General features: G+C 36.0%; 1 protein-coding gene across 8 annotated transcripts; it reads right to left on the bottom strand.

Moving 5' to 3' along the window:
* Positions 1-38854: 38854 nt before the first annotated feature.
* LOC126824165 (uncharacterized) lies at positions 38855-68774 on the bottom strand. Of its 8 annotated transcripts, none has more exons than XM_056101861.1 (30): positions 68660-68774; positions 67229-67358; positions 66189-66328; positions 62184-62225; positions 61706-61747; positions 61550-61591; positions 59470-59590; positions 58588-58703; positions 57992-58015; positions 56886-56909; positions 56292-56336; positions 56096-56177; positions 54841-54959; positions 54434-54457; positions 53127-53231; positions 49810-49903; positions 49226-49341; positions 48490-48510; positions 46850-46894; positions 46652-46733; positions 46010-46128; positions 45670-45693; positions 44712-44795; positions 43753-43846; positions 42703-42818; positions 41706-41723; positions 41142-41165; positions 40801-40891; positions 39369-39478; positions 38855-39032 (listed from the first exon to the last, which is right to left on the bottom strand). In XM_056101861.1, exons 1-30 carry the CDS (start codon positions 68688-68690, stop codon positions 38920-38922), a joined length of 2238 nt encoding a protein of 745 aa, XP_055957836.1. In that variant the 5' UTR covers positions 68691-68774; the 3' UTR covers positions 38855-38919. The 8 variants fall into 8 exon arrangements, with proteins under 8 accessions (XP_055957836.1, XP_055957838.1, XP_055957842.1 ...); XM_056101863.1 differs by having other exon boundaries at positions 53127-53210; XM_056101867.1 differs by having other exon boundaries at positions 53127-53189.
* Positions 68775-70962: the final 2188 nt, after the last annotated feature.

Genomic DNA, 70962 nt, shown 5'->3' with positions numbered 1-70962 from the left:
TTGCACTATTAACCTCAGAATGCCTCGTTCGGCATTTTTGTCCAAACGTGGCAAAAACGTGTTAAAATTTTTGCCATAATTTCCCCACGTGTGTAACGTGGTAAAAACAAAATGCCACGTCTGTCTTGAGTTAAAAAACATATTTTCTTTTTCAACTGGCCATGTTTTTGGAACGAGGTATTTTGTCCAGAACGAGGATGTTCACATGGTCGGATACATGATTTTTCAAAAGAGTTTGGGGTGGGGTTCACCCAAACCAAAGTCTCGTTGATCGTATCGAGGACAACATAATATTATTTGGCGTCACTTTCAAGCTAGTATGTAGAGGAAAAAACACAAGGCAAAGTAAGTTGACTAGAAATGACATTCGTTGCATTAAAAGAGTTTGTTACATTCTATGTTCACACAATATTTCCAACAAAGAGATGTGAGAAATGAAAAACAGCCAAGTTCAAAGCGGAGCGAAATCAATAATTGTATTTTAGGTCTTTGAACATTATTAATTACAAATATAATGTTCATGTTTTTTTATATAATAAAAGATATTATATTTAATATATCTCATAAAATTTTATGTAACTGGCACTCACTGGTATGTATAAAAATTGCAAAAGCAGTATCTAAACTTCCAATTAAATTCCATCGAAACATGAAATAGACACAATTTAGGGTTATATAATGACATGCAAAGCGGGGCGATGCGAACAACTTTATTAAAAATGATAATTACATTTACGTCCTTCAGGTGACAGGCCTATGTCTGGATTCTTATATAAAGGGTTGATCTGGACTATATTTTGGAGAATAAAACTGCTTAATTTTGTGTTAAAGCCCTTAAAATCTTCTACCTTTGGACCGCGCAACTAACTCAATATACATGATACGTTTTCATATTAAACCCGCCGTTTATTATATAAAATCAGGAACAGCATATTTGTAATTAATAATGTTCAAAGACCTAAAATACAATTATTGAGTTAGCTCCGCTTTGAGCTTGGCTGTTTTTAATTTCTCTTTGTTGGAAATATTGTGTGAACATATGAAATTGCAACAAAGAATGTAACAAACTCCTTTTGTACAACGAATGTCATTTCTAGTCGACTTTACTTTGTAGGGTTTTTTTCTCTACATAATCGCTTGAAAGTTTCACCAAATAATATTATGCTGTCCTCGATACGCTCGACGAGACTTTGGTTTAACTGAACCCCACGCCCAACCCTTTAAAAATCATGTATCCAACCTTGTAAACAGCCCCGTTCTGGACAAAATACCTCGTTCCAAAAACATGGCAATTTAAACAAAATACGTTTTGGAACTTCAGACAGACGTGGCATTTTGTTTTTACCACGTTACACACGTGGCAAATTGTGTCAAAAAATTTAACACGTTTTTGCCACTTTTGGACAAAAATGCCGAACGAGGAATTCTCAGGTTTATCATGATATTGGAAATTTTGAGGATTGCTGTCTTTACTTATATTATGTGCAAAATTAAAGATCTTTCAGTTATTTAGATTTCTACTCGTGTTCCTATTTACAAATAGCCAAAGGTTTTATTTTGAATACCAATGATTGATCCGCTCAAAATTGTTTTAGCCATGATCATTTTAAATCATGCTTATTCCAAGATGTGTGTAAGTGTTTATTTTCTACAGAAATTTTCTGTCGACTAACGTACTGTTTAAATAATGTTTACAGTATTATTTTGATCTAGTTTCAATACAATCATGCATTATAACTATTTTCATATATATCCTTGCTTCTTTAAATTTAATTTGGTTCTTAGGGTGTATCAAGTTATACATATTTATTTTTATATAGAGTGCCAATTTTTAAATTAGGAAATAAACATTTTTAAAGCTTTAGGTCATTGTTTTTATATATATCTTTGCCATAAATAATTGCCCGAGCATTTCAGAGAACATCTGGATTTAAGTATATCAAAAGTTAAAGAAATATAACTAGTTTTTATTATCAGTTCAAAATACTGAACCATTTAGATATGACTGGCGAAATTGTCACTAGCACGCAGGTTTTTCAGGTTAAAGTCTTAACCAGAAAACGTATTGTCCAAAACAAAATAAAAGTTATATTACTTTTATTAATTCCATTCCACGATTGGTTTGTCTTAAACTCGTCTTCATGGGCATTGGGGTCGGGATGGCAACGTTATATGTTTTATATGTCTAATTTACTATCTAAAACACCATTTGGATATCGTCACGGCTAGACGACATATTAATAGTTTTATTCATTGTAGAGGCCCCTTTACTTTTGGTTTTACTTTTCGTAATTAGTCGTAACATATTTTCAGGTCGTACACGTGTCAAGTGTACCGCCATATACAGTACAATATAACAATTACAGGTTCAGTTCTTTTATATCACACAACAGTATGACTGAATGGCCGGTAACCAAATATGTCATTGTGAAAGTTAAACGCAATCGTAATTATTTTGGATTTTGTAACCACAACAAGGATTACTAAATATACTTTAGGCTATTGTGTTCATTGTTATATTTAAACACTGAAGGCAGTGGTGGCCTATAAAATAATTAGCCGGTTCCATATTGGCTTCAATTGAGTAATTAATGTAACGTGTTATCTAGTTTATAGTTCCAAAGCATTTTCACATTCCATGTCTGATAAAATTGCGGGGGGGGGATGGCCGAATAGATAGCACGTGCGCGCTGTATCATAAGGCCTGTCATTTAGTCAACTGGCGTCGTATCGAATACCCGGTTGTACGTGACAAGGAGTAGGGTCGCCTGTCCAACCTCGTGGGTTTTCTCCGGGTCCTCCGGTTTCCTCCCACTGCTAAAGACCTCTACGCGCAATCATTTTTCTACCTGTAAAATAATATACCAATTGTTTATTTGTAAAACGTTTAACATCATATCTTTTTACTCGAATTAACAATAAATTATTCATTGGATAAAACGGAATCATTTTTATACCTGTAAAATAATGTACCAATTGTTTATTTGTAAAACGTTTAAAATCATATCTTTCTACGCGAATTAACAATAAATTATCCATTGGATTGTCTAGTGTCCATTACTGGCGAAAAACAATATATCCGTGACTATTGCACGAGCTTTTCGTGAAATGAATAACAGCGAGAAATAACCCCATGTTTACTGTCGGTCTAGTAATACCAAATATGGACAGGAGACCGAAAGGCTCTTGATCCTAGCCTCGCTATGGCTTCCTACTCTATGGGCCCGTTGTTGTTCTCTTGCCCGGCGCGAAATTTCTTTTGAAAAATTTACTTTAAATTTATGTTTTTATAGTCCACGTGTCTGCGTGGGGGAACCAAGTCAGAAAATTATAATGAAGTTTCTTGGTCAACACAGGACCATCCAGGTTACCGAGGCAACATCCCGCGTTTAGCTACAAATATATCAAATTTACTACATGTATACAAAGATGTCCTCTTTCATCTTTTGTCATTTCTGGTGTGTATATATGACTGCTTATTTTGAATAAATTTAATCATCCATGGTCGATAATTACGACAGGTGTCAGGATATAGATCCGCTACATACATGTACAACAGTTACAAGTAATAAACGATTGTCATATTTTATTAAGACTGCTATCGTTTAAAATTTCTGAACCAAGACAATATAGATAGACAACTTGTTATATATACTAGTATCAAACAGGTCTCAATTCTATGACATACAATTACTACTGTTTATTACTGGGATGTGTTTTCACTGGGTTTCTCGTGTCATTATCAAGCAATGATAAAATACAAAATATAATGAGAGAATATGTAAAAATAATACTTGCTTAATGCTGACCAACCAGTGACAGTCTACGTTGATATTCTAAACTGTCCATTATATAACAGGTAAGCTAAATAATGCAGTACAGGTACATATGGACTCAACAGGTAATCAAACCTGGAAATTAGAGTGACTGTGTCTGGCACAATCCATCTGGTGCCTGTCAATTTATCTAACAAAGATGTTTTTTTTAAATTAATCTTATTTATACATTTCTAGTGAAAAGATAAAACTGTAGGAAATTACTTCAATAGGACCTGACATTTTTATACAAACACATTTGAGTGTGAAGCATTGGGATCATAAGAGGAAGAACCCTATAGAATTTGAGCCTTATGCAACCTGTTGGGGAAGCATTGGGATCAGAGAGGATAAATCCTGTTGATTTTCAGCAAATTAGGAGTTTCTTTTCCCGAGATATATTACACTTCTGGAAAAGCTTGTGAACATGATAGAGATCAGATTTTTTAAAGATGATCTTAATCAAATTTGGTCAACATCCAAGTTGTCCTTTTGGATAATGGGGGAGTGCATGGCCGAATGGCTGGCGTGTATGCGTTGTATAATAAGGTCTGTCATTGAGTCAAATGGCGTGGTTTCGATTCCCCGTTTGTACGTGACAAGGAGTAGGGTCGCTTGTCCAACCTCGTGGGTTTTCTCCGAGTCCTGTGAAAAATCTGTTGAGACTTATTGTCCCCGTACGGCGACCAGAAAATGCACAAGGTCGCCGGCAAACGTGAACACAACACAAGAAAATGTCCCAAAAAGTTACAAACTTGAAAAAAGTCGCATTCTCATAGCTTTCCAGTTCAGATTGCAGAAACTTGGCGTTTGTTTTGAACATGCTCAAAATAAACGCCGTGACTCGGCGATCATTGGCGACCATGAAGACTACAGCAGAATATCTGGCGTTTCCACTACACTTTTACAAGGCGTATAACGATCTTGACGCGTTCTGCGCCCATTTTTCGTCGCCTTAGCGTATAACAGATCTATGGCCGATTTTCAAATTTCGTGCAAATTAAAGATTTAGCGAATTTCCGTTCTGCGAACAAATCTCAAAATAGCTTTAAGCACTAACCACCACCCATTTTCCCCAGAGAAAATTAAACTTCAGATCTCTACCTCTTATAGTTGCTGAGATATAGCCCCCCCCCCCCCCATGTCTTGGAATGGCCAGCCATGTCTCCGGACATGGCACCGATAGAACATGTCTGGGATGAGATTGGACGCCGTCTGTATCGTGACCAAAGATGCACACCATTGCTGCTTTAGACGCTACTCTTGTCCAAGAATGGAACAATTTGCCCTAGGCCTTCTTTCAAACATTGGTAAATTCCATGCGACGTCGCTGCACAGCGTGCGTAAGAGCCCGTGGAGGACACACGCGCTACTGACATCTGTGTCGTACTTTTGGTTTTGACACCTCTGACTTTGTACCGTTGATTACAGATTAAACAACCAGAAGTGTACAAATGTGTTGTTATTGATGTGTACCCATTTGAATATTGTTCACAATAAGAAGCAAAATAAATAAGATATGTTTACAGGATTATTTTGTTATACGAAAAACTAAGTGATGCGTTTTCCATGGCGCTCAGTATATTTCCTTATACTGTGGACCCTAATATATTTTCTTATACTGTGGACCCAAATCTTTCATAATGCTGTGGACCCAAACAAATGAAATAATAGAATTATAGTAGTGAGGCACCTGAGTAACAATTTGTAAAATACAGTCTTTCAAAGCCCATAAAATACATGGTATTTTTGCCCGGACAACGGTGCTACAGCCTACTCAAGGGGTCTTTGATATGCACGACAATATCAACACTGAATCCGGGTTTTTCGTTCTGTCCCAGGCCCTCCGTCCTGCACCCCTGACAAGGGGAAACCATGACGGAAACCCAGAGGAAATTTCTCGGCCAACATCGGGAGCGAACCAGAGACCTCCAGGCTAGCAAGCCAGCGTCTTACTATCTGTGCCACAGCAGCTCCGTATAACATTGTAGTCGATGTATCAAAATAGCAAAAGAGTATTATAAACATACAAATATCTTACCTCCGTAACTATCGTCTTCTCTCGATCTTAACCATAAAACATCCAGTCATCTCCAGAACATTTCAGAGATCGGGTTTCATTATTATCAAATATCAACTTACTCTCACATTTCGTATTTTGAGTTTTAACCAGTACGCCTGAGATTCCAGAAATGTTCAAGTGTTTTCCTGCTACACACGTATGAGGTGGCGTGGAACCGAATAACGCCATAATAACATTGTTAAAGACGAGGGGACAATAGTTTAAAGCCAGACAAATAAAGATAAGTGTTTGATAACGACCGGGTTTACCCAAACAAGACCACAACTCATCAAGGTGATTCGCCATTTTCTTTCTTTGATTCCAGCCTTTCTCTTTTGGCCAACCTGAAATAAATTACAGAAAACTTCAATTGAAAATCCAAATTTAATAAAGGATCTTGGAAAGCCGAATGATCCAATGCATGCACTTTAGATCATAAGGTCTGTCATTTAGTTAAGTGATGTGGTTACGATCCAATACTTGACAAAGAGTGGGGATGCCTGCCTAACCTTGTGGGTTGTCTTTCGGTTTCCTCCCACTGCTAATAACCCCGTACAAGCAAGCAAATGAGTCCAATCAAATTGTACAATATGTTAGTCCCAAATTGTACCACATGTTGGTCCCAAATTAAGCTAGGTTTTGTTTAATAGTCAAAATATCTGAATCAACATCAAACAGTGTTTGTGGCAAATAATGTTTTGGTGTATCTTGTCTTTATAGTAAATAATAGTCTTGATGACATAAGCAATGGTGTTGATGATAAATTGTGTATAGCATCAAGTTAACATGGATTGGACTCTAAGTAACCAACATTACATTGATATTAAAATGAGGAAAATCTATGGCTGTAAGTACAGAATGTTATATTTCACATCATACCTACATCATACCTCGCCGTTTAAATTAGGCTAATTTTCGGTTAATCTTCAGCTAAAATAAAGATCAGTAATTTAATTTTAATAATATAAATCTCCGTAATTAGACTTTCACCATGACATGATGAAAAACTATTGTTATCACTAAGATTATTATTCTTCATTAAGGTTTCATATTTCATATGAAAGTTTATTGTTTTTGAGGAGCAGAACAGAAATCCTATTTCATTTTATTTCATTATTGTTTTTGTTAAGATTAGTATTATTATTTTTGTATTGTTGTTTTTTCTTTTCCTGCAAATCTTATATCTCAGAATCTAACCATAGATACTGTCTGAAACTTTCATCCCCCCACCCCAAGAATGGGTGGTGGCTTTTGCTTAAATATATTTCCAAAACGTTTTACGAATCCGAAACAAGGTAACCAAACAACTTGTTAAAGTTATCCCGACAATGATCCAAAAACCGGAAGTAGTCAAAAAAATTTCCGATATTTTGACGCTGAAAATCTATTATTTTCTTTTTTGAGCCTATTCAGACGCTATTATTTCGAAAACTTCTCTTATTTCCTTTCTTAAACTTATGTTACTTAGAGTCCTAACGGTGGGCTATGGTGTGAATCCAAATTTAAAAGCCTCAATATAGTATAAATGGTTCAAAAGGGCCACAATCTTTAAATCAGGTAAAACTGTTCAATGGATCTTTCTGAAACTTCTGGTACAGGAAGTTAAGTTCCATACCACTTGTTAAATCTATCCCGATAATGATCCGTAAACAGGAAGTAGTCCAAAAAATATTCGATATTTTAAAAAAAAGACAGTAAAAAAATCGGTGCTCTTACAACAATCGGGATTTCACTGTCGGGTGTGACCGGATCAAAACATCTAAAGTATCGTTTGGTAGCTCGATAAATGGGCTTTTTTATGAAACACTTCCTGTCTGATTCCTGAAAGCCGGTTCAGTTCTAGTTATTATTACATCAGTATAACTAAAACGTAGAACATGTATTTGGTATGTAATAATGTTGTGTTAAACCTCAGTTTCTGTGTTTTAGCAAAACGACCCCCATTTCCCGTGGGGGAAAGTCCCCCCTCCACCGCCACTCAACTCACCCCCTCGCCGTGTTGTTTGATACCCGGAATGCCCTCTGGAGTGTTCTGGCTATTAACACTATGTTTAGTCGAAACTTCAAACACTTCTTTGCTTCCACAAGTTTCAATATATTCATTTTTATTATCTGCTTTTTGAAATATAACCACACAAACAGTCGGCTCTTTATCTAAATCTTACATACTATATCTTAATTAATCATTGTCGTCATGTTAAGTGATGACAAAATACGCCCGCAATAAATATGGACGTGTACGGAAATGTTGTAACCGGTAGTATACCCAGTACAACACTTAAAAGTAAAGTGATGCCATTTATTATGACACTATTCTTTCCTGAATGTATTTACATCTTAAATATACGTGTAGATTAAATTAAAGTGACCTTTCATCGAAATAAATTTTATAGACAGTAATGGTTGATAGAGAGAGAGAGAGAGAGAGGGAGAGAGAGAAATGGGGTTTAACGTCCACACGACACAAAGCAGGTCATTTCGGGACTAACATATGGTTCAATTTTCATTTCAATAATTCGCTTGCGCGTAGGGGTCTTTAGCAGTGGGAGGAAACCTGAGGTCCCGGAGAAAACCCACGAGGTTGGACAGGCGACCCTACTCCTTGTCACGTACAGCCGAGAATTCGAAATCACGCCAGTTGACTCAATGACAGGCTTTATGATACAGCGCGCACGTGCTAACCATTCGACCATCCAACCCCCAGTAATGGTTGATAGAACTTTAATCGTAGTTCAAAAGTTTCATTTATTGTATATCGCTAATTTCATCGTTTTTGTAGATCTTAATCGGTTTTGTTGATGTTCAATTTATTTCTCATCAAGGAGGGGGGTGTGTTTGGAACCGAGTGTTCGCATTCACGGTGGACTGTATGTTTTTAAGGGTCTAAGAGAACTAGAGAAAGAGAGAGAGAGAAATGGGGTTTAACGTCCACTCAACACAACTAGGTCATTTCGGGACTAACATATGGTTTAATTTTTTTTCAAAAATTCGCTTGCGCGTAGGGGTCTTTAGCAGTGGGAGGAAACCGGAGGACCTGGAGAAAACCCACGAGGTTGGACGGGCGACCCTACTCCTGGCCAGTTGACTCAATGAATAAACGTCGTCTCGAATATCAGGATATCTAAATTAAGAACAATAAAACATCCGGAATATGGTGGAAAGGGTCACTGGTCGAGTCTATTGTTACGATGTTTGAGGATGTCGGAAACGTTTTAGACAGATTGAAATGGCCCAGAAATACCTTGTGAATACCTTGTACATGTATCGGAGTCTTCGTCGTGTCCTTGCTAGGGTTAGGGGTCAGATTTGGACGAATATACGTCATATTTTCAGAATTCCCAATGAAGTGTCCTTCGGAAATTTCCCCCACAACCCGCGTGACAATCGACTGTCCTAGCTTTTAGTTTTATGTAAACGCATTTGTGCAATACTGTCAGTTTAAAGCGTCTTTGTGAACCACGATATACGGAATGTGTATATAAGTTGTCGTGTTACAACGGAAAGGAATTACTGAAAAGATAGTGTGATTCGCATTAGCTGTTACCAACAGAATAGCGCACAGTGTAGTTCTCATCAGGCGTCACCAATCTCACAGCAGAATAACCAACAGTGTGGCTGTATATATTCACAGAAGAATAACGAACAGTGTGGTTCTCATCAGGGGGCATCATTCTTACTAGATTCACAGCACAATGAAAGCAGAAATATCAACAGAAAGCGTGCCATGTTTAGATGAAGTTTCAACCTGCATAAAAAACCCAAATCATGAAGGGTTCCTGAATTTTGACGATTTCAATATAACTCATTTACCTGACCCGTTCAGAAAAGAAGATTATTTTCAATATATTCAGCACTTAGGAAATCGAGTTGTTAGACTCTCTGTCCGAAAGGATGGCGGCTGCATTTATGGATCCGGAGTTGTTTTTAAATATGGGACACACTTTGTGATAGTAACTAATGATCACGTGCTGTGTTCAAAGGAAGATGTAAGGGCCTGTAAAGTGGATTTCTTTTACAACGGTCCAGATTCATCAAACATTGAGGTCAGCAATGGAAAATCTTTTTTTGGTGGCTCTGAAAAACAGGATATATCAGTTTTTACCTTTAGACCTGTTCCTAAAAGAGTGGAAGAGATGGATCTATGTGATAATTCAGGAAGAATCTCTTACATTATTGCACATCATGATGACCTTACCGTTACATACAGTCAAGGATACGTTTTGTACACAAAAGGCAAATGGCTTGTTATGGTATCCCCACGTCGCATCAATGCAGATAGACTCGTTTCATGCGAGGTTAATTTTAGGAAAGAGAATGAAAGTCAGGCATACCCAGCAACATTTGTTAGAATATGTCGCATAGAAGAAAAATTGTTATATCTGGAAATCACAGACGTTCCCGATTTCGTTCCTATGGTTGTAAGCTGGGTGGCGCCTTGGCCGAAAGGAAAAGAGTTCGTACCAATGGTTATCGCCCATCCACATGGCGGACCAAAACAAGTTACCATAGGTAAAACAATGGCTGTAGAACTGGAAGGTTTTATTGGTAAAATTTATCACACAGCGAGAACTTGTCCAGGATCTAGTGGTGGATTGGTTATAACAGTTGGTGGAGATGCTTCATGTTGTGTAGGGTACATTCCAAATAATGCATTACATCGTGAAGGCGAAAAGGCTGACTTATTCCGCGGTGTTCCTACAGAAACAGGAAATATTGGTGCTTCCATCTCCGTCTTACTTTGATCAAATAATCATCTTGCTATCACGTAACTGACAATGTCTACATGGCTACCATCTGAGTAGATGTATATGTTTAACACTGGTTAAGTAATATGATTTTAAATAGCTTTGAAACCGCGTAATATCTGCTATTTTACAAGGGACAATAACTCAAACCCCATAACGCAAAAAGCACCATTGCGCCTCCGGACTTCACCCATGATCACAGAAGTCGTCATTTAATGCTGGGGGGGGGGGGTGACAGAACCTGATATGCCCGAAATAATTTCCGCGGAGCTTACCGTATAGGACCCCCATTCCCTAAAAAACAAATTTGGAACATTTGACGGCCTCAAACGCGTTTTTCTGGCGCGAATCGTGGTAGTGGGATTAGGTTCACCCTAACCATAACCCTAACCCTAACCCCATTTCAACTACACCCCATTTCGACTACACCCCATTTCGACTACAAATTTTATTACCCTCAAAATCATGACCCCCCTAACTAATCAGCAATGAACTGTTCCACCGATTAAGAGATCTAATTTAGGTAATGATTATTATTAAAATAGCTTATTCATTATATATTTTAGCTTGTTTTTTTTACATCAAAGCAAAAATATCAACTCAGAGTACATTTTTGTTTTGACAAATATATTAATTGTAATTTGTAGAGATTACATTGAGTTTAATACTTCCTTATCTATATAAGATGATTTTTTTTTCAAATGTTGTACAATTATTCTTCAAGTTCACTATCATTCAGTCAAACATTTTGTTATCTTATTAGAATTATTTTATAACAATTAGTTTGTGTATTTTCGAAGTAGAAATATTGGTTATTTATTTATTAACAATAACATTGTTTCATGTGTACATGTATATGGCGGAACTTCGTGAAGTCGAATTCGTAATTTCTCAGAGGGGTAAGCCGCAAGTCTTGTTGGATGGATATATGTATAGAAAAAATATCGGGCGCGGTGAATGTATTCATTGGAAGTGTGTAAATATGGTCAATTGACCTTAGGAGCGGCACCAGCAAAAAGGAGACGGATATATAAGGAAATAGACAATACACTGCAAAGACTAAAGACCCAACTTACAAATGACGAAAAGACACCAATTCAATATTTGGATGCTATAGGACACGTGTTAAAATTGGGATGAACTATTTATTATTTCTGGGGTGCTAGTGCTACATGTATATTAATATCATACAATATAATAGACAATACAACCATTTGGACTACTGTTTTGTCTGCCAGTGCTTTGTAAATAGACAATCCAACCAGTGCTTGTAAATATTATATCTTGTTTTGTTACATATTTTATACAATTTCTATATAAATTTTTCATTCTTTTTTCCTGTTTGTTTTGATATAATCTGTTATACGCTGTAGTCTAAATGGGGTATGGAAGAATCTATTCTATCTATAGAGAGGGTATATAAATTTTTCAATAACCATAAGTCTGTTATGAAGTGTGTTTCACGTTTTTATAGGCGTAACTGTCTGCCAGAAAATTCAGATTTCCCGAAAGTTAGGGGGGCAGCTACCCACCCCCTCTGTCTCGTACGCCTATGACTACAGCTTGTATAAAGTGAGAGGAGATTCGCCATGTTTTGTTTCATTGACTTTGTGGTTTTAACTGTTAGAGAAAATATTCGGTGCATGCCTCGTGGACGTGATAATAATTAAAGTGAAACTGTTTTTTTTATTTAAACAATATTTTATTTAAATGGACCAGGGAACAGACATAGCTAATATCACCCCTTCTACTCATACAAGGAATTTAAATGAAATGAAATGGAATGGGTTTTAACGTCCTACTGTTCTGCAAAGGAATTTAAAACATGAATAGATCTGCTATGTACATATAAAGTAAATAAGTTATATAAACATTTATAACATATGACAATAGGAAGTGCTATTTTATAACATGATTAAAAATCGTGCAGAGAATAAAATCAAATATTGAAACGGCTGGTGACATGAAAGTATCCATGTACTATTTTGAAGGTGTTATTAGTTGTGAACCTGATTATCTATGCCAAATAGAAATGAAACTGTTGACATGCGAATGGTGCCATCTCCGTATGGTCTACCTTTGTTAGTCTATGGTCTATGGAAGACCAAACAGCTGTTTATTCATAGTCCTTAATTCTTATTTCTTAATTCATAGTCCTTAATTCTTATTTCTTCATTTGTTGTCTTATTTCGACATTTGTACACTAAAATTAACATTTGTATCTTAAAATCAATATTTGCTGTACAAATCAGACATTTGTCATATCAGATTTGTAAAATGTATTTTAATTGTATTTCAATATAAAGATAAATTTCATTTTAGATCATTGGATTGTCTGAGGTGGGGGGGGGGGGGTCAAAAGTCAAAATACGCGTCTTAATACAAACTTCCAGTTATTGAATAATGCTTCACCGGAAGGTATTTGCCTATCGCTCTTTGAATATACGAATATTAGTTATTTTACTGGCACATTTATGATTACATGATTTAGAATAGATCAAGCCCTCTTTTGTTTGTCCACAGAAAAATGTCGCTATCAGACAAAACCTAATTTCTGAAAATATATTACATTCAATTTATTTTATTTAATGCTAGATCAGATTAACCAATCTATATATAGAGAGAGAGACATAACGCCTACGCGATTTCACTAAAGTCGCTCGATTCTCCTTTGTTGTATGGTGACTTATTGTATGTCAGGTTGACTTCCGCTCATGTCGTCATAATGTTCCGGTTCGATGAGTTTCGAGAAATGTATTTGGAGAAATGTTATTGAAGAAATGTTTTTGGAGAAATGTTTTGCAAGATTTGTATTTGGAGATTTGTATTTAGAAATGTGTTGTTCCAGATTTGTGTTTAGTTGTATTTCTCTGATGAAATGTAAATGCAGGCAATTTTTTGATTTTCTAAAATGAAAACTATCTTTATATTTTGAAATACAAGTAAAATACATTTTACAAATCTGATATGACAAATGTCTGACTTGTAAAACAAATATTGATTTTAAGACACAAATGTTAATTTTGGTATACAAATGTCGAAATACGACAACAAATGAAGAAATAAGAATAATGGACTATGAATTAAGAAATAAGGATTAAGACCACTGAATAAAGAGCTGTTTCGTCTTCCATAATGGTTTTGTTAAGCTGATGTTAACCCTCGGCCAACTTCCGTGTTTCGTATATTTACCTATGAATTTGATAGGTGTAAAGTGAAACTAGAGCAACAAGTTAAACGTCTACAATAAGTTACTTGGCATACACATTGGCGTCTCGTAAAAGATCCCTTGACAGTTGGAATTCGATATAAGAGTAGGCCGTAGTGTCGCTGCCCGGGCAAAATTACCCTCATAGCACACTGTATGGCGTATGCCCGTCTTCATCAGCCCAGTTCGGAGCAAAACAGTAGGACGTTAAACCCCATTTCATTTCATTTCATGGAATATGTTTTACCTGGCATTATATCTGTATATACTAATGTTTTACCTGGCGAATCCTTTCTGCCCATTACATTACCTGTATATGGAATATGTTTTACCTGACATTATATCTGTAAATACTAATGTTTTAGTAAAAATTTATGTAAATAATGTATATATTTATAATTTATTTATATTTAATTGTATTATCAAATTCGGTAGTATGTGTTGTTAATTCCACATATGTATAACATCTATATATTTGACTTTTGTTATTATTATTACTATTCGTTCTTTGTCTGAAATATGTCATTCTGTTATGTTTATTATTATTGAATTTATACTTGGCAATTTGATTCACAATAACTTGTCTACGATATCACGTGGATATAAAATCCCGGCAACGAACGAAGGATTATCAATAAAACCAATGACCCTGCATTATTAAATGAACGTCTGGTCTTCATTAACATAATATATAATTGGTTGTTAATAATTACGCATTTAGAATAGGCCAACTCCTAACATTGTCCGATGAGAGTTACTTCCCTTTGCCAACTTTCTTTTCAAATAACAATTTATGGGATTGGTCATAAAAATAGCACAATCATCATGGGCGGATAAGTTGAAAACGTGTCTCCCCCATAGATTAGCCCAAGGTATAGTGAGGTAGAACGGGATGAGTACACTAGGTAACCGAGGATGGGCTTTACATTGTGTACCGCGTAACGACCAGTCTATCCGGGGTTAACATCGAGATGATGGCCAGTCCCCCTTTCGGATGAGGTCTGTGTGGTTACAAAGACTAAAAACATGCATTATGCAAGAGCTAAATCTGCCTATTGCAGGTCTTTCGTTATGCCTTAAATGTTATAAAAACTATTAAATACCGAAAGATGCATTGAGCTAAATCTGCCTATTGCAGAATTTTTGTTTGGCCTCTAATGTTACACAATTTTAAGACTTTAATTACATAATTATGATCAACCCATAATCAACTCTCGGATGACAGTGATTTAAATGCATTCTATTGTAAGGCTCTGTGGATATTTCAGTTGAACAAAATAATTTAATATTTTCTGAGGTGCAAAAATTTGTAGAAATTATTAACCCTTGTCGGTTCACGTGGGGTCTCCGTGGACCCCATGCACATTTTGTATAGTGTTTTGTAATAACTACTGGGCACTGCTTTCTGAAATTTAGTGACTTTGTCTCCTATACATTTTTACACGTAGTGAAGAGTTCGGTATCCATCTGCTTTCCACATGCAGAGTTCTGTTACATGAAAATCAGGCCCAACGCTTGAAGATAACAAGGGGTTTGCTGTCTGATAGCATATTGCGTATGCCAGAGTATTCTCTCTTTTAACATCTGCATGTTACAAATACCAAAAATTAAATGATGAATTCCAAATATTCAATGGTTTTTGTATCAAGCGTGAATTGTCATTTAACCTCTTTATCACACAGTGCCGGATGTAAGGGGGGGGGGGCAAAGAGGGACAAATGTCCCGGGCCCCCCACATTTAGCCACCCCCCCCACCCCACACACACAATTCTGTGTCATACTAATATTTTATCCCGGATTTCACTAAAATAAAGTAAATGAAGACATCATAAGAGAACCAAATTGTCAACGAATTCTAAACGTCACTGAAATCGCTGCCTAAATTGTCTCAGATGCTCTGAAATTAATAGTAATTTTAAAAAAAAAAATCCTGGAGGAAAACACCCCAAGCACTCAAGGGGGCGAAGTACATACTAGTACGATCCGCGGTCAGTACGAACAATTTGAACAAACAACAATGGGGCCCCCGCACAGTTGGTATGTCCCCCCCCCCCAAGGTTAATCGGGCACTGTTATCACAAAGTACACAAAGTAGCAATTTTGTGAGATTATTAAATCTTTTCCAAATGTCACTAAAATGTTGTATACTTTCGGAATTTTATTAATTAATAACACAATATGAATACTTTCGACTATATACATGTATTTAAGTAAATTAATTGTAATTATATTATTTTGTCGAAAGGAGGTGGGTGAGATAGCTCTAGCCTATTCCCCATCCCAAACTTAGGCTGCCTATCTACAGCTAGCTCCGGCTGAGTATAGACCCTAAGCTAATTAACCGACATTTTAATTCCTACATCGACGATTTTAGTCGAAAACACTGAGTATGCTTTTAAAAATTTTTAAAAGTATTTATTTCTCTTCTATTGTCATATTGAATGAAATTAAATATGTTTATTTAGCCGCTGTGTGTATGAAAGATGGCAAACTAATCAAAGCCGAATCACAAAATAGTCCTCTAATTATTCAATATGGCGGCGCCCATGAAACATAATTTCACAGAGGCGGTTTTGTTTGCGAAAACAAATTTAGGAGTATCTAACCTTGTTTTGAAAGTTAAATAGATTGAAACTCTAAAGACAGTTTACAATGGTAAAGAATTTATTGTAATATTACCCATAGCACATATTATATATCGCTTTTACGCGAATGTCAGCGACATGGCGTGTTTACATAAAACACACGTGCGTGGGTTATTTTTACTCTGTTGTCTAAACAAAACGGCGTCTCGTCGATAAGTCCCGCCCCAAAATGATCACGTGTGCGTTTTAAATGGCGGCTAACCAGGGCAGTGTCACATTCTGGGAAGTATGACGTAGATGGGTCGCTGCGTGCAGTATGCCTATTCCCCAATCCTATTCTTCTTATTGAATAAAATATAATATTATACAATCTATTGAATAAAATATAGTATAATACAATCTATTAATGTTTTAAAACTGGTTTAATAAAATATATATCCGAGATGCATATGTATACATTTTCCAATACATTGGAATCTGTAAACAAACCGTCTATCTAAGCGATTGATTGATTGATTTATTATCTTTATTTCCTCAATAATGAGATTACATAAGAGTAAAGAAAAAAATATAAAGTAGAGTGAAAAAGATTGTTAAAATTTAGAACATCAGTCTATTTACACTTCAGTTAAACAGTTCGTCACGAGGGTCTACATTACACTTAAACCTTCACTAACTAGACACATAAATCTTGTCCATCCCGCAGCTGACATATGATCAGGGCGCATAAGATCTGTTCGGGATCCTAGTAGGGTTTCTATTAAAATATCTTCATCACTGTTCCACAGATCATTAAATAAATTGATATCTATTTCATTTAAAATGTTCTCATATAGTCTATCCCTTTCTTTATATAGCTTCACACAGTTCAGCATAAAATGCTTTGTCATATCATCACACATTTTATTACACAATTTACACATAACGTCTCCATCAGTTTTTAAGATGGCCAGCCTAATTATGATATTAATACAATGCCTATATTGTCTATTGTGGTTGCATATTTTCCATAAATCACACAATATAACGTCTTGATGAATGTTACCAATTCTTGTCAAGTCTCTCTCCGAGGTTATTTTTGTCCACCACGTATTTTCCGCAACCAAAAGCGTCTTGTCGATTAGTTTCTTCCATACAGGTTTACTTACCATTTCCATTCTGTCCAGGTAGTTGCTAGTGGCATGTACAAATTGGTATTTGTCGAGGACAGGAAATATATCAGCAATAAATCCCTTTTGTTTGTTACCGACCATAAATTGACAAATACGAAAGTCAAAAACTTTTTTCCATATAAACTCTTCTGTTTCATACAAAAGTTTATTTAATAGTGTTAATTTTGATTTTTCTACTCGCGTTGACATTCGTAACAATCCATGTAATACTGTAGTTGCTTCTTTAGAACTGCGTCGATCAAGTCCATGGATTCTGCGAGCTGCATATCTCTGAGTTATCTCTAGTTCACAGATTGATTGTTTCGTGATTTCAGACCACAGTTCACAACCGTATAGTATTATAGGTATGACACCTTTCTCCCATATCCTAATCGCGTGAGATGGACTCATACCACTGCTAGTAAACCCAACGGGGGCGAGAGAGTTTACAACAGTTAAGCCCTTTTTACACCTCGATGAGACCGCATTCTTAATGCGAAGGTTAGTCAATATCTATCCCAGCGTATTTCACATTGAACACTCTTTCTAGCGCTGTTCCATTAAGAGATACATTAAAGTTTTTATTTTCATCTCGCTGCTTCTTTCCACCAAATATCATAAAACAGCTTTTACTCGCGTTGTATTTTAGCCTCCATTTCGATGCGTATTCACCGACAATATCTAGCATTGCTCTGAGACCACTTAGCGTCGGCGAAATCAAAGACGTATCATCCGCTATGAGAATACATGGAATATGCGAGTCATTAACCACAGCACCTTTACCGAGCGAGATCAGTTCAAGTATTAGATCATTAATCATCGGAAGGAACATCCATGAGCTTAGAGTTCGTCCTTGGCCAACACCTTGTTTGATTTGATATGAAGAATACGCTACTTATTATATCTTGATATGAGCTTTTGATAATCCTCCAATATCTACCTCTTACACCAATATTAAACAGCTTATATAGTAATCCGGTAATCCAGACTCCATTGAAGGCTTGCTCGTTGTCCAGATATGCTGTATATATGCACGAGTTATTTTCGATATAATAGCTTATAGTCTCCTTCTTTGTAAATGCAGCAGTGAGACTGCTACATTTTGGCCTAAATCCTTGTTGTAACTCATGTGGGAATCCATTTTGTTTGAAAATAGGATAGAGTCTGCCAAATAGTATTTTTTTCGAACACTTTCTGTAACTGCGAAGCAACAGAAATGTCCCTATAGTTATTTTTATCCATTTTATCTCGCTTTCCTCCTTTAATCAATGGTACCTCTGTCAGTCGTTTGAATGCATGTGGATACTCTTCAAGTTGCAGAATGCCGTTAAAGATTCCACACAGATATTTTGACACAGATGCCCCTCCATATTTCATATGTTCAGCAGTAATCGAGTCATGACCGAACGCCTTACCGTTCTTCATCCGTTTGATAGCTTTTACCACTGCAATCTCTGTTATAGGTATTGTTTCGTCCATATCCCTGAATGTATATGTGGTTTCACAGAGAGTTTTGAACCTGTCTTCAATTGATCCACGAAAATCGTCGTTAAACTGTTCACTTTCTGTAGGATTAGCTAACTTTTCAAAATGTTCTTTCCATGCGGCACATATTTCAGATGATTCGTGTAGGATTTTATCGCCATGTTTTATTTCTGAAATGCTGCTATTACCCCTTCTCACAGATTTTGACGCGTTAAAAAATGTACCTATATCGACTTCGCATCCGCGTTCTAAGAGATTGTACTGTTCATTTTCGTAGCGTTCGTTAGCTAAGTCTATCTCTTTCCGGAATTAGTCTTTAGATGCTTTGTATCTCCTGAAGGATGCAAACTGCATGCCCCTAGGTCTACCTGGAGCTACCCAGTTTGCACGGTTCATCCGCATTTTATCATGTAATTGTTTTACATTTAGATACTTCCAATAAGGTTTGAGGTACTTTCTAAACCGCTTTTGGGGTAGATTCAGGAATGCTGCTTCATGTAAGATACATACAAGATCTGTGATGGCACTGTCAGTACCCTCTATTGCGTTACATTCCACTTCAAGGTCACACAGTTTTGATGAAACATAATTTTTGTAGCATAATAATTCTATTTCTGAAGCCTTACTCCAGTTGATGCATAGTGTCCTCAATGGTTTCCGGCTTTCTAGCGTTCTATGAACATTTAAGTCTAGGACAAACGCGACTGGATGGTGATCTGATATATTCAAAGGATGGACATCCACTATTGAGCATTTATTAATAACTTGGCTATAACACTCCGGAACAAGAACATGGTCAATCAGAGAACACGTTGTCCCGTCGTGAGAGTAGTATTTACAGTCTGTGAGTTCACAGAGAGAAGCTTATTTTCTTTGATAAATTTTTCTATCTCTTTACCTCTATTGTTAGCACTTTCAGGGTTTTTGGCACCGAATTGACGACTGATCTGACCATTAAAATCTCCAGTAACTATAACGATAAAATCTGACGAATAAGCATCATAAACTGCCTGCACATCATTTAAAACGTTTCTATACTCCTCCATATTTTGATTAGTTGATGGTAACAACACAGTTATGAGTAATATGTGAACGGTTTCATGACGCACTTCTAAAACTAGTATTCTATCACTACAATGACTGTTTTTGATTTCGATTGATAACTCTTTCCTATACAGAACACCGACACCGCCAAATCCACGCATACAAGTTCTGCTTTCAATATCTATAGGTATTCGACTATCACTAATTGCGATTCCGTCAAACTTTTCGTGTATATTATCTAGGTATGATAATTGTTCTGGCAGTAACCAGTGTTCATTTATAAAAACGATATCCTGTGCTTCAAGACAATCCAATAGAAACGGGGTACCATACCTGATCCCTCTCATATTCCACTGTAGAATACGGAGATATTCCGTCGCCATTTAAATATGTCATTAAAAGTTACCTTGAGTATTGCTGTCCCGGTCCGCTCCTGGTTATCCATTTTCTGCATAAAATTTGATCCGGCCAGAAGTTCGAGTTTAACACACTTTCGAGATCCACATCGTACAAAATCAACTGAAGTGTATATGTAGGCCAGGATCCAAAGTTTTCTCTATATTTTAGCACTTTTATATAACTTATCTCTACTTTCCGTTTCTTAGCATAGTTCCATATGTTATCCATGGTTTCATCCTCGGAGCGGTCTGCATATACCCTTGACAATATCACTTTCGCGACTTTTGGCACTCCTATCAACCCATCTTTGTAAGCACTTGAATTTTCGCCATCCACTATCTCAATTATATCTGCATTTACTTTAGCATTCATCCTTTCCCTATTCTCTTGGTTTGTATCTCCGTCCAGTCTTTCACTAGTTTCCATCTCTGTAGTTTTTTCATGCACTATATTGTTACTATGTACTCCTTCCTTCTCTATACTGCTCGTGTGTTCTTTTCGTACATCCTCCATTTTCTCCCTAAGGGTTTTCATTTCAGTCTTTAATGTCTCCTTTTCCTGTGTAAGTATAATTATTCCTTCACGAGTTTCTTTATCTTTTATTTTTATATCTTCTATTAATGTACAAGATTCTTCGTTTTGTTTCCTGAGGTCAATGTTTTCCATTTTCAGCCGATTGTTTTCATGTTTAATAGTTTTCAGTATTGATTTGATATCAGTTTACTCACAAAACACAAGAGAATATACAATTGTTATACATTTAATTGTTGGTGGTACACTAACCCAATTATAAAAATGATATAATTTCACTTCTTTCAGTGACTATAGTAGATGGTAAATCAGCGTATGCGTGTTATAGTCCTAGTAGTTCACCCTGTACGAGTACAACGTTGACTTGTAAAGAAGGTCAGGTGATTACTATGGAAAGAATAACCATAGGCGATACAAATAAAATCACAATTGGACGTTCTAAAAAACAATGTCAAAGTGAAACAGAATGTAACTCTGGAGAGTGTTGTCGATCATCAGCAGACGAGGAATCAACTACAGCTCTTTTTAAAGATCGTGTTGAAGTTTATGACAGATGTTCCGATCAACAATCGTGTAATGTAACCTCGCCTTATGATATTAGTACAGATTATGGTTATATAAAGTATATCTACTACTGTAGGTCTATAGACGGTATGTTTTAAAAATATAAAATAATATTTGTAAGTTCTAGCGCTACTTATCTTGTCGAACCTTGTCATGACTTTACACCAAGTTTTATCTGTCCTAAATGCTCTGCCATTGTAATTGGTATCTCCGCTCATTATTGAACTTAGGCCAGGGATCTAAGCCGACTCATGATTGTTGTTCTCCAATACTCGTTATCTTTCCGTCATTTTCGGAATGACAGTGGGCAGTTCAAATGGTTCACTGCATATCTGACAACAGGCGATACTGTATCCATCTGTGTCTAAACATTTGAATCATTTTGTGAAATCAATTCGCCACGTGCTTCAATAGGTTTGGTAATCTTGGCTCAACTTTCAAGGTTGGTGATCGAAATTGGACACGTCCACGACGCTGCGTCCACAGTGGGCTGAGAGTGGCCTTTTTTGTCATGCCTGCTACGCTACTTCCGTAGTGAGCAGTGGTCGACCAGGGCATCTAAATGAAATTTAGTTGATGCTTAATGAATGCCATCGCATTAGATCTGAGACAAACTCGACTACTCTTACTCCCCAAATCTCCAATGGGATTTCCACATATTTTGGCCCAGGGGAACCAGTCAATTACCAAGATGAAAAAATATGTTGAAAATGGAATCAGCTGCCTCCAAAAGGTATACTTTGACACCATCTGGAATTATTTCCCAATATTGCCTCCGCGGTATAACTAATCACCAAAATGTGTATGGAAATAGATTCAGCTACCCCAAAGGATATATATTGATACCAGACTCGATCATATTATGATAAGTGGAAAAAAATTGGCATTTTCCAGTCAAAACTGGCGGCTATTTTGGATTTGTGCCATTTTGACCCATTTGATTACGGATTTCGGACTGGGACTTTTTTTGTGTGATAATATACGTCTACGCGACCATAAACCGTGGTTTGGATTTCTATTGCAGCAACTGTCCGAAATGGTGCGAAATTGGGATAAAATGCCTGGACTATACTAGAAATTTCCAGTTTTGGCTGCAATGAATCGTCATCCGCTGACAAGATTTTTAAGGCTTCAAACTTCCCTCTACAATAAATGCTAATTCTTTGATTGTTCCATGTTGCCAAGACTATATACAATTCAATATATATTGTGATATGCATATTGTTTATATACTATAAGTATATGACAATATATATTATATTGACTATTGTTACAAGGAATATGAATCAATAAACGCTACACCAGCTGCGTACGTGTAAACTATATCCTCGTGATATCCTTTTAAATGACTGGTTCGGTACATCAAAATGTAGTCCAATATTGTTGAATTTAATACAATATTGTTGAATTTAAAAAAATAACATTACAGTCTTACCAGTATTACAAGTTCTGTGCTGCCATCGTTCACATCCGTCGCACTGAACAGCCTCCTGTGTCTTGGGTGAACAACTGACTATACAGATATCATACATTTTGAAAAATGATACTGAAATACTACTACTCAGTTTAGTTAATCGATGTTTTGTTAATTAATTTTCTTTGAAGTGCTTCATGTTGAAAAAATAAAACAAAACACAACTACCCAATATGTTAAAACAACAAAGTACTAAAACAGTAATCATCAGTTTATTACAACAACAATATCAATTTGATTAAAACAACAATATCAATTTTATTAAAGGCTCAATACCACTCTAGTTGTAACTAAATAATATGTCCCAATCTTTATTCTGGTAACAAATTGTAACATATTACAATATTCCAATTAATTAAATACAAATTTCATCTTAACACAACTTATTTAAAAAATTGGAAAAATTCAACTAAATGATTTGAAAAGCCTAATGTAAACCTTTTCAAATGTGACTTGGTTTTAAAATTATTTTCGAACCATCTGGACAAGTAAAATAGGATGTAATGGATAATTTACACAAGAGGTAGGACACTTAAACATCTAGTAATTAGAATAAGGCTATTATTTATTTCTGGAGCTGTCAAGCCAGCAAAAGTGTTATTGTTCCTTTAAGATAAAAAAATCAGATTGGTTTTGGTCTGAGTGGTCTTCACAGAAAGCAATTGTATTAAAACAAGCACTTAAATTTGTTGGGATAAGTTGTCTTATAACTTGTCTTATAACTCTACCCATGTTTGAAAGTTGGGATGAGTAGTCTTTTATATTGGGATGGGTTGTCTTATATATTGGGATGAGTTGTCTTTTATATTGGGGTGAGTTGTCTTATATATTGGGATGAGTTGTCTTTTATATTGGAATGAGTTGTCTTTTATTGGGATGAGTTGTCTTGGGATGAGTTGTCTTTGGGATGAGTTGTCTGTATACCCATCAAGGAACATGATGAAATTCATGCAGTTGTATTACTATTCCCTAACCAATTAAGAAACAGGATGAAATTCATACCATTGTATTACAAATCGACAATATTATTGATAACATGTTGAATAACGTAAAATTGACACTGGCATGCGGTAGATACCTTTATCAACTTAAATATTGGTGCCACAAACAAAGGCAGTTGAAAAAGAATAAAACTAAGAGAACTGTATCCTAGACAACCATAGAGAACTGTATCCTAGACAACCATAAAATCCAAAATAAAGTAACGAGAACTGTACCCAAAGAGGATATCAACCGAATTCTTCTTAAAACAATGTTAGTCGTATTAAGTACACAATATTGTTTTTCGGCGCTTTTCTTAGATGGGTCTCCGCAATATCATCAAGATTGTTTAATTGATACCGTGTCCACACGCATGATAAGATCTCTAAATGATAACCTTTTAATTCTCGTAAAACCGCCAATTTCATACAGACCCAGTTCACTGGTCTATGACGGATCCCTTCTACATCCATAGAGCTTAAATGAGCCCTTTTATTTGGTATCTTAAATGATGTCACTACGAACCTCTGTGTTGTGTCTATCTATACTACTGTTTGATGGTTCAGTCGCATTATTAATCTAATTAAATCTAATGTATTTGTTTCTCCAAACTTCCTTACAATTTCCCCCGAGCTGGTGGTTCAGCCGCAAGTCATAACATCCTTAAAATCTTCTGAAGAGAGCTGGGGTGGGGCGGGCGAATAAGATCGCATAATGCTGAATATTGATAGGATTCGTTGCCTCAAGTACATAATACAAAGTATACAACTTCAACATCTACACCAATTTTGAAAGTGGCCAATGGTAATAAATCTGATTTGAATAGTTGTCAAAAATCTATAACTGGGCCGAATTGGGGACTGAATTTAAGACCGTTGGGCCGGTTTGAAATACAACAAGACTACAGGTGCGCAGTATTATTTAATTTGAAATAACTGAACACCCCTGGGTTTTTAAGGAGAGTAACGGTGATGGTTTTCAAGAGAAGGTCCTCGGTTGGTATTTATAGGACTTAATCGTCCACAATAATCTCCCGTCTTCATTAGCCCAGTCGGAACCAAACAGTAAGATGTTAAACCCATTTCAATTTCGTCCTTGGTAGATATTTATAAGAATTAGTCGTCCATGGTAGTTTCTTCGTCTTCATTAGACAACACCGGGCAGCTTTTTATAATAATTAGTGGTCCAACTCCGAGCAGATGTTTATAAGAATTGGTGTTTCAACTCCGAACAGATGTTTATAAATGAAATAAAAATGAAATGGGGTTTAACGTCTTCTGCTCCTAAACTGGACTAATGAAGACGGGCATACGCCATACAGTGTGCTATGAGGCAAATTTGCCTGGGCAGCGGCGCTACGGCCTACTCTTATATCGAATTCCAACTGTCAAGGGATCTTTTACATGTACGCCAATGTGTACACGGGACCTCGGTTTTTCGTCCCATCCGAACGACTAGACAACTGTCCTTGTCAGGCCCTTCGTCCTGCATCCCTGACAAGGGCAAACCACGCCGGAAAATCTGGATGAACTTTCTCGGCCAATACAAGGATCGAACATCCGACCTTCAGGCTAGCGAGCCAGCGTCTTACCCACTTAGCTACCAGATGTTTATAAAAATTAGTGGTCCATGCATGGAAATAGTAGGATATGAGTTAACTGAACAATTGTAAGTGGAGAAAATAAATTCCACTAAAGAAGGGGATATTACAAAAAGGTAATCGTACTTTCATCGACACCCTTCACTAATAGTTCGTCTGTGCATTGTAATCTGAGAACATAATCCCATTGAAAGTTTTGCTAGATAGCATTCAACCAACATAGGCAAAACCCGAAGACCCTTTACACTCCCGGTTACGTTAACAGTGATAACATGTCAATAGTAGCGTTGTGTGCCGTAAAAGGGATTTACACCAGCTTTAATGCAAATATGTTGGTATCTACATGTGCCTGAGATGATACAGAACAATAGAAAATGGATGGAAATCCAAAATAATGACTTTGAAATAAAATATTTACCAAATAATGAAGCAAATTCCTAAGTCAGGACTGCGCAGCTACAAGCTTTATAAAAAAGAACACATTAAAATTAAACTGGCTAAAAGTTGCTCAAATAATCAAACTCCAACCATCAAGACTTGAAATCTGAAAAAAAATATCAAAAATTAGTTATAGGATCTCAAAGTTTTCAAATATTTTGTAAACAAAAGGCCATTTTGTTTCATGCACTACTTTCACTGCAGATGTATGGTGTACCACTAGTGGCACAATGGACAGCAATATTGCCCCTATGATATGAGGTACACATTGTACAAATAGCCTTCATATTCCGGATATGACATCTAATTACAATAATAGCAGCCTTTTTGCAGGGATTTTTCATGACTTGAATACAGGGCTATATTACAATGTATGTATGTCTGCTAAGGCTTATTACACGTATATAGTTATACCATAATGATGAATGTATTATTTGTGTGAAAGGGAAAGACACAGAGAGAGAGGTTTAATGTCTTCTGGACACAAACTAGGTCATTTCGGGACTAACACATGGTTCAAATTTATTTCAATAATACGCTAGTGTGTAGGGGTCTTTAGCACTGGAAAGACCTGGAGAAAACCCATGAGGCTTGACAGGCGACCCGACTGCCTGTCACATACAAGTGGAAAACTGAAACTACGCCACTTGACTCAATAACAGACCTTGTGATCAAATGTGGACGTGTTAAATGTGCACAATTTGTTATACCCACCTGTTATTATATTAAAGTCAACAAATCCTACATCACATTTCAGTTCCTGGCCTATATTTATGAAAAATAAATAATGTAAAGGTGTAATTTTCAATTCATTTTCTAAATCCAGCACATACACAAATTCTCAATATACATGTACATGTGTAAAACATTCAGCATTATTTGCAAACTTTCCAATGGGACGTGATATCAGATGTTCTAGTTAATTAGATGCTGACATACATGAATCACATCCATTCACATATGTACAATGTTTCTGTCTTCTAGAAGGCCTACATAGATTTGTAAACTTGCCAACAGGGTTTGCGTAACATTAATAGTGATATTTTGGGCATACCCTGCCCATGCACAACATTTGTCACTTTGCAAAAGTGTAACTTAATATGGTATGGATGAGTAAAATATAGACGACATTAATACAGATTATGTTTATTCTTCGACATAACATTCATACATGTTGGAGCCATCATACTATCCTCATTACGTCACAACCGGTATACAGTCACTAATAATAATTGTAGTTACCTCCCTTACACCATTACATAATAATAATACATCAAGACACCACATTTCCCCTCTCCTGAAGAAATGCTTTTTTCCGACATGCAAATAAGACAGTGTACTATTTCTTATGAACAACATAATCCTTAAACCAAACACGGTTTGATCTTATTCTTGCACTAGATCTAACTCTTGATGGATTATTAACAACTGAATCGTTTGGAACATTGCGTGGAACAAATGGTACATTATTCGGATTAACATTATTTCTATTAATAGCATTATTAGGTGTATCAAAATACATATCAACACCATTTTCCCCCTCTGTTTCAAAATAATTCCCATAGAAAGGTAATATATTTAACATTCCATTTTTGACCATTATCTAAAATATATGTGTAAGAACCTATCCTAGATCGGATACGAACTGGATCTTTATATTTAGAATGACCTTTTGGAACATACCAAGGTTTCTTTATGCGAACAATGTCACCTTTTTTGAAATTTCTTGTAAGAACACCTTTACGTTTATCAGTGTAAGTCTTTCTTAGGTTTTGCTTATGACTAACTCTATTATTAATTTCATAATCAGACAAAGGAGTAGGAGGTTGTGTAACAAATGAAATATCTAATAAAGTTCTCATATGTCTACCATGTAATACAATATATGGAGATTCACCAGTAGTACAGTGACGACTGGAACGATAGGTACCCAAGAATTCTGTAACAGCAATATTAATATTCTTATGTTCAAAACGAGCTGCCTGAATAACTTCAGAAAGAATTCGATTAAAACGTTCAATTTCAGAATTTCCTTCCGGATAATAAACGGAAGAAAAACGGTGAATAATACCTCTCTTTCTTATGAATTCTTTAAATTCGTGGGAGGTAAACTGAGGACCATTGTCTGTAACAATTTCGTCAGGATAACCCTCACGACTAAAAATACGAATAAGAAAATCAATAGTAGTAAAAGCTAATTCGGGCCACTTACTACGATAGTCAATTAATGCAATAACATATCGTTCATGAGCAGGCGCGGAATAATCAGGTCCAACGAAATCTAACCCAAGTTTGGACCAGGGTTTGTCTGGAATGCGAACCGGTATCATAGGTGAAGAACGCGTGTTAGCGGACTTGTCATTAAATTGGCAAGTTTGACAACTTTTGATAGTTTCTTGGACATGAGTATCCATTTTAGGCCACCAATAAAAATCGCGGAATCTTTGTTTGGTTTTAACAATTCCTTGATGATCGGTATGCGCCAAATGAACCAAGCGATTTTGAAGAGCATCTGGAACGACGACACGTGTACCACGAAATACCAATTCATTATGAACCCATAATTCATCTCGAATTCGGAAATAAGGACGCGTTGTATTTTCGCAATCATTCGCAGCATGCGGCCAACCATTGTGAATATATGACATTAGTTGTGTACAAGTAACATCATCACAGGTAGCTTGAATGATTTCGTCCGATTTTATAACGGTATCGATATCCGTAAGTTGGATTTGACAAACTGCGTCACAAACTTCAATAATTGCCGGTGTAGTAGTAGGAAGCGGTAATCGACTCAAGGCCTCAGCAACTTTATTTTGTGAACCAGGTTTGAATTCAACGGTATAATCATAATGTAGTAAGCGAGTATTCCAACGAGCAATACGCATTGGTTTATGACCATGCCCCATTGTCGTTAGCAAGGTAGTAAGCGCCCTATGGTCAGTACGCAAAACAAATTTTCTACCCCAAAGGTAGGTATGCCACTTTTCGACGGCCCACACGCAGGCTAATGCTTCACGTTCAGAATAATTTTTCTCGGCGGAAGTTAGACTACGTGACGCGCAAGCTACTAAATACTCTGAAGTATGCCTGTACTGTGTAAGTACAGCACCTAAACCATAGGCACTAGCGTCAGTTGTAACGACGACTGGAAGTAATGGATCAAATAAGGCTAATACTGGACTCGAGATAATCTGTAAATGCGCGATGAGCTTCGGTAGTCCAAGTAAATTTATCAAGTTGCATAACTGCGCGTACTGGTTGAATAACCATGGCGAAATTTTTTACGAATTTGGAATAATATCCGGCTAAACCGAGAAATGAACGGCATTGTTCGGATGAAGTAGGAACCGGTGCGTCGCGAATGGCTTGAACAAGTTCAGGGTTAGGACGAATACCCTGGGCATCAATGACGTATCCAAGAACATGTAATTTAGAAACGTTAAATTGGCATTTATTGTTTAACGTAATTCCTGAATTTCGGAGTTTAGTTAAAACTTTGCGGAGACTAGTATTGTGTTCGGCTTGTGTGCGACCGAATACAATGATATCATCGATGAAAGAAATTACTCTCTTTAAATCGCGTAAAATCAATGACATCGTTTTCTGAAAATAAGAGGGCGCGGACGCCAAACCAAAACATACTCGTTTGAAACGAAATAAACCGTCATGTGTTATAAAGGCGGTTAAATCACGACTATCTTCATGTAAACTTAACTGATGATAGGCACTTTTAAGATCAATGCGCGAAAACACCGTAGCACCATGCATTTCGCTTATAATTTCGTCAATGTTGGGAAGTGGATGCTTATCGACAACGATAGATTCGTTTGGTTTCCGTAGGTCAACACAAACGCGAATGTCACCTGATTTACGATAGGCGACTACAATGGGCGAAATCCATTCAGATGCGTCGATACGTTCAATAATATCGGCACGTTCTAGTTCACGAAGACGTTGCGAAACAGCTTCACGAACAGCAAATGGCAAGCGACGTAGCTTTTGCTGAACAGGTTTAACATCAAGTTTAACCTTAACTTTATGTACAAAATCTTTAACATTACCCAAGTTATTACTACTTTAACATCACCCAAGTTATTACTAAATAATTCGGGAAAATCAATAACATTTGGATCAGTAGATGTACAATTTTCAAAAACATTACAATTGTCAACCACGTTACACTTATCTTCGATAGGAATAACATCTGTTATAACTGTACTCATGTCAATAACAGTATTTGGACTTTTAGAAGACTGGGTAGTACAATTACATGTTAACGTAGAACCATCAATATTAATACCTAAAGCTTGGATAATATCTTTGCCTAGCAAATTTGTACCATTCTCGACAATATAAAATACACATTCTGAACTTTTACTATTATATTCTATAATTGTGCGAAAAATACCAAGAATTTTAATGGAATGTGAAGTGTAACTTCTAATAGAGGTTGCAGCACAAGATTCAATAGATTGTCTAATATAAGACTTGTCAAGCGTATTCAAATTCATTATAGAAACATCGGAAGCAGTGTCTACGGTCATTTGGTGAGGAATTGAGTTGATAAATACTGTACACTCAACACTGCGTTTCTCGGAGCTATTGGAATCAGTAGACAGAACCTGAAGTCCATCTTCAGTAGTAGATGAAACGGTAGGGTCATCAATCTGTATCATGTTGACACGGGGATGTTTACATACGTTGGCGTAATGTCCTTTTCGATCACGCCTTTGACAAGTAGCAGTCTTGCCTTGACTCTTTGGGTAATTTGCAAGGTGTTGTGGGGAACCACAGCGATAACAAAAAGTACTGGAAGATTCGGATTTACTATGTGGAGTGTATTGGACAGGAGCCGATGGAAGCTGTCTAGATTTATGTTGAAATTCTGTAGATTTCTTCACTCTCCTATCTATCTTGGCACAATTTGGTTGAAACTGTGGAATGTATTGTTGAGTTGAACGATTAAAAGATTTAGCTTCACGCACCGCTGTCTCAACTTGTGTAGCTAGTTCTATCGCCCTTGGAAGCGGAACATCAAACTCCATGAGTAGGCGTTCACGGATATGCGAGGAATTGGTTTTCTCTACTAACTGGTCTCGTATGTTTTCATCACACTGTGCACCAAATAAGCAGTTGGATGAAAGGTCACGAAGTGTAGCAACATATGCAAGGACGGACTCACCGGGCAGTTGAGCTCGGTTGCGGAAACGATAACGTTCAGCTACAATGTTGATTCTAGGTCGGAAATAATGACGTAATTTGTTGAGGATATGTATGTAGACGTCTGCATTAAAACTTTGATGATCGCCTGGAAAATCTGGCAAGGTGTAAAATATTCTCTGAGCTTCGGCACCAATAGAATGTAATAAAATTGCTTGCTTACGTTCAGAATTTAGGGTATCGGATCCGGAGGCTACCATGTAATTTGAAAACAATCTTTCCCACTGTACCCAAGGCATAACCAAATTGCCGGGATTGGCTTGAAAAGCTGGAGGCTGTGAAATCGATGAAAATTGGGCTGGAATTGCCGCTGGAACGGGAAGATTTTCATTCTCAGCCATTAAGTTGATTATTTAGTTTCTCCTCGTCGCCAAATATGGTATGGATGAGTAAAATACAGACGACATTAATACAGATTATGTTTATTCTTCGACATAACATTCATACATGTTGGAGCCATCATACTATCCTCATTACGTCACAACCGGTATACGGTCACTAATAATAATTGTAGTTACCCCCCTTATACCATTACATAATAATAATAATACATTAAGACACCACACTTAACTGTCTAGATAGGAAATGTTGTTATTGGCATGTATTTAATGGTTGCTTTTGGTATGCTAGATTTTAAAAAAGACAGCTACCATTGTATACATTAACCATATTCACATATTTTATTTGACTCGGAATGTTTAATGTTTTTGAGGGTTTTTTTCATATAAATTGACAATACGTACCATTTTAAAGGGTTTTTTTTATCATAAATGCTGCTTTAAATTCCATAGAAATCATAGTTTTCCTTGTTTATCTGTCAAATTACACAAGTCTAACTCAATATCATCCAAAGTCTTCCACCTTGAAAATACAATTTATTTGGCAGTTTAAATCAACATTGATGTTGTAATCTTACCGGGAAAAGATGGGCTTCTGATATCCGATATTTAAGACAAAATAATCATTTTACCATTGATACACGTATCGTGTACCATAATGCGTTTCAGGACCCTTTGTAATGAGGTATTCGAAGAACGAGGCTAACATATTCCACAAGTCATGTTAAGCGGTGATGCCCTATTCTTATCTGGTGAGTATTCACAATAAATACTATTATTGTAGACTGGAATAACCAGACACAAGAGATTGTCATTCAATTGAGACTTCTGACATATTTCGCCGAACATAATTGAATTGAAATTTGAGTAAAAACGGAAATGATTGAGAATGTAAATCTGTTACATTATTATATGCGTTGCTACCCAGTTGTGTCAATTTCTAGGTCTCAAATATTAGCGATTTACCTCCTATAACTTTAAAGCAACAGGGCCACCATAATCTGTGTAGATTATCTTGTCCAATTCTGTAAAATAAGAATAAAAATTACAAGGCATATCAGTGAAAAGTTTATATGAAACAAATCCTAAATAAAAGACACATAATTATAATAATATAATTATTATATAATAATTTTTGAAAATGAAAAACCCAACAAACCATGTCTTAAATAAAGTAAGACACAAAAAATAATTTAATAATATAGGCCTAGGCTAAAACTTGATAATTTTAACTTATATATAAACCCATAAAATTTATCACTGGAAGAAATTGAAAATATCCAACAATTAATTTTCAAGTTAATAATAATGCATTTTGGCAAAGTTTTAATTTCAAAAAGCCCAAATGATTAGGCAAATAAATTGAAGATTGTCGTCTTTGGCATGTACTACCTGTTGCGTTCCGTAGTCCCAAACAAAATACAGGATAAGCAATTAAAAACTTTTTTTTTTCCAAATTGATACCACCACAACATAAGCTGCAATGCAAGAATGCAGTGTGTACTTACCAACATGAAAATACAATTTATTCAACGAATTTGAGATCACTTGACGACGAAACCACATGTACCAACTTTTTTGACAGTTCGTCCCATCTTTCTAAAAAAAACATATCTCCAGAGATCGGCTATCCGATCACAAATGACATCGATGCTACATAATGCCACAGTACCTTTCACATTTTCTCCTTACAAAACATTTCTCTCAAAATATTCACGAAATAAAGTTTTTGCCAAATGTCTTAATTGTTGACATTTGAAGACCGAATGACACCTTCTAGAAATTCTGCAGCGAATGGCAATAGTCCGGCAAAGCCAATTTAAATTCCATAAGTTACACTTCACCAACAAATTGTAATACAAGCAACATATTCTTACTGGTATATGTCAAATAGTATACCACATAATATGACACTTATTACAGCAAATTATAAACTTGAGCCAAAAACTCATTGAACGCGGAGTAATGCCTGTAAAGGGTGAAGGTCGTTTGAGCGGTGTTCGGAACTACAAATTGTATATAATGGGTGATCAGAAAGAAACTGCAACGGTTAGGGTTTTTAAAAATATATAGGTATGTATATTCCGTCAGTAGTTTCAATCAACCTGACGATTTTTCGTGCTTCAGTGATATGTCAACAGAGGGTCACTGGAGAAGAAGGGCGAGGCGAAATAACAAAATGGCTAAAGCACATGCGAGTATGTACCGACGGATTGAAATACGTATTACATTAATAGAGAGAGGTTAATTGAAAAAGCGAGTCTCGAAGGTTGTTGTACACACCATGAGACAATAGTTGAATGTGATAAGTAACGTCAGAAAGTTCAAATAATTCTTGTAGGTGTAACCGCGTTTGTTGGACATTTTGTGATATTTTCACCATAAATTTACGCCTCAGTGATCACAAGATCTGTTTAAAGGGTCAGTGGTAGTAAAAAAATGGTCTGTGAGTAATGTTTTTTATTTTAGACTTTTGTATCCAAGGGCCACTGTTCTGGTTTTTGAAATAAATTTTTCAGGTGTTGTAACAAAATGGTGTTACTTTACCTTGCCCTTAAATAAACCCATTCTTAATGTTTAAATATAAGATCAAGTGACATCGGTTTAATATAAAACTTATTCAAGCGTATCTAAACTTAGTCTGTCCCTTTAAATTTCATTCCCCGTGAAAGTTTTGCAACAAAAGCATTTACCCATCCTTTGTAAAAACCCTAGAGCCTCTACACTCCAGGTTTAAGTAAATATTCAACGAGAGATGTTATGCACGTTTTTCAAAAGTCACCACTTTAAAGGAAACGGATACGTTGAAATAGAAATGTAAGCGGATTCAACTTTGATGATTTATACACTAGAAAAACCCACACGTTCAGATTCCTAGACGTAACATATACAAACGAGTTTTCTTTTCCTTCAAACAATCACGTGTCACTTAACCGAAACCGGAACTTTGATGATGTATCGTCACTCATTCTTGCTGCATACACGGACATATTCATATTGCCCATATAGTATTATACAGTTGTGTTTGTTGCTATACCGGTCGTGTGCAGACTAGGCCTCTCTATACATTTGAATCACTGGCATCCGGATATCATTTGATCTTTGTATATGAATGAATAGTTGTAGCCCTATTTACTAACCATTATAATTATTGTTTCGTCTCTTCATTAATTGACAGTATATAATCTTGTCGGTAGAATAGTATGGTAATTGTCAGGCAATGTTTTTTTGTTTGTTTTTTTTTGGTAAACAATATTTTAATCCATTTGAAATAATATTGGAGAACAGGCTGGGCCTATGTTGACTCCTCTCCAGAATTTACAAAAATAAGTTTATTTTATGTACATACAGAACATATATACAACAAGAACATACAAAATATAAAATTATTTGAGATTTCAATACAAACTAAACATTTATACATATATACAGCTGTCCGTTAATAGAGTAACTAATCCCCTCCATATAAAACCTACCTAAACGTGAAGTATTGTTTGATAAATTATGTAGAAAGTAAAGTCAATGTTAGAGAGTATACGGGGTAAAAACAAGCTCTTTGTGTTATTTGTATGATTTATTTGATAGTGTTTGTCATTTAGATTTGCATCAGTTTTTCTTCGTGACATGTAGGTCTCTGTTTACGTCAATCACATAAAGCCAGTTATCCCTCTTCAATTACTTGTGACCTACGCTAGTCTGCAGCATTCCCTCCATATTCCTGAAGCAACGGCCCGAGAAATCACTCTCTGGCCACTGCTGGATTGGCTTCTGATACTTGAGCTTCTGATACTTCTCGTTCAATCAAATCTACCCCAAGTACAGCAACATGACAGCCCTTCGTTTAATCTGGGGTCTTCCCTAAAACTTTGGACAGTGATTTAAGGTATTGTAACAGTGCATATTGACGAAATCTGCACACATATTTTATTTTAGATATTTTATTTTTATGTATTTTAAAGATTGTATATTTTATAGTTTATATAGTTTATTTTAAATGTATATATGTTTATTAAATACGTTGGGGCTAGAATGCAGTAAAAGCATAAATTAACCTTGACGCTGATTAGGTGTCGATAGATTTTAGGCAAGATTATAAAATTGTATACCTGTATAAAAGAGCTTTAATAGAGGGTTCTTTATTGATTGTTTATCTATAGTAATTAAGTAAGATTAATGGTGACAGCTTAAACTTTTAAACAATACGATTGGATTAAACTAACGCTATTACTCAGATTGTCGAGCCCTGACATATTAAATCAAGCGAGTCTCGTTCTGGCCAATCAGACTTCGTATCGGCAAATGGTCTTCCACCAATCAAAAATGAGTTTAATCCTACACGTGGCGTGTTCACTAGTTGCCGGGACTTATATATCGAAGATATAAATAAGCTAGCTCAAACTTACCATTGGGATGGGATGGCCTAGTGGTCTAGAGTGCCGCGCTTCGGCCTCTAGCTGGCCGGTCACCTCTGGCTTGCGGCTATGGTTTCCATCCCTGATGTGAGCGTATGTGGCTTGGAGATAGGGGTGCCTTCTCAACCTCGTGGGTTTCCTCCGGTTTCCTCCCACAGAAAAGACCCCTGCGCGTGCGCTAAGATAATAAAAATGAACAATAAGACTTGTCTGCGATATCACCTTCGGTGGAAGCGGACGTTAAACACTAAGAACACACACACTTACAATTAATCTTCACTTAATGAATTATTTAGAAACTTCAATATTGGATCTTTGTTATATTCAGGTAAGCTCTATGTATAATTTGAATGTTAAACTTTATATATGTTTATCTTAACTTAAGATTTAGAATTATACCCTTTTATATCGGATAAGTATGATTGATAGAATCGAGTATTACTTTAACACATATTTCTAAACCTACGTAAAATATTAATTAATAAACGGAAAAGTAAGAATTTATAAGATTTATTACTTGTTTAATTAATTACAAATATTTTACAATATATATATATATATATTTAATAAAATTGGAAAAGTACGTTGTCGACGAAATACTTGTTTATTTAAATATGTTTTAATAAAAAAATAATTAGTGTCTAAAAATAATTAAATTTGGTTCGCGCTAAAATAACCGGAAAAGTAAGAATTTATATGATTCATTAGCAGCGAATATTTTACAATGTATATTTTTAATAAACCGAAAAGTACTATATATTCGATAGATTACTTGTTTATTAAAGAAATTTGTTATTTAGATTATTGGAACTATTAGTGACTAAAAAGTACGACATATTTTATTATCGATTAATGATTGTCGATAACTAGAGAATATATATTTAATAGTTATATTTGATAAAGATTTAATAGTTATATTTGATGAAGATCTTACATTTAATTTATTCGACATCAGTAATTTGTACCTGTTCACAAGCACAAGCGAGTTAGCTCTATTAAAGTTTAATACATATTTTATATTATTGTGAAATTATATATATATATATTTTATTATAAGCTACACCACCCTATATATATATTGTTTTTATATATATTGTTATTAATGTTTGAATTTTAATAATGATTGATCTTCACTTAATAAATTACTGAGAAACATCAATATTGGATCTCTCTTATATATTCAGGATAAAATATACCAGAAACAACACTTTTACAATACGTAATACCCCGCACAAGAAATGCAAAACAGGTATGCTGAAGAAATCGTACTATGTAAGTGCATTTATAAAGGCATAAAATAAAGGCGATAATCCAATAATTGTGGTGGGGTAACTGGTACGTTTGTTTATAAGTTAGTAACGTGTTTCTATAGATTTGGGAACTTAACAACTTTCATCAATCTATTTACCCCCCCCCCCCCAAGGTGTATATCTCGCGAAATCTGCCGTTTTGTGCGTTATGCTCTTAATTCAGGAGATGTTACCTGACAGGACATTTCCTGATGTATATATGTATTTATATATCGTTAAATATAAATCTACATGTATTCGTATATATTCTAGTCATGTTTATTTTGTTGTGAGCGTACTTTCTAAATTACATTATAAGATTAAATTAGATATTATGTTCTATTTAGGTATCTTTACACATGACCCTTGAATCAGTAGTGAACAAGGCAACGTTTATCTATGTTTATGTATATTTCTTCTAATGTGATTTTTCTTTTATTTTGTAACTGTATGCATTTTTATGCAATAAACTTACTTACTTACTTACTTTACTTACTGACTAATATAAATCTAAGAAACAGTCGTTCTTTAGTTATATTTTTCAACTGTAAACTTATAAGAAAGCTGACCAGTTGTTTTCGTATTTAGTTCCAGAGACTATACATAAGGAGGCAATCGTCCAGTTTCACCGTATACTGCCAAATTACAAACACTTGAATTAACACCCAGGATTGATTTTAGGCATTTTAAATGAGGTTTTTCTATGGAGTCAATCTTTGGATACCCCCAGAAGGCTGAACCATAACTCGGGGGTCATAACTCCGAAACCGGAAGTATCAGACTAACGCCACCTGGCCTATATTACTCCTCGGTCCGAGCTACCCCTATACCCTAAATTTCAGACACAGGGCAGGCCTAGTGTAGCCGCCAACCCCAAACAGACCGGCTTCGCTCGAGGGGTCATAACAGACAGACAGACAGACAAACGACAGTCACAAATATATATATAGATAGATAGATTATATAGCGCTAGCGTGTGTGGTTATTAGACGACTGTATGCGAATAGCTCTATTAGACAGGGCTATTTATATATAGGTTTGGGGGATCACGTGGCTAAGTGGGTAAGACGCTGGCTCGCTAGCCTGGAGGTCACGTGTTTGATCCCTGAATTGGCCGAGGAGAAAGTTCATCGGGATTTTCCGACGTGGTTTCCCCTTGTCAGTGATGCAGAACGGAGGGCCTAACAAGGAAAGCTGTCTAGTCGTTCGGATGGGACGAAAACCAGAGGTCCCGTGTACATATTGGCGTGCACGTAAAATATCCCTTGGCAGTTGGAATTCGATATAAGAGTAGGCCGTAGCGCAGCTGCCCGGGCAAAATTTCCCTCATCGCACACTGTATTGCGTATGCCCGTCACCATAGCCCAGTTTAGGAGCAGAACAGTAGGACGTTAAACCCCATTTCATTTCATTTCAGTTATATATAGGTTTTCCTATCTCTCTCTCTCCCCCTCTCTTACAGGTTACAGTAATTTTATTACTCAACCTTGATGAATGATACAAAAACGTATTTCTATTTTAACATAACGTTTAAAGGCACTGTGATTAAATACTATCTATTTAAAACGTAATGGCCTAATCAGCATCAATATCATCACCGTCCAACCAGGCAATATAAATATCAAAACTATCATCAAGACCATCAAGATCATAAACATCATCTACAGCCCTTGGCTTCTTCTTGCCACCTATAAAATATACATATTATACAATTCACAAAAATACAAAAAGCTGAATAGAGGTATAATTTGTTACTAATAGTCATCTATATAACACCAGGAATTGTCAAACAATATAAAATAGAAAGTAAATTATTTGATATGCCAGAGAATACAGATGAAAACATGTAGCTAGTACATGCATTGCACCAATTCCCTCTCATGAGGCCTTGCTTATTTAATATGAAATGAAACAATATACCATTTAGGAACCCGGGAAAGTGAATAACATGCTTAAAATATATTGAACTATTCCAGACAACATCCGAGTCATTGTAAAGTTACATCATCTTAACTAATACTTACAAGTATTTATATGAGATTTTTTGAAAGCTTTAATTTCCTTTCTAATAGGTCTTGTCAATTTACAAACTTTAGCAGCTCTTCTGTAACATCTCATTGTCTTGTAACCTTGCCTAAATTAAACATTAATCTATCATTCATAGTATCTTTTAAGTCGAGCATTATAACTATTTTTAAAATAAAGGACAAACAACACCTGTCACAGATTCAATCTGATTAACATACAGATCTATATTTCGTTTCGTTTTTTTAATACTTTTGATGGCCTTATTACACTACAGGGAGATCTGTCAAGTTATAGTGAGAGTTCACTTCAGGAGTCAAACGAGGGGCTATTGATCCTATGACGTTAGATATTAATTAATCAGCGTTGACGTTTCTAGTGGTTTAGCGACAGTTCCGTGTATCAAAAGGCCATAAACTCGCCGTAACAGACCGTTTCATTGGCTAACCCCTCACATCATTCAGAACATGTCAATGATAACGACTCTTCCAGATCCCAGAATTGTAAAGACAAGTTAAACGAAATTTGGAACTATAAAAACGAAACGAAATAGAATCTGTGTTTTAATGAGATTGTCACAAACTTTGTCAAGTACTAATTGTCCCACAACTTACATACAGACATTGTGAAATACAACGTTTATATTATATTATAAAAGTTGTCTGATCGACAGGTGCTTGTTATCCAGGCTTGTAGAATGATATATATTATATAAGTTGTATGATCGACAGGTGATTGTTGTCCAGGATTGTAGAATGATATAGGTTGAGATTTCGCTACATTATCATTCTAATGCAATGTTATTAGACGCAGTTGGCCTATATTCACATTTTGGAAAACTTCTAAGCAGAAGTAGAACTTGATTATTGTTCTTTTAATACACCATCTTCCTGTGGCAACTAGGTTGTACAGATATTTGGCTCCATCACAGAATGACATGAAGGACTATTCACGCATGATCCATGAAGATGTCAGTGCACTCGTAAGAATGGAATTTAAATATTGGGCTAAAATATAGTCAGTATTATAAAGCTGAATACATCGAGATTTGTCGTGCATTAGACCTGAAATGAAATGAAATGGGGCCCTATACTGTTCTAGTCCGACTGGGCTAATGAAGACAGGCATTTACCATACATTATGCTATGAGGACAATTGTGCCCGGACAGCAGCACTACGACTTACTCTTATATCGAATTCCAACTGTCGAGGGATATTTGACGTGCACGCCTATGTGCCTTGTCCTTTGCCAGACTTTCTGTCCTGCACAATGAACTTTCTCGGACAGCTCAGGGACCGAACAAGGGACCTCCAGTTTAGCAAGCCAGCGTCTTCAAGAACTGAGCCACTGTGGTGCACCACAAGAAAACTGATGTCCCAATATATATGAAACTAAAATTCATGGTGATTCGTTAATTTAGTTTTACTTACAGACACTTTTCCTTATTACCAGCTTCATATCCTAGTAATTTTCTCTTACATTTAGAAATCATTGCTTCACACTTTGCCGGAGAAAGTCGTCCTTTAAAAGATAAATTCAGATTATTATTTGTGTAAATTACTATTTTCACATCAGATAATCAAAGAAAAAGTAAGATGAAATGTAAAGCGAGGGTAATAAATGGCCATCTGAATTGATGTCAGGGAAATTCACAGAATCTCTAGCACGCATGCTCCATTTAAAGGTATCAAGATATCTATAAAAAAGGACAATGGTAATAGCAATAGACGACTCTTGTTCAAGTAAATGATCAAAGGTTTTATTTACATACCTGTTTTTTTCTTTGGCACTACAGCTATATAAGAAACAAAATGAAATACAAAACTATTTAATTAGAAAGACACACAATTTAATTAAGAAAAAACAGAACTATTTAATTAGAAAAAACAATTTAATTAAGGAAAAAAAACTATTTAATTAAAAAAAAAATAATTAAGGAAAACAGAACTATTTAATTATAAAAAACAAACAATTCAATTAAGAAAAATAAAATTATGTAATGAAAATATATTTTTGCATTAGAGTAGTGGTATATTGTTTAGTTTAGAGACTGATTGAACCACCAGGTACAGGAACCAAACCTCTAATCATCTTCGTGTTTCTGGAAACTTAGCATGCTTGGTCCTTGGACAATTGCGAACCGATTGACAAACTTCAATTTTTGATATGACGTCACAATTCCAAGATGCCATGCTTGGTTCCTGACCATAGTACTCTCAGGTTTGTTTATTAACACTGAGTTACATAACATGCATTTAGCATAGTTTTAACACTATTTACATCGTCAGACAAGCCTAGTTCTGGCTGATCAAATATTAATTGAAAAAATATTTACCTTTATTACCGCCTGGACCTGAAAAAATAAAATATTCCTTATACCTTGAAGGTAGATATAAAACGTTTCTACATTAACAAAATTAAACAGAAAACTCTTATTTATTTTGTCAATCAGCGGTTGCCAGGCAAAATACGCCCACATTTTGCAAGAGATGGATAGAGAACAAGCTAAAAATAAAGGCGATTTTTCGTACAAGCAGGTGCCATAATCCAAGAAGCTATGATCTGAAATGCGAGAAAATCGAAAGGGGTGAAATCTTTGGGATGTAAAGACACATTTCATAAGTTTTATCAAAATCGAACAAAAATAGTGATCTCTAGATGGTCCACAACATTCGTACTTCAGATTTGTACACAATTTCATTAAAGGAGTGGCCATGCGTTTCGATTTTCGGGAAATTAAACTTAACCTTCATTATGATGGAACGGTGATATATTGAAACGGTTTTTAAAATCAATAAAAAGTGTGTCCTCTAGAGGATCAACGAGCTAAAAATGTGATTTTTCGTAAAATCTGGGGCCATAATTCAGGAAGTTATGGTCTGATATGTTCAAATACCCACTGAGATCTTTGACATATAAACATACAATTTAAGTTTCATCAAAAATAGTGACCTCTAGCGGATCTACAACCTTGTTATTACCATACTATAACACAATTTGCGTTCAAAGAGCGGTCATTTTGACGTGGACCTTTGGGTCCGATTTTTTACGAAATTCGAACTCAATCATCATCAGAATATATCGATGATATATTCAAATGATTTTTAAAATCAGATAAAAGTTGTGACCTCTAGTGGTAATAAATGAAAATCTGTAAAGGCCAGTTGTCCCTCTGGAAATGGAAAGTACATGTCATATGAAACAATTTTGATAATAGAAAGTGGTACCAAGTAACCATATCCCTCCCAATGTCACAACAACCATCACAATCTTCATGTTATTACAACTGAAAGATAGAACACTGATTAATACGACTACCATTTTTAACTTACATATTTGATTGTATTGTTGACCGGTGGCTGCTAAACGCTGTTTAATCATATCAGGCATGATTGAACCACAATCTGCTAGTAATTGATCATTACACTCAACATGCTGTCTCATAACACTGTAAAATATAAGTATTTTATATTCTATACACCTGTATGAACCTTGACCTGCCAAACCAGTGTGAAATGAAATGAAATGAAATTTAACGTCCTACTGTTCTGCTCCTAACCTGGGCTAATGAAAACGGGCATACGCCATACAGTGTGCTATGAGGGAAATTTTGCCCGAACAGCGGCACTACGGCCTACTCTTATATCGAATTCTACTCTTATATCGAATTCCAACTGCCAAGGGATCTTTTACGTGCACGCCAATGTGTACACGGGACCTCGGTTTTTCGTAACATCCGAACGACTAGACAGCTTTCTTTGTCAGCCCCACCGTCCTGCATCACTGACAAGGGAGAACCACGCCGGAAAATCTGGATGAACTTTCTCGGCCAATGCAGGGATCGAACACCCGACCTCCAGGCTAGCGAGCTAGCGTCTTACCCACTTAGCCACGTGATCCCCCCCCCCCAAACCAGTGTGATTTACAGGTAGGCTATATGAAGTGGAGAACATCGAGGTCTAAAAACTAAATTTTGATAATGGCATGTATTTCTATATCCCCCTCCAAGTATTAAGCTTCGTGGTATTAACATGTTTAAGTTTAAAGAAGAGAGTGGTTATAAATAGTCTTCATACATTCTAGTTTTATTGACAACTTACTGACTGTTTACACCACTGTTTCTTAGTTTAGTGATGTTTACACCAAGAGGCAAGGAAGTACACAACTGAACAATAAAGCAGAATGAAAAAATGGTATAATTGTTATAAACTATAATACATACTTATAGAAACAGGTACTAAATCATTAGGGCGAAGTTTCGAGAAGTTGCTTTCTATACGTATGTATTATAGTTTATTACTCCATCGAGTTACTAAATGTCTTTAAAGATTATTGGTATTATTAAGATAGTATGTGATCGTAAACACAATAGTTATACTTACACACAACGGGCAACTGGATCCAGCGCACCTGCCGCTTCTAACTGAGCACCATATTGTCCGCATTCATTAAATTTATTTTCACACTGGGAAAGAACTGAATAAAAGAATTAGTGAAGGGAGGAAATTATCAATCAGACGGTGAGACCGGTTACAGGTAAAAAGCTTTGGAAATATACTTCAATACATATTGTAACACATTTTTTCCAGTTAAAAGTCTACATAAAAATAGGTTCTCGTTTTAAGTGATAATGTATGGTACCAATACATGTACATCGGGTATCACTAGAATGTAAGTCTGTCGGTCTGGCGGTGGGTGTGGCTGTGAGGACTATGATTCTAGACATGTATTCTTGGGCTAGATTAGCTCAAAAGTCAAAAGTGTACCACGTGAAAATGTACCTTATTTATATTCAGTTATTACAATTGGCAGACAACACACTGGTGGGCTAGATTAGCTGAAATCTGCTTGAAAGTTGAATCAAGAATAACCACTGCCAGACATTTTTAGTGGTGGGGTACACCTGACAGACACATCCAAAATGCCACTTAAAATTGTTTGGAAGTTGTTCAGCACCACCACAGGGATCATGTTGATTAGTTACTAATATAAACTTTGATAATTGGGTTATAAAACAAGCTCTGTCTTTATGTTACAAATAGTGAGGCACCGTGACTCAGTGAGTAAGGCATTGGCTCGCTAACCTGGAGGTCACATTGTCTATCCCTACGTTGGGCGAGAAAGTTCATTGGGCTTTTCCGACGTGGTTCCTTCTTGTCAGTGATGAGAACTTAAAATCATGCAATGTCAGCCCCATTTTGTAATAAAAAGTGAGTACTAATTTTAAGTACTTAGGTAAAAAAAAAATTTGCATTTTTCAATATTGTACTAATTTTAAGATAGAATAGAAAGGTTAAAAAATAGCTAGATTAGATAAACAAATGTAGTGACATTAAACTACCTTGCTGAGGTCCTGGTCCACCTGGCATAGGTTCTGGTCTACCTGGCATAGGTCCTGGTCTACCTGACATAGGTCCTGGTCCACCTACAAATAATATTGATAATTTAACAAGCAAACAGTGAGGCTAGTTTCCCCCGCCGAAATCCCAAAATAAATAGATGACTATTAATTAATAGTTATCTATGCATAGGCTAAGCATAAAATGTTCACGATAAAACTCAGTCAGGTTTTGAAGTACCTGGTAGTGAAACTATACATTACTGTCTGAACCGCCATATGCACGTATTCATTAGTGAACTCAGTACAGGAAAATAGAATGTTCCCCCCCCCCCATTTTATTTCATTTCATTCACTGGATTATTAGAATTGTTTAAACAGGTTTTGGTGGGATGATGGGCCAAATATTTCATGCATAGTCTGTGTGCAAGAGATGCATCAGCTTGTGCAAATCATAGGCATCCAAGATCATTTCAATGCAGATGAAAATTGATAACTGTTAAAAAACTGGTTATGTTATCTGAAACAACATTTACAGTGAATTTATATATTAATTTGTAAATTATTTATGTCGGTCTTTCTTTGAAGTTCAGTCCAGGTGGAAATAATTATAGAGCAGGGCAGCAAGAGCAAAAGGATCAGTGCAACTCCTACAGTTCTATGGAAGACAAAAGATATGCAAACGTTGACACCTAAAGACGGAGAACAAGCCATTTCCAGCAGACACAGTTCAACCAATGCCAGGACGGCAATACATGTCAAGGTAGGTTCATTATCCGGCAACACATGGGTTCATCAGTATTGACAATGTTGGTCGGCAACTCTGCTCTCTTGAACTATATGCCAAACGGCCTTACATCGAGACTTTTATCGGAACAATCCTATATTTCACTATAAATATCAAGCAATATAATGTTAATATAATTATATAAGACTAAATATATTCAAATTCTTGACTTACCAATTTCATTTTCATTGCCGTTACCTGAAATAGAAGAGATATGATAAGAATATATTTTCCTGGTTTAAACCTCCATGCTTATCAGTGTTTTTATTTTAATATTTACCACCATAATTTAGATATTGCTTTGGTATAACTTGTGATCTATGTTATGTTATTTTTACTGTACGATAGCATTAACTATGATAGTAAATTCAGTAGATTTTCACCACAGGACAGAACAAGTCTAAGCGTCTCTAGATATACAAACAATCATACAGCACATTTACATCCCTGCTACATTTTTATTTCACGAAATATTTTTCTAACCAACGTCAAACCCATATTAATGGCTACTTACAGTGAATAACAAGATGTTGTTGGTATGCAGCCATCAGGGTATCAACATTGTAATTTTGTAGATGACCTGCACATTCAGTCAAAACGTTTTGGAGACAACTTAGCATCCTCCTCATTCCGCTGAAACATCAGTTATTCATTATATGTTAATATATTTGCCCAACCTAGTTATGAAGGGGTACCATGAAGCGTAAAAAGATAAAAATTCACACGAATTTAACGATATACCACTATCAACTTCAACTGCAGATCTCAAGTAAAGTTGTCATGAGGATATTTTTGATCTTTATTATTCATCATTACAAAATTAACTCTTTATCGTTGATTTATGTATTACTGCTAATATCTCATCAAATGTATCCAGGGCAAGGTTTGATTAAATAAAAACAAGAAACCTACTGTGTTTGGGTGGGGGTACGGGGTAATTATAGTTTTTATTAAACATTTCCAGCATGGTTTCTACTTTCATATAGACGGTCCAAAAAATGAGCTCAATTTAACAGAACTTTCCACTTTTTCAATACAAAATAAGATACGTATGTAGCACCATTGTCTAGAAAAAATCTAACTTTCACAGCACACGGGTGAGGTTAAACCCCATTTGATTTATTTTATTTCAATTCTATGATAGTAATATAATTACTTGCACATTACTTCTCTTTGACCAGCCGTATCGCCAAGGGACTCGATTATTGTTAAACATGATTCACTCATTTTCTGGCATTCTGAAATAGATTTATTTGTTATTTGAAGAAAATCAGATTTAAATTCAAAATTAAAATTTCAGATAAAAACATGAAATGTTTGTTGGTGTCTCTGTTTTGTATGAAAAAGTACTCACCCTTTTCAGTAGTCCTCGTATTAAAAGTGTTAGATTGGGTTAAATCTGAAAATGAAATCAGAAATGTGTTCTTAAAAATATTACTACCATAAATACTGTTAACTAATATGGTTGACATTATCTTTTAAATGGAATTTGATATCTACATAGTGGGGAATAGCCGTCCTAACTACTATAAAATACTGTTACCTAAAATGGTTGACAGTATTTTTTAAAATGGAATTTGAAAACTATATAGAAGAGAATAGCCATCCCAGCAGTTTCCTTATGAACATTTGAGAGAATATCTTCTTCTATTGGTGTTTAACGTCCTCTTCCAACGAGGTTGATATCGCAGACAGGTTATCTTATTTTATTATACTTGGCACGCATGCAGGGTTCTTTCCTGTGGGAGGAGTAAACCCACGAGGTTGGAAAGGCGCTCACACAAGGGAACGAAACCAAGCCACACATAAAACATTTCTATATTAACAAAATTAAACATAAAACTGTATTTATTTTGCCAACCAGCCGTTGCCAGGCAGGATACGCCCACATTTTGCAAGAGATAGATAGAGAACAAGCTAAAAACTAAAAGCGATTTTTCATACCATCAGGGGCCATAATCCAAGAAGTTATGGTCTGACATTTTTCGAATGAAAAGAGATATTTTAAGTTTCATCAAAATCGAACGAAAATAGTTACCTCTAGAGGGTCCACAAACTTCGTACTACATACTTGTACACAATTTGCGTACAAGAAGTGGCCATTCGTTTCGATTTTCCCGAAATTCGAACCTCATTATGATAAAACGGTGATGTATTGAACGGGTTTTTAAAATTGGTAAAAATTGTGTTTCCCGAAATTCGAACTCAACCTTCGTTATGGTCAAACGGTGATATATTGAAACGGTTTTTAAAAATGATTAAAAAAAATGTGTCCCCTAGAGGACCCACGAGCTAAAAATGTTATTTTTCCTACACTCAGGGGCCATAATCCAGGAACTTATGGTCCGATATGTTCAAATACCCCAACTGAGATCCTTTGGGTATAAACATAAGATTTATAAATAAAAATAGTGACCTCTAGCGGGTCCACGCCTTGGTATTACCTACTTTTACACAATTTGCGTTCAAGGAGCGGTAATTTTGACAGGTCAACAAGCTAAAATCGCGATTTCTTCGTGCAATCAGGGGCCATAATAAAGGAAGTTACGTTCCGTGGGATATAAACACGTGTTTTAATTTTCCTCAAAATTGGAAAAACATTGTGACCGCTAGGCTGTCAACAAGCTCAAAACGTAAATTGTTCGCACAACCAGGGGCTGTAATCCATGAGTAATTACGATAAAGCACATTGGCAATAGTGACATGTATTCTAATCCTTATTATATTTGGAACAACTTGTAACACTTTTCAAAGTAAGATTTGTTTTTGCTGTTTGGATGATTTGCTTTCTGTTCCAGATAAACTATCAAATGACATATATTAATTAAAATGAAATGAAACATGGTTTAACTACCTAGTTTCTGTATTTTAAGACAGACATTTAGGCAAATTTTGATTATTCATTTTACCAATAATTATATCTCATAGTGTATGATTAGACAAACCATTCGAACAACATAAGAAGATCTGAAATTTATAAATTGTATAGATTACCTGCATGGTCATATCTAACACCTAAAAGATAAAAAAGGAAAATAAAATATTGTGATGAATAAGCAATCCTTATTCCTATTAAAATTTTGAACCATTTTTTTCAAATTTAGTACTTTAAGTTATAATGTTCTTCTCTATTAGTAATGTATTCTGGCAGAGGGGTTTCTACTAATAGATCAGCCAATAAAACATAACTGCTAAATTTCAATAAAATACTAACACTCTGGTTTCCTATATAGCTATCAAGTGTGTATATATCTATCAGGCTTTGTATAAGTACACAACAGATATAAACAAGTCAACAGTGGGGCTGATGTTCCCCGTAAATTGAAACAGTAATTAGATGATGACACTCATTTTTAATTGCATATTGATAATTTCATAAAGTATCGATCATTTTGCTTATTAGTGCTTAGTGTGAACACAAAATGCCCATTATTGAAGCAGGGATATGTTCCGAAAGCATTTAGCAAAATTCAGCAACGAAATTATTTTGGACGAGGTCCAGTGATGATAATAAATGAAAATCTGTAAAGGCCAGTTGTCCCACTGGGAATGAAAACACACAAGGATCAGTCTTCTTGTCATATAAAACAATTCTAATAATTGTAAGTGGTACCAATTGATCATATCCCTCCACAGGTCACAACAGTCATCATCCTGTTAATTTATAAGCTTAGTATGATACAACTGAAACAAAGAACAATGAATTATACCATCAACATTTTTAACTTACATGTTTGATTGTATTGTTGACCGGCGGCTGCTAAACGCTGTTTAATCATTTCAGGCATGATTGAACCACAATCTGCTAGTAATTGATCATTACACTCAACATGTTGTCTCATAACACTGTAAAATATAAGTATTTTATATTCTATATACCTGTATGACCCTTGACCTACCCACCTGCACATATCGGTGGAATTTACAGGTGGAGAACATCAAAGTTATAAAAACTAAATTTTGATAAAGGCATGTATTTTTATGACCCCTCCAAGTAGTTAGCTCCATGATATTAACATGTTTAAGGAAGCGCATGGTTATAAATAGCCTTAATACATTCTAGTTTTATTGACAAGTTACTGAATGTTTACACCACTTTCTCTTAGTTTAGTGATGACCAATTAAGCAGAATGAAAAAATGGTATAATTGTTTTAAATTATAACACATACTTATAGAAACAGGTACTAAATCATTAGGGCGAAGTTTTGAGAAGCTGTTTTCTATAAGTATGTATTATAGTTTATTACTCCATCGAGTTACTAAATGTCTCTAAAGATTATTGGTATTATTAGAAACACAAAAGTTATACTTACCCACAACGGGCGACTGGGTCCAGCGCACCTGCCGCTTCTAACTGAGCACCATATTGTCCGCATTCATTAAATTTATTTTCACAGTGGGAAAGAACTAAATAAAAGAAGTAGTTGGACCGGTTGCAGGTAAAACACTTTTGAAATATACTTCAATACATATTGCAATATATTCTGAGAGCTAATAGTCGACATGGGGAATTTTTCATCAAAATAGTTTCCAGTGATAATTGATGATATTTCTATATAATAATAATAGACCAGGCGATTGAGAGGTTGGGGGGGATGCAATCGCACTATATGGTATCAATGCATGTACATCTGGTATCATCAGAATTTAAGTCTGCCTGTCTGGCGGTGGGCGTGGCCGTGAGGACTGTGGTTCTAGACATGTATGTTTGGGCTAGATTAGCTCAAAACTGTACCATAATAAATGGTACCTTACATCTTCAGTCATTACAAAAACACACTGATAAATATATTTCATTGTGGGATACCCCTGACAAACTTACCCTGGGTTAATCCATAGGGTTTCCACGATTTCAAATTACCTGCCCTGACCTAGAATGTAGCTACAGTCTACGAACCAATCAGAAAACAGTTTACATACCAATCGTTTCGCCTTCGTTTTTATAAGGGTGGATAACCATATTCATGTCCATTTACTGAATGATTTATTTAAATAATGTATATATTTATAATTTATTTATATATTTATGATTTATTTAAATAATGTATATATTTATAATTTATTTATATTTAATTGTATTATCAAAATCTGTAGTATGTGTTGTTGATTTCAAAAATGTATGTTTGACTTTTGTTATATTTATTACTATTCGTTCTTTGACTGAAATATGTAATTCTGTTATGTATATTATTATTGAACTTATACTTGGCAATGTGATTCACAATATCTTGTCTACGATATCACGTGGGCATAACATTTCGGGAACAAACAAACGAACGAATCTAAATAAAACTAACGACCCTACATTATTATATGAACGTCTGGTCTTCATTAACATAATATACTGAGCGCCATAGAAAACGCATCACTTTTTTTCCCCAAATATTTTATTACTAGGTGGTTTTGTATGTATAATATTATGCAATACTATGAACTATTGTTTCACACAATGCTCCCAAACACAAAAAAATATCGGCCCGTGTGCAAAAAAAAAATGCACGAGATGTACATGAAAACCCCAATATTCGCGTGCAGCATTGTGTGTGAGCCCTTTAAAAGTATGTTTTTAACTTAATGTGCAGTACATGAACTGTGAATTTGTTGTTGGACGTGTGAAGGAATCGAGCTAGAGATGCCGAGACTTACTGAAAATCAACGGAATGAAGCCATGGGAATGTCCAGGGCTGGCATGTCTACACGTGCTATTGCCAGAAACTTCAATTGTCATCAGTCCACTATTGTAAGGTTGGTGGAACGTGTTCGAGTTACTGGATCAACACGTGACCGTCAACGTCCAGGGCCCTTATTCACGAAAACTTAAACTAAGATACAATCGAAATTTTAAGAAATACTGCAATTCGATTGGCTGACCAATATGCAAATTGGATATATGCAAATTGATTTTACTCGTAAGCCAATCGAATTGCAGTATTTCTTAAAATTTCGATTGTATCTTAGTTTAAGTTTTCGTGAATAAGGGCCCTGGTCCACAACGCGTTACAACCCAGGCTCAAGACCGCTACATCTGGGTCACTCATCTGCGTGACAGATTCCGCCCAGCGACTCGAACAGGTGCAGCAGTCGTCGGAAGACAAGGACCAGTAAGTGCCAACACCGTAAGACGTCGTCTAAGAGAAGTAGGACTCCGTGCACGACGACCTTATGTTGGATCATCACCGTCAGCGGCGTTTGATATGGGCTCAAGGACACCAGACATGGTGAAGAGTAGACTGGCAAAGTGTGCTCTTCAGTGATTAGAGTCGCTTTCATCTTTATCACGCTGATGGCCGTCAACGTGTGTGGACACGTCTTGGGGAACGTCTTGCAGACTTCTGCGTCTTCGAAACGGATCGATGGGATGGGGGAAGTGTAATGGTGTGGGGAGGCTTCACATTTCATCACCGGACCGCCCTACACATTTGCAGGGGTCGCGTTAATGCTGTAGCCTACCGTAATGATGGCCTGTGGAGGACACACGCGCTACTGACATCTGTGTCGTACTTTTGGTTTTGACCCCTCTGACTTTGTACCCTTGATTACAGATTAAACATCCATAAGTGTACAAATGTGTTGTTATTGATGTGTTCCCATTTGAATATTGTTCACAATAAGAAGCAAAATAAATAAAGTATGTTTACAGGATCATTTTGTTATACGAAAAACTAAGTGATGCGTTTTCAATGGCGCTCAGTATATATAATTGGCTGTTAATAATTAAGCATTTAGAATAGGCTAACTCCTAACATTGTCCGATGAGAGTTATTCCCCTTTGCCAACTTCCTTTTCAAATAACAATTTATGGGATTGGTCGATAAAAATAGCACAATCATCAAGGGCGGATAACTTGAAAACGTGTCTCCCCCATATATTAACCCAGAGTATAGTGGAGTAGAACGGAATGAGTACACTGGGTAACCGAGGACGATATAAACTTTGATAATTAGATTATAAAAAAAGTTCTGTCAATATTTTGGAAATCGGGAGCCACGGTGGATCAGTGAGTAAGGCATTGACTCCCTAACCTGGAAGTCACATGTTCTACCCCTACGTTGGCCGAGAAAGTTCATTGGGCTTGTCAGTGATGCAGGATCGAGGGCCTGTCCAGGGACAACGTAGAATTGTTCGGGTTGGATTAGCGTGCGCGTAAGAGATCCCTTGACAATTGGAATTCGATATAGGCGAAGGCCGTGGCGCCGCTGTCTGGGCACAATGTCACTCATATCATACTGTATGGCATATGCCCGTCTTCATAAGCCAAGTCAGAGCAGAACAGTAGGACATTAGACCTCATTTTATTTCATTTAAGAAATAGATGAATACAGCTGGAGCTAAAATAAACAAGTATTCACCTAGTGTGTTTAAATTTAATTCGATATTTTTTTATGAAAACAATCGAACAGCACCTGTATATCCACGACTTTAAAAGGTAGGCGTGACAAGGGTCGGAATGTTTAGCAGAAGAATTTGAGAATGACAGTGGCAAATTCATATGTGAATCAGAAGTCTTATACCACAAATGTTAAACCTCTTTTAGGAGAATTGAAAATCATGCAATGTCAGCTCCATTGTGTAATAAAAAGTAAGTACTAATATCTAGATTAGATAAACAAATGTAGTAACATTAAACTACCTTGCTGAGGTCCTGGTCCACCTGCCATAGGTCCTGGTCTACCTGGCCTAGGTCCTGGTCTACCTGGCATAGGTCCTGGTCCACCTGACATAGGTCCTGGTCCACCTACAAATAATATTGATAATTTAACAAGCAAACAGCGAGGCTGGTGTCGCCCGCCGAAATCCCAAAATAAATAGATGACTATTAATTAATTGCACATTTGTATTTTTTAAAAGTATTGAGCAATCAAACTGGTTATCTATGAGTAAGTCTCAGAATTAAATTTTCACGATAAAACTCAGTCAGGTTACTTGGAAATGAAACTATACACCACTGTCTGAAGGAGATGCAACAGCTTGTGCAAATAAGAGGCATCCTGGATCGTTTCAATGCCGATGAAAATCGGTAAATGTTAAAAAATGGTTATGTTATCTGATCAAAACAACATTTACAGTGAATGTATATATTAATTTGTAAATTATAAATGTCGGTCTTTCTCTGAAGTTCAGTCCAGGTGGAAATAATTATAGAGAAAGGATCAATGCAACTCCTACAGTTCAATGGAAGACAAAAGATATGCAAACGTTGACACCTAAAGACCGAGAACACGCCATTGCATTAACTGATGAGGGCATGAGTGTCAGAGCCGTCGCTCTAAGGTTTGTTGTCATAACACTGGTGAATCCATTTCCAGCAGACACAATTCAATAAAGATCAACCAATGCCAGGACGGCAATACATGTAAATGCAGGTTCATTATCCGGCAACACATGGATTCACCAGTACTGACACTGTTGATAGCCAACTACGCTTTTGTGAACTATAAGTCAAACGGTTTTTTATCGGACCAATCCCAGTGCCGGACTGGGCCCACCTGTCCACCTGTCCGTGACAGGTGAGCCTAAGCTCATTAAAAAAAAGTGGGCCTAAGCCTATAAAGAAAAAAGAAAAAAGAGAAAGAAAAAAGAAAAAAAGAAAAAAGAAAAGAGAAAAAAAGGAGAGGAAAGAAAAGGAAGGAGAGAACAGGACACAGGACAGGAGAAAGAAAAGATAGGAAAAAAATGACTGACAAACTACACAAAAAAAAAATGGGTTTGCGGTTGTCAATGTTCAATATTTTCCTGGGGAGAGCCCCCCCCCCCTCAGACCCCTCTCGGGCGCCTGTGCGCCTTCGCCGCGCTCGTGACGCGACTACGGCGCGTACTTGTGTGGGCCTTGGTCAATGACCTGACAGGTGGGCCGATCCTATATTTCACTATAAATGTCAATCAATATACTGTTAATATAATTATATAAGACTAAATATATTCAAATTCTTGACTTACCAATTTCATTTTCATTGCCGTTACCTGAAATAGAAGAGATATGATAAGAATATATTTTCTTTGTTTAAATCTCAATGCTTATCAGTGTTTTTATTTTAATATTGACAACCATAATTTAGATATTGCTTTGGTATAACTTACGATCTACATTATTTCTGTAGGATGTTGTGGGGATCTTTAAAACTCCTTAAGGGTATGTTATTTCTATAGGGTTTAGCTCGATATTACTGAGATCTTCAGGGTATGTTATTTTTACTGTATGATAAATGTTTTATAATATGGTATATTCAGTAGATTTTCACCAAAGGACAGAACAATCTAAATGTCTCTAGATATACAAACAATCATACATCTTTGTTGCATTTCTAAAGAACGTTATCATCAAACCCATATTAATAACTACTTACAGTAAATACCAAGTTGTTGTTGGTATGCAGCCATCATGGTATCAACATTGTAATTTTGTAGTTGATCTGCACATTCAGTCAAAACGTTTTGGAGACAACTTAGCATACTCCTTATTCCGCTGAAACATCAGTTATTCATTATATGTTAATATATTTGCCCAACCTAATTATGAAGGGAGCATTATGAAGCGTAATAAGATATAAAAAATTCACACAAACAAAATTTGACTATGTAACACTATCAACTTCAATTGTAGATCTCAAGTAAAGTTGTCATGAAGATATTTTTGATCTCCATTATTCATTGAACATTACAAAATTACCCCTTTATCGTTGATTTATATAGTACTGCTAATATCTCATCAAATGTATCCAGGGCAAGGTTTGATTAAATAAATACAAGAAACCTGCAGTAAACTCTTTATGGTGAGGTGCGGGGTGTTCTATCCACCCGGATGGAGGTGGATCCGGGGGTCCTCCACGGGAAGATTTTGAAAATTGGATGACCGCAAACGCTATTTAAAGTCCAGAAATTCGTTCACTAGCGAACTCTGAACAATGAACATTACGACAATACTTGGGCCATTGGGCAAGTCAATACAAAATATAGGGCAGTTAAATATCAGAACATAATCAATAATGTTTAATGTATACATCATCATTATTATGTTCTCAGAATAGCCTTACAAAGTTGTATATAACTTAAACAGTATCACCATATAGTTCACGATACGACTTACCGGGTGTGCTGCCAATCAAACAAGGTCAAGAAAGTTTCCAGGTCCAGACATTTCGTACGGCGCTTTTCGAACGCTAAAAGAACTAGATTCATTTTCCGATGATGCGTCATTGATTGTCTGGTTGGACATTCTATACGAGTTACTTGAATGATCTACAGTCGGTATTTTAGAAATATGGTCGGCAACTTTGAGTATCATCAAATAAACTTGTCTAATAAAAACACCATAGTATTTAATAATAGAAATATCATAATGTATCTAATGATAGAGAAGTTACAGTGGCATAAGAGACGTAGGTAGACGTCTAGAGACACCAACTCTCACAGCACATTGTACATGAAAAAGAACTCTCGACTTTTTGAATATGAAACAAGAGACGTATGTAGCACCGCTGTCTAGAGACACTAACTCTCACAGCACATTTATGGTTGTATACCCATCTTCATTAGTCCGGTCGAGGTTAAACCTCATTTGATTTGATTTGATTTTATTTCTAATGATAGAAATATAATTACTTGCACATTACTTCTCTTTGACCTCGTGCAATACCAAGGGATTCGACTATAGCTAAACATGATTCACCCATTTCCTGGCATTCTGAAATAGATTTATTTCTTATTTGAAGAAAATCAGGTTTAAATTCAAAATTGAAAAATCAGATAAAAACATGAAATGTTTGGGTGTCTCTGTTTTGTATGAAAAAGTACTCACTTTTTTCAGTAGCCCTCGTATTAAAAGTGTTAGATTGGGTTAAATCTGAAAATGAAAACAGAAACATGTTCTTAAAAATATTAGTACAATAAAATAAGTGTTACCTAAAATGGTTGACAGTATCTTTTAAATGGAATTTGAAATCTATATGGAAGAGAATAGCCGTCCCAGCAGTTCCATTATGAACATTTGAATGAATGTCTTCTGCTGTTGGTGTTTTACGTCCTTTTCCAACGAGGGTGATATCGCAGACAGGTTAACTTATTTTGTTATACTTGGCACGCATGCAGGGTTCTTTCCTGTGGGAGAAGTAAACCCACGAGGTTCAAAAGGTGCTCACACAAGGTAATCTCAACGTGAAGCGGTGTACACTCTCGACCACTAGGTAATTCCAATGTGAAGCCGTGTACATGGAGATCTATCAAGTGTACAAACGATCTCTCAATCTTCATTTTAAATGATAATTCATCTGGGGAACAACTTACTTCAAGGTATAATTGATCAAGTAAAATTGCATGCAGACCAATTCATTGAAAGTCATGAACTCAGTAGCAATTTTACTGGTCATGTAAAAAAGATCTAAAACATTTATACCTCTTTCTTGATATTGTGACAGAGCTGAAAAAATACAATAAACAATAAAGCTACGCAAACAGAATCTGTCCATTAATTTGTCTGACAGGTTATTCGACCACTGCATGTACCATACGGCTAATAGTGGTAGACGAGTGGGTCAGCCGACGAATTGATCGCTGACGTAAAATATTTGGCCGAAAATATCTACCATGCTAGATAGGTTCGATCGATCGGGCGAATGGTTCGCCGAGAAGAATCATAGTGGCCGTGAATCGGCACACAGGCGATCCTTTCGAGCGATTTTAAAATTTTAGTATACAAATTAATGTCACCAGTCAATATCAGAATACCTGAGGCATTCAAGGATTATACCTGAGGCATATATTGGAATACTAGCCTTTTTTTCACAGACTGCACCAAGGACCAGAAATGGTAGGTAATGACTGACCTATCAAGTAGAATTGTCAATTTAATGTGTTGGTTTGCTAAAGCAGCCATCTTTCAATATTTAAAAATATAAACAGCAGCTTAGGTTAATAATTGCAGCATACAAAGTATTAACAATATTTAGTAACAAACTGAGGCATAACGCTGATTATTGTAAAACATTCAAACATCTAGTCTTTGTTTTACAATCAGAAAGACAACCCATATCAATTAATTATAAAAAAAGATATAGACAATGTTGAAAAAGATATAGTTTATTGTGGCCTCAAGTCTTCTAGTATGTTGAGAATATTTGTTTCTTTAGATAGTAATATAAACTATGAAAATAACAGTCTAGGCTGAAGCTACCATCTGTTGCCTGGGGTTCGTGGATTGAATTGAATTATCAGTTTATCAATATAGAATATATAGTTTGAAAGTAAACTAAATGTTTCCACATATTCTTCATCGAAATCCAACCTTCACGGTTTTTATTAAGTGCATACCAAAGTGTACACCAGACCTTTTTATTAAGTGCATACCAAAGTGTACACCAGACCTTGGTTTATCAACTGGTCTGAAAGATTAAATACTGTTCCTTACTAGGTTCTCCACCAGATACAACTGACAAGGGGATAAAACAAAGGAATAATCGGTAGGAACTTCCTCAGCTAAATATATTCAGATTATTGACATACCTATTTCATTGTTATCCTGGTTACCTGAAATAGAAAGGGTACGGTGAGAATATCTGTTCCTGGTTATTTGAGGATAGAAATGGTGTCATGAAATTAATAGAAAGAAAATATGTACTTTAGACTATTGTTGAATCAGGATCATTGTTTAAATTACAAGACAGACATCATATTTCAAAACCTAATAACTATCATCGCTACTCTTGGAAGGTCAAGCTAATGTAATATACTTGAAAGCTGGATAGTATACTTCAGACACTGGTGTTTGTATGGTATATCATTATCAGAGGTATTGAAATATGTACGCATACTCTTCTATAACCTGGATACACAAAGTTACTTTAGTAAAACGTACGTGGATTAAATACAGAAACCCAGATCTGTGCAATCTGATTATTTACAAGCCCTGATCAGACGAGAAATGAAAGCCTCATTTCAAACTAAACACATATGGATATACAAATATACATAAAATGGATCCGCCTTCACTTTAAAAAATCAATAAAACATTTACCAAAGTCCATGCCAACTGCCCCCTCCCCTCCTCAACCATCCCCAATGACCCTCTAGACGGCAGCAACATGAGTATAAGTACTTACACAGTACTCTCAGTGGTACAATACTGTCTTCCAACTCTGATAATTTTATATTAGGAAAAACGGTTGAACATTTAGATGAAAACTCTTCCAGACAAGTCATAGCTTGAGTTGCATGCCTAGATGTTTAATAATAATAAAAGAAAACATTTATATATAATCCCATATCACTCTGAACTACATTTAAATAAAAACAAGAATATATGTTCCTAAATGATATGTATTGCTTTGATCACACATTACCATGTAGAACAAAGAAATGGAATGAAATGGTTCTCGGTTTTTCCTCCCATCCGACTGACTATACGCATCCTTTAGCAGGCCCTCCGTCTTGCACCACTGACAAGAGGGAACCATGCAGGAAATTACTGATGAATGTTTTCGGCCAATGCAGAGATGCAACATTGGGACCTCAAAGTTAGCGAGCCACTATCTTACTCACTGAAGCACCGTGTCTCCTGGAGAAAAGAGATGCAGCATTGTGACCTCAAGGTTAGCGAGCCACTATCTTACTCACTGAAGCACCGTTTCTCCTGGAGAAAAGAGATGCAGCATTGCGACCTCAAGGTTAGCGAGCCACCGTCTTACTCACTGAACCACCGTGCCTCCTGGAGAAAAGAGATGCAGCATTGCGACCTCAAGGTTTGCGAACCACTATCTTACTTACTGAACCACCGTGTCTCCTGGAGAAAAGAGATGCAGCATTGCGACCTCAAGGTTAGCGAGCCACCGTCTTACTCACTGAAGCACCGTGTCTCCTGGAGAAAAGAGATGCAACATTGCGACCTCAAGGTTAGCGAGCCACTATCTTACTCACTGAAGCACCGTTTCTCCTGGAGAAAAGAGAACAGTAACACAAGAGATTCGTGTTTGAAATTTACTTACATACACATTTCACTTAGTGAGGCGTCTGATAAATTAGAAGCAATAGCTGACAGATATGGGACACATTCCGATAATCTTGTATAACACTCTTGTCGGGTAATCCGGAAATCAAGATCACCTACTGAAATATGATTCAATTTTATTAAATAAGACCAACTCCCTAAATTACATGTGATCTGACTGACCAGAGTTACTGTGAAGTATATTTGTTTATAGTTTATTTCTTCATTATACCCCGTTAGTATTTCTTATATGTACATCGTATAGCTTATTTTATTATGTGAAATGACATAGTTGAATAACACCCATCTGTTCCTAATTGTAAGGGTTTAAACCTTTCAGCGTAGTTCTCCCTCGATTATCGCCCTTTTTACTGTTGACATTATTTACATTTTAACTTATGACGTCAAATGGCGATCTACCGCCTTTACATATTGTCATTCAGAAGAAGACCGCCGTCAAGACTAGTCATAGTTGCTTCTTTGTACTCTGTTTTATAAAAATAAGGACTTATGCTTAACTTTGTAAGTAGTACACTGGAATTCTTTACACACGTGATTCCTATTATTTAATTAGTAAATAGGTCGTTTAGATTTACTTGGCTTTGTACTACATTTCACCAAAATGGTTACTTAGGGGTGCGGTCCTCCTGCACTTACTATTAGAGTAGAGTTTTAACCCTTCGTACTGCAGAATGTTCTCGTTGTCGGGTTTTGCTCCTGTTTGCTCACTACACTTATTATTTTAGCGTTTTCCGAGATTCTAACTCATGACGTCAACTGGCAGACTATCGCCATTGAGGAGACGACCACTGGCAAGATCGGTCGCATTATTTCTGTTACGTCTTTTTTGTATTCCTGATTGTTTTCAAATTTGAGTGAAGTCTGTGTCACTACAGGCCTGGGACTGTACAGCGCAGTGAACGCTTACGGCTGGCCCCCGGATCCATTCACTTGATTTGATATTTGTTTATTTGGTACAATGTCTATTTTCTGTTTTGTCCGCAGGTTTATCTTGTAGATTTTTGTTTTACGTGTAGTGCGGTTCTCCTGCATTTACTATTATTAATGTGTTTTCCTTTGATGTTCCTACATTTATATCCCATGCAGCACCTAGCCAATCATAGTATCATACAACTTTGGGGAATTATTCAACTTTTCCATTTTTCGTGAGTTGCTTTAGTTTGTCTTTTTTTCATTTTGGGTGAAGTTTGTATCACCACCGGCCCGCGATTGTAGTACGCAGTGGATGCTTCATCAAAATTGGATCCAAATTGTGACCTTTAGAGGATCCACCACATTGGTATTACATGCTTTTACACTATTTGCGTACGGGGAACTGTCATTATGTCAGGCACTTTCGGTTCAACTGTCATTATCGTATAACGGTGATATGATTAAACTTTTTTTAAATCGGATAAAACTTGTGACCTCTACAGCGAACGCGCGCTTAAACGCGTTTTTTCGTATAATCAGGGACCACAATCTAGGAGGTTACGGTCCAGTATGTGCCAATATCGAAAGGTACCAAGATCTTTGGGTTAAAAACATATATTTTAAGTTTCATCAAAATGAGATAAAAGTTGTGACCTCTATAGTGTCCACAAGCTAAGAACATGGTTTTTCGTACAATCATGGGCCATAACCCATCAAGTTACGGTCCGATACATGCCAATATCGACAGGAGCCCAAATTTAGTCATGATCAGATAAAAATTGTGACCTGTAGAGTGTCCACAGGGGCGAGGTCAATATAAGTCCACATGAAATTGTTGGCGTATATATATATATATATATATATATATATATATATATATCCAAAATTATTAGCACAACCGCAAAGCTGCACTACTTTGTTTCAAGGTAAATGCTGTGAAGATAAAAGGTATGCCGACACAAACTGATTTCAACACTGGTTTAATAACATTTTAAAGTACTTTTCGTCCGTCTTGGGACTATTCATAAATAATGTCATTCATAAATAATGTCATTCTATATATTATATATATATATATATTAACGTGATTTAGTGCTTTTCTTAAAGTCACCAGGGTTTTTAGGGGATATAAGAGTAATACCTACCTGTGTCATCATCTCGTTTTGATATATCACTGATAACATCACCTGTAACATGAAATGATTTAATAATAATAATAATAATATTTACACACCTTGACATGTTATTATTGTGAAATCAAGTTGACTAAGGTCTTTGATAAAATAATGGATAATACCTACCTATGGCATTTACTCTTTTTGATATATCACTAACAACATCGTCTGTAATATGAATGATTTAATAATAATAATAATATTTACACACCTTGGCATGTTATTTCCTGTGGTCGCCCATGCACGCTATGAAACGTTATATAACGGTATATCACGTTGAAATGTTTATGTATAAGTAAAGCGTATCTATATACCGATACATCACGCTGAAATGTTTATGTATAAGAAAAGCGTATCTATATAACGGTATATCACGTTGAAATGTTTATGTATAAGTAAAGCGTATCTATATACCGATACATCACGTTGAAATGTGTATGTATTAGAAAAGCGTATTTATATAACAGTATATCACATTGAAATGTTTATGTATTAAAAACTAAAAGTATGTCTGTATAATAATTTAATTGTTGAAATTACACAGGATTCAGGAGTTTTCTTACAGTTGACCAGAGTCTTTGATAAAATAATGTATAATACCCACCTATGGCAATCGCTCTTTTTGATATATCACTAACAACATGATCTGTAACATGAAATGATTTAATAATAATAATAATAATAATAATAATACTTATCTATATTGAATATCTAATAATATCACCTGTTATTAACGACCATCCTCCTGTAGCCTATATATGGAAATACTAATTACAACATGATATTATACTAATTTTATCGGTTTTTGTCTTTTTTCACAAACTGGCAGAAATATTCGATAATGATTGACACTTCATACACGTCCGTTGTCGACGTGACTCTTCTCCTTGTAATAGTAAAGAAGGGTTGCATTAAGTCAGTCATACGAAATTGACCAACAGCAATATTTCTATTAAATCTGGATGGTGAATCCCACCACTGCGAAAAGGTTACAGGGAATGATAAAGTGAGAACTTAAAAATAAAACAAAGTATTGTTAACAAATAATGATAAAATACTGCCGTCACCTAACAAGACAGAGAGAAACAAACGGGGTTTTAACGTCCACTCGACACAAACTAGGTCAATTCGGGACTAACACCTGGTTTAATTTTATTCCAATAATTCGCTTGCGCGTAGAGGTCTTTAGCAGTGGGAGGAAACCGAACGACTCGGAGAAACTCACGAGGTTGAACAGGCGACCCAACTCCTTGTCACGTACAACCGGGGAATCGAAACCAAGCCAGTTGACTAACACACTGGAGGTTTCAATAGAAGGTATTTTCTTCCTTTAACATATTATATTTCTTTTTTATAAAAGACAAATTTCTTCACCAACGGGCTAATACGCCCACATTTTGCAAGCGGTGGACAGAAAACAAGCTTAACTAGAACTCCTAAGGAGTACTGACGTGTTTCGGTATGTCAGGTCACAACATGTCACGTCAACACTCAAGTTACACCATGAATTACTGAGTCTAGTAACATCCAATACCTATTAAAACGGAAAAAACTGTCATTTTGAATTCTTAATAAAACCGGAAATCCTGTCCTTTTTATGTTGACTGCATGGTAGTTGACATCAGGGTCATCATATATACAATGGTCAAGGGTTATTGAAAGATTAGGTCACCAGATAGAAGGTCAAAACTCGAACAAAATTCAAAGTGAAACCAGAAGTACACAAAATCGAAATACAAAAATCGGCTCGCTAAGATTTGTTGCCACCTGAACTAGGTACAAAACAAAAAAAGAGTTTTTGAAAATCGGAATAAAAATATCGACTGAGTATAGATTTGCAGGGTTTTTTTGGGGTTTTTTTTTTGTTAAATCCAATATGGCGGCGAAGCGGTTGAACATATTATGGAATTATAATACTACTGATGTAAGGAATGAAACACATTACTTCGCTTATTTTTAGAATAACAACTTTAATTTTCTAAACTGACAAGAGGAGACATCTGAATTACTTCTATCCACTTTTATTCGAATTAATTGTTTATACGAGCGTACTTCTGACCCATGCTCTCAAAATTCAGACGATCGGGAAATTCAGCAGTAATATTTTCTGACAATGGGCAGTCTAATGTAAATCTATCCTCTTCGCGGTTTAAGCGAGTTGTTTTTTTTAATGAAATTGTATTTGGCTTTTCATAGCTGCAGTTAGCTGCAAGAAAATAGCTAAAACCTCATCTTCATGACGTTAAGTTAACCTCTTGCGTTTTAAAATGTCGAGCATAGCCAGCTTTTAGCGCTTCAATTTAACATAGATGATTCGTGTCAGGTAGGATTATATGCTTAATTGTAGTTAGATGTGACAAAAATAAAATAAATAAAAATAATCAATTGTGTTTTAGAAGAAAAAATAGAAAGTATTACATATTGAATTCCGATATGAACCGCATTGTCATCTTCCAAAAATAACTATGTTATAGTACCATCTATTAAGTCACGCGGGTCAAGAGATGAGGTCACTTATTATCTAAACTCCAATCAGTACGGTCCACGCGAGTAACTAACCCTAATATATTCTTTATATGAAATAATAATTAAACTTGTTAACATACATGTAATTATTTAATATAGAATAATCGAAGCTAATTAATCGACTGTTTCTATATAAACGGATATTGCACAATAATTATTATTATAGCCTGGTGTAGAGTTGTAGTTAACATATTAATCTTCCAGCCAAATAATTATACTGCTATTAATGCTTTTCACACGGTTAAAATATTTGCAACAATAATTAAGTCAGGGAAATATTTGATGGGTATTTCGTCTCGTTTTCAATGACAGAATATTGACATGCATTATGCAAGAGCTAAATCTGCCTATATCAGGTCTTTCTTTAGGCCTGAAATGTTATCTAAATTATTAATTAGACATTAATTAACCTATCCAGGCCATAATCGACTCTAGATGGCAGCGCTAGCCTGTGATCTTTAGTGGATTGTAAGCCGATTTACTGCATAACTTTCCTTCTCGATTTAACTATTAAATGGATAATCGAGACTATGCTGTTTATCGTACTGACTTTAGTAATGATGACCGAGGTATATGGGAATTTTAGTCGCTTAGTTCTCGGTTCATAGTGGATCAATTTGATGAAATTTTCACCAAATCGCCTTTCCATTATCTAGTTTTTAACTATTATAGTGAGAACTGCCAACTCGTTACCGAATCTCCCATAATGTATCTTTAACAGTACAACATTAGCTTTCCCAAATAACAAATTAATCTAGTTCACATGTGCATGTTAATATTAAATTATTACATTCTGGAAAAACAAAAGGTGCTAGCGATCTCTGTCTTTCATTGATGTCATCTGTTTCTTCATTCCGCTCTACTCCACTAACCCCTGGGTTAATCTATCGGGTGGGGGGGGGCACGTTTTCAAGTTATCAACCCTTGATGATTGTGTTATTTTTATCGACCAATCCCATAAATTGTTAATTGCAAAGGAAGTTGGCAAAGGTAAGTAACTCTCATCGGACAAGGTTAGGAGTTAGCCTAATTGAGAGAAGTCCAAATTATTCTAAATGCATATTTATTGACAACAAATTATATAATATTATATTAATGAAACCGGGCGTTTATATATAGGTAGGTTTCAGGAGTTCTATTGAGAATCGTACGTTCGTATCCGGAGTTTTACGTCCACGTGATATCGTAGACAAGTTACCGTGAAAAAATGGGCTCCTGATATCCAATATTTAAGATAGAAACGATTGAACGTAAATTAGTTTATATACATTCATATTACATTATTATATGAGTTGCGACCCATTTGTGTCCATTTCTAGTTGCCAACGAATAGTGATTTAGATATTTTAACACTGCGATTCCATACCTACCATAACCAACTATTTTTAATTATCAAAATTCATTTCAAGCCCAAATTTATGAATGGATGAGTAGATGACTAGTTATGTTCATATGTATCAAAGACTTCTACATGTAATATAACCTCTTTGTTAAAAGGTATTCCATTTTTATACGCCCACAAAGAATAATTTGTTTTCCAAATGTTGCTTCAAATTGTTTAGGGGCAGGATGTACATTTTTGTGTGAGTTAATTTGATATTATCACTTCGATAATATATATAATTATCTAATTAGCTAAACCATATTATCACGTGATCAGGATAATTTTATAGACATTTAAACGAGTGGTCCCAAGTATATAATTATCTGGCCTGTGAAAAATGTCAGAAATAATGGTTCTGCCAAGGTCATATAAATTTGGTATCTCTAATAATCATCGGTTAATTGGCGAAGATAAATCATTTCACAATCTTTCATACAATAACAAAATTACATTCATAATGCTGATCGTCGAGCGCCATTTTAAATCAGCTGACTTTGACTATAGTCAACCTGAAACACTAATCTACCCTTTCTAAAAGTCAGGTAACTTGGTAATCGCACACCTGACAATGTACTGTCCTTTCTGAATTTTTAAAAATGAGATATTTTATTCGCTATAAATAAGTGTGAGATCGGGGAACAGCCCCCTATATCCCTCTACAGTTATCAAATGTTGTTATTAATAAATTGCTGTACCTACTTGTAGACCTATCACCAACACAGACTACGTCTATACCAGATTTCATTCTTTCATAATCTTCAGGCGATATCTGTTGTATTCCCATATTACTAAATACCCCACAATCATTTATCATTTCTCTTAAACAATCATATATTTCCCTTTAAAATAAAATAGTAAATAAGCGACTTTAATAGAGAGAGAGAGAGAGAGAGAGAGAGAGAGAGAGAGAGAGAGAGAGAGAAATGGGGTTTAACGTCCACTCGACACAAATTAGGTCATTTTGGGACTAACACACGGTTCAATTTTATTTCAATAATTTGCTTGCGCGTAGGGGTCTTTAGCAGTGGGAGGATACCGGAGGACCCGGCGAAAACCCACGATTCTGGACAGGCGACCCTAGTCCTTGTCACGTACAACCGGGGAAACCACGCCAGAAAATCTGGATGAACTTTCTCGGCCAATGCAGGGATCGAAAACCGGACCTCCAGGCTAGCGAGCCAGCATCTTACCCACTTAGCCACGTGATCCCCAGAACTAAATGACAGCGCAAAAATATATACATTGACATTGAATAAGAGAGAGAGAGAAATGGGGTTTAACATCCACTCGACACAAACTAGGTCATTTCAGGACTAACACATGGTTCAATTTTATTTCAATAATTCGCTTGCGCGTAGGGGTCTTTAGCAGTGGGAGGAAACCGGAGGACCCGGAGAAAACCCACGAGGTTGGACAGGCGACCCTACTCCTTGCCACGTACAACCGAGGAATCGAAACCCCGCCAGTTGACTCAATGACAGACCGTATGATAAAGCGGGCGTGCTAATCATTCGGCCATCCAACCCCCCGACATTAAATAAACATAACAACAAATTACGAATTTGGTTTCCTTTACATTGATGTATAAAGCACATAAATTAGGATATTGAATCAGGTTTAATGCATTATATTGATTAAAGGAGTGGTTGTCTTGATGGACAGTTCATCAGATATATATAGTTATTTATTCATGTATATATACAACAAAATAAGGCTATATCCTTAATATGTGTACTTACGAACAAATTTGTAAAATAGCTTCTGGTCCCTGCTGACTCGCATTTCCAAAGCGGGCAAACATATCAACACATTCTTCAGCATGTAGTGCGGGATTTTCTGGACAAATAGCAAAACTGTTTGTTATAAAACCTTGAATTGAAAAACATAATTTATATGCTAGGAATAATTGATATTTAGACGGGTGTTAAAATACTACATATTGACAATATTTTCCAAAATAAGCGACCTTTGGGCACCCATGACGCGGTAGCGCTTTACAGCTCTTCATGGGTAAAAACAATAATTTTCGAGTGATTTGACTGTACAGGTACACTGGCGGTTATGTCCAACTCGTGTTATATATAAAATTGTATGAAAATTTTGAGATAAATGGAACAAGCCATTAATTTACGAGGCTTGCGACCCATTTACTAGATTTAAAGTAGTCCGTGAAAAGTTCCTTATTCTAAAGCATGTTTTCCATATACACGTTTTTGAGGAGTTCCCGCGCGCGTTTTCGCAAATCATCTGCATTAGAAACACTTTTCGCTGGCGAAAACGCCGCAAACACGCGTACATGGATAACGGGGAGCATACTATGACATGCCCTGATATGAGTGATGGCATGGGGTTTCAACGGCCCACGTTTATGCAACAACTGCGCGATTGAAGCAGGGCATACGTCATTGTATACATTGTGCCATGCATATTTCTATCCCATCCGAGCGACTAGACGCTATTTCTTGCCAGACCATCCTTGGCGAACCAGGTAGGGAAATCTAGGAGAATTTTCTCGGCCAACACCCGGACCGAGCCAGGACCTACTATAAGTTATTGAGCATGCGCATTACATACTCGGGAAAACCGAAGAGAGCTGGGGATATAGGAATAGAAAGGGGATAAAAGGTCTCGACGCTGACTTAACATGGAATTCGAACTGTCAGGACTTATTTTAGTGCTAATCGGGCCAATTCCTGTCTTCTGCCTTTTAAACATATAATACTTCTATGGTGTACAGAACCTTAAAACTCAACAGGGTTAGACCCTCACTGGAATTCAAACCCGGGAAATTAGATTCCAATCAAAAGGCATTTACCCTAACGAATGAAATGAAATGAAATGGGGTTTAACGTCCTACTGTTTTGCTCCGAACTGGGCTAATGAAGACGGGCATACGCCATACAGTGTGCTATGAGGGAAATTTTGCCCGGACAGCGGCACTACGGCCTACTCTTGTATCGAATTCCATTCCATCCGAACGACTAGACAGCTTTCCTTGTCAGCCCCTCCGTCCTGCATCACTGACAAGGGAGAACCACGTCGGAAAATCTGGCATTTACCCTAACAGTTCAACTACCCCACACACACTCACTCTTGGAGATGGTAATACTGTCAACACATTTCAATCATTTTTATATCTCCATTTAATTAATATCATAAAAGGTACTTACTGAGAACGCCAAACGCTACCAACGAAAACATGTTCACTGGTAAAACCTCTCGATCCACAATCGACGGATGATGTGATTTACAACAACTAAAAGTGCAGAGAGATGTGTTAATATAGATAGATGTTGGTTTTAAGATTTTGGTCAAATATCACTTTTAAAGGTCTAATATAATGGGGCAATTAGTTGAAGAGGAGTTATCTGACATTTAAGGATTTCATAACAGCAACATTTGAACCACACTCTATAGATATTTGACAGATCTGGAATTCAGACAATTAAGATTGATATGGTTTTATTTGCCATCTGCAATGGTTGCATGTATATTGTGAAATCGCTTACGACAGCTTCATGGAATGGCGACAATTTGAAAAACATTTTAAACAACAACGTCATGTTTGTAGCGAGAGGTTTATTAAAATATGTGAAAAATGTATACACATCTTTTTGGTATGATGTTTAAAATGAAATGAAATGGGGTTTAACGTCCTACTGTTCTGCTCCTAACCTGGGCTAATGAAGACGGGATGATGTTTAAAGAGTGTGACATAATAATTTACACACTTCAGTAAAAAGTGAAGAGAGCATTCAATAATAAAAGTAAAGGCTGAATTAGTGAGCTATCAAGTGTTGACTACTATATCACTGAACGACGGCTATTCTCTCTTAATATGTTTTCAGCCTTATTCCCCGAACGAAGGCTATTCTCTCAAAATTCTGGATGATCGGAATAAAAAAGCATTAACTACTATCCTTCCATGACAATAAGTTCAGATAGTTCAGATTTCTTTGCACTACAGATCCCTTCACTGATAATACGTGGAACTGCCAAAAAGATTTTCTTAGAACTCAATTCCTCTTTAAGCCCTTCTAATGAACAAGAAAAATAAGAATTTTAAATGTTAATTACTTCAATTACGTTTGTTGGAACTCGTAAAAACCTCGATGAAAATATTGATGGCAATATAGTGCTACTGAAGCAGATAGCATACATATATACGAATACGTTTTACATGTATGTGGATATGGAATAGGCTTTCAGTTCTCACTCTTAAATATATACGAATAAGTTTTACACGTGGGTATGGAATAGGCTTTCAGTTCTAGCTCTATTATAATGGAACAATTAATTGACGACCTCGCTGACATTTTCAAATATAGCAACCTGTCCATCAATAACACTGTGTAATGGCGATATTTTAGAGTTTTAGATTTGAAATAAATAGAAGTCCTCACAAATTACTCATAATTACGCGGGCAGCAAATATACTTGTTGGTTATATGGTTCTATGGTTATATATCTTCTAATTTACCGTTCTGTAATTAGATTATAATTGGCCATGTAGACCAAATGAAACAATGTTTCAATAATAACGTTAATCGAATCGAAAAAATACATATGCAATGAACACATGATAAAGAGAGAGAGAGAAATAGGGTTTAACGCCCAATCGAGACAAACTAGGTAATTTTGGGACTTACATACGTTTCAATTTTATTTCCATAATTCGCTTGAGCGTAGGGGTCTTTATAAGTGGAAGGAAAGCGGAGGACCCGGGGAAAACCCACAAGGTTGGACAGGCGACCCTACTCCTTGTCACGTACAACCGGGGAATCGAAATCACGCCAGTTGACTCAGTGACAGACGTTATGATACAGTGCGCACGTGCAAACCATTCAGCCATCCCCCCACCCCACACACACATGATAAAGAGGTTCGTGAGTACCCTGATATCCGCGAGTTGAACGTGTTGGGGGTGTGGTGTTATTCAATTGTAATAATAATAATAGTACTAATGCCCATTTCGTGAGCGCCAATTCCACCTGTAAGCGTACTCAAAGCGATTTTAAAAGCCATAAACTAAATATATATGCCTACTAAAGTTGGGCTATTTAAGATTGTTTGAACAATTATACAATGTTTTTAATTGTACGAATTTTGCTGTCACGAATATGTTGACGTAAACTCTTTTGATGTAGTGGTACTATTGTTTCTATCTCTGAACTGGTTTAATTTTGATGATGGAAATGTTTTGATACTGGGATCTCGAAGTACGGGTTGGCTGGTATACACTTAGTAGTTATGAAAGCTATAAGGGTGTTAACACTGGTACAACAAACATACATTGTAAGATCCTGAAGTATATACATCAGAAGTCAATGTAGGGATTTTAAGGCAGGCCCGTTAGTCTCGGAAAATATGTGATTGGTGGCTGTGTACCACCATCAGAACCATTTCAAACCACACAACTAAACATAAAACTTCTAGTCCTTCGGATGATACGAAAAACCGAGGTCCCGTGTAT

The sequence above is a fragment of the Patella vulgata genome, chromosome 6 (genome assembly GCF_932274485.2).
Source record: "Patella vulgata chromosome 6, xgPatVulg1.2, whole genome shotgun sequence".
Lineage (NCBI taxonomy): Eukaryota > Metazoa > Mollusca > Gastropoda > Patellidae > Patella > Patella vulgata.
The sequence above is the reverse complement of the archived record's forward strand: the minus strand, read 5'-3'. Positions and strand labels throughout refer to the sequence as shown.

Bases quoted from the DNA above. Each gene is read 5' to 3' on its own strand.
- LOC126824165 (XM_056101861.1), bottom strand. From the start codon at position 68,690: ATGTTTTCGTTGGTAGCGTTTGGCGTTCTCA. The intron at 62,226-66,188 runs GTAGGTACAGCA...TTCATGTTACAG, and splicing joins TGTTGGTGATAGGTCTACAA to ATCATGTTGTTAGTGATATA. The intron at 40,892-41,141 runs GTATGTAAATAA...TATCTTTTAAAG, and splicing joins AGTGCCAAAGAAAAAAACAG to GACGACTTTCTCCGGCAAAG.